Source organism: Ceratotherium simum, chromosome 29 (assembly GCF_057802395.1).
Source record: "Ceratotherium simum simum isolate JZ-2026a chromosome 29, ASM5780239v1, whole genome shotgun sequence".
Lineage (NCBI taxonomy): Eukaryota > Metazoa > Chordata > Mammalia > Perissodactyla > Rhinocerotidae > Ceratotherium > Ceratotherium simum.
This window is the reverse complement of record NC_141928.1, coordinates 30,553,834-30,625,922: the sequence shown is the minus strand read 5'-3', so window position 1 is coordinate 30,625,922 and position 72,089 is coordinate 30,553,834. Positions and strand designations below refer to the sequence as shown.

Here is a 72,089-nt window from a genome sequence, read left to right as displayed (position 1 = left end):
TGCACGTGGGCACGTTCACCTGGATTTGTTGTCTGCCGGGTCCCACCAGAAGGATCCTACTCATTCTTCAGCACCATGATCAGGGGAATCTCTTCTTTACAACCTTCCCTGGCTACACAATTACCCTCTCTTTTGCACTTCCGCTGTGCCTTTTCCATGCTTTTATTACTGTTTTTACATTATAGAGTGATCATTTTTTCCTAGTTACCTGGTGATTATACTGATTATATAATTGTTATATATATTGTATATGTATTTACACATATGTTACATATCATTGCAATAATATAATTGTTATATATTAACAATAATATTATGTTGTTTTTACCTGTGTTCCCTACTAGACCATTAACTCCATGAGGGCAGGGCTTTATCTCCAGCATTTAGTACAGGGTCTGGAATAGATGTCTCTCTTCATATTTTTGAATGAAGGGATAATTGGTTAAAACAAAAGAAGGCACAGCTGCCTATTTTGGTGGATCCTGTGACACAATAAAATTGATTTCTGTGCCTTTTTGTGCTGTGGGAGCCTTATCTGAGATTTTTATCCTCTTACTACAGTCGAAAAGATCTTCTGAAAGTTTGCATTTGGCCTTAGATTCTAGGTCTTTCCCAGATAAGTCTCCAGGTCACAGTTTCTTTATTTGTAAGGTGAGGGGGATAGACTAGGAATTCTCTAAATTCCTTCCTCTCTTTTAGTGTTCAGGATATTTTCACTATATGTTATTATCAAATTTGCTACTAATTTTGTTAATAGTTTCCTACATTTCCATCCAGTTCCATTTAGATTCCTATGATGTGCTGGCACTTTACTGAGCTACATAGCATCTGACGTGTGATTTGAAAACACAGTTTAATATACATGTAAGATAGTTCATATTCTATGGTGAGCTTATAAGATGTGATTTTTGATATCACATCTTTATTCTTGATTTTAACCTAGAAAAGTTAGACAAGAGTAATCATTCCTTTATGCTGCCATCTCCCTATCCAGCTGTAAGCTCCTTGTACACTGGAAAATACATTTCCTGTTTTCTGGTCTTAGGGACCAGCACAGGGACTGCCACATAACGATAATCAGTACACATTCATTTAACTGAGCTGAAATCCCTGAGTACCACTTCTGGCTCCCAGTCTTCCAGGCCTGCAGCTACTGCTGATTTAACAAGCTGTTGTATTGAACAAATAGATTTTAAATCCTCTAAATCTGGCTCTGGACTCTTCACTTTTAACCTGTAGGCTAGCCCTCCTCAAAATTCCCCCTTTTTAGGAAAAAAGAGTAGAAGACTGTAAAACATAATCTTTTTAAATTACACACCCAAGATTCTTTAGAACATGTTTTCTCATTTGAGATGTCTTTATATTTTGAGGGAAATATTCATTTCATGCTGATATTGATATCATTGAATCACTGTTACTGACGTCTACATCCCCAAACTTAACTATTATCTCACCGTCCTATGGACCCTCCATAAGTCTCAGTCCATGAGGCCCCTGACTTGTCATCTTACCACATCAATTTTTAGCATACCACATATAAGAAAACCATAATAGTCCAGTCACTATACTCTTCATACGGAAGGGCTCTCAGATCATAGCAGTAAAGGGCTGATTCTCTAATATTTTCCTCACTGTGATGGCCCACTCAAGACTGTCCCATACAATCTGCTCTGCCTTGTGCTCCAGCCACATCAACCCATAAGAATTCTGACTTCAAGTTCAAGATAGCACATGGATTTAGTTTCCTTCCAAAATCCTATTAAATGTTAGTAAGTAGAGAATAATCTATATATAGTCTCAATCTGAGAATGGAGATCTCAACAATCAGAGATACTGAGGAATTTTTATAATACAGAAAGCATTATGGATTGTTTTGTTTGATAGATCAGAACAGAGAAAGCAAATAGTCCAGAACACAAATAAAGAAAACCTGTAGTTGAAGAGGAAGTTGTGGACACAGAACTCAACTGGGTCAGGATGCAGAAGTTCAAGTAATTAGGGAGCTGTTGTCAGAACAGCCAGGTGTGTTGTCTTACCCCTCCACCTCTTACACACACACACACACACACACACACACACACACACTGTGAAACAGGCTGCAGTTATGATCTTCCTTCTCAAACAAAGGCATTCAGCCAAGGCAAAACTAGAATCTCTAATAAAGATGTTCCTGCCTGAGTTAAAACCTTCTTTAGGGTGCCCTGCCTGTGTTCTTCCATTCACACAAATTAGGACAGGTTGACAAACCCTGTCATCACCCCAAGCAGTTTCACCAGGGAACATCTGCGTTTGCTGTTCCCTCTGCTTGGTACGTGCTTCACCTAATATTCACACGGATTTCTTCTTTCTTCTTTTAGGCCACTTTGCTAACTGCCACTTTATTGTAAAGGTTTCCATGACCAACCTATGCAAAATAGTCACGTATATTTGTCCATTCACAGCACTCTCTATCCCTCTTACTCTGCTTTTTCACTGCCTGACATACTTTTATTTATTTGTTTACCCGGTGTCACCCAGTACTGAAATGTAAACTTCATGAGTTCAGGGACTTGTTTTGTTCACCACTGATTTCCCAGTATTTATGACAGTATCTCGCATTTAGTAGGCATTCCACAAACACTTATTGAATGTATGAATGAATTAACTCAGGAATATGACAAGAAAACTCAGGATACCAGCTGTCTAGCAGATAGAGAAAGCAAGGAGCCTAAATTAGTATAGGAATTCAGAGTCCTCAGAATAGTGTCTTCATGAAAAGTGGATCCCATTAAACATATAGCATTCAAAAAGCAACTGGAAGCTCTTAATATTTTGAAAGCATATAGTTCTTCTGCCCATCGGGTAAAGCAAAAGCATTTAGAATCTCCAGAAATAACAGAGACATATGCAAGAACATCATATAGCCCAAATATGAGCCAAAATAAAATGTACCTTGATTTTGAGCAATAAAGAGAATGAAACGAAAGAGACTGTATTTGATTTTCCTGCTTAGAATATTCAGCATCAATAGCACAGTTTAATGTCATCAAATTGTTGACTCTCTTATTTCTTCCTGACTGTGTGACCCAGACCTCCAGGGCAAGGAGGACTTGCTAAGCAGTAGCTGACCAGATTGTGTCATTCCCAGTCCAAACTATAGAACCCCCAGTGGAGGCAGCTTTGTCTTTCCTTAGTCCACAGCTTCTTTGAGAACTATGCTGCCAGTACCTAGTTACTAGCCACATATGACTTTTAAATTTAAATGGAATTAACTAATTACATAAAGTTAAATATTTTTTTTCTAGTTGTATTAGCCACATTTCAAGTGTTCAATAGCGTATGTGGCTAGTGACTACTGTTGAATGAATGATGAATGAATGAATAAACTTGAACAGTGAAGAAATAAAACATTTTAATCATCACAGAAACTCCTACTGTTCTAAGAAATGGTGGAGACCAATAGAAAAAAAGAGTCAAATGAGACAGGCAATTTTGCGTCTTAATATTTACATGTACTTGGAGAAGCTACAGGTCTGCAGTTGGAACCACAGGACCAGTTTAAACTGATCCCATCTTACCAATGACAAAATCTTAAAGTTATCTTGTAGGGGCATGGAGCCAAACCTGCAAGTCATGTAACTGGAACACATGCAGAGGAGAAATTTTTGACCTGAAATAACACTGGAACCAAAGATTTTCCCTGCCTAGAACCAAAGGTCCAGGACACGACCACAACTCGAAAGCTAGACTCTCCAGAAGCGAGGGGTCTATTGTCCAGGAAGATCCGGTGTTAAAGCCACTTTCTACTCCTTACCATAAATGTTCAAAATCCTTCCAACCAAAACTTGTCCTGTGAGCGCTTCTGCACACCAGCCTGCCCTCCCTAATCCCTTAAATTTTATCCTAAACCCTGGACTGGGAAGACAGATTTGAGAGCTTTGCCTCCTGTCTCCTTGCCAGTTGACCTTGCAAAAAATCCTTTTCTTTCCTGCAAAGCTGGTGCCATAGTATTGGCTTCTGTGCATGTCAGCTAGTGGGCCCCTGCCTGGTGACACAGTTGCCAATAATTTCTCAGGCAGGAAGGTATGATTTTACATGTTTGTACAAAACCACACATCTGTCTCTCCTTTGTTTCACACCACTCAAATTCCTGCTAGGAATCTAGGCCCATTTTCCTGGTTGCTTCCTTTGTGGAGTCATTTTAATATGGCTAGGAAATAACTTTCTGTCTCTGTTCTCTTTTTGGTGGTAACCTGTAACAATGCAAAGACTGCTGGATGTCCTTCCAAGCATTTTGCACTACAGCATGCTTCTGTGATCAAAACTATGTAAAAGCACTCATTTTGTTATCTGTTGTTTCTGCTACCTTGTATTTTCTTTTTTGAATTTTGGAAGAGCCATGTTCTCCTTCAGATTGATAGATTTAATAATTTCTAAAATACAATTGGAAATTGAAAATTCTAGCTTATTTGATTATCTACTTTATTTCCCATCAACATTACATTTCTTTCTCTGTGGGAAATCACAATATTTGGTTCTATATTGAATAACATTTGCATAATCATAATTTTATAAAGGCAGCTTATTGATTTTTTAAAAATTTAAACCATAAAAAAGCATTGAATATGAGCATAATTATAAAAAGGACTTCAAAGTCAGGTTGGTTGCTTGAAATCAGCCACAGAAATAGGCAAATGTTACCATCAGCCTCCCCTTCCCCACCAATGAGTCAGTTTACCAGCAAACCACTGGGTATGAAGTTCTACAAATTTATAATTTCATTATTTAAATGGTAGGAATCAGGGAATAACCTACATGATGACAAAAACAGAAATAGAGATCTATATATATTACTTACAGCTATAAATGAAACCAATAGAAGATCTAGTAACATAAATAACAAAATTAGTAGAGAAGTAGTATAAATAAATTAAATTCCTAATCTTTCATAGGCAAAGTTTATAGTTACTATTTAAAATTGATATATTGGGAAAAAACAGATATCAGCATATTGCTTAGAATAATTGTGCTAACGGAAGGTTTGGGGAGAGGAGAAGCGAAAAATAGATATTTTTCATTTAATATTGCTTCATACTCTGAACTTTTACTATGTACCTATATTACTTTAATAAATGTAAAATTTCCAAAATAAAATACATATTAACTGCCACATTGGCCTTGTTCTTCCAAATCTTCCATATGAATAAATGACTTGCTATTGAAATTAAATCGCACAGGAAAATAAAGGAAACAAAAACATTTATTAGGCTCCTACCATGTGTACTATCTAGGAGTTTCTACGTTCATTAATCTTTATCTCTTAAATCCTCTTACATCCCTGTGAAATAGGTATTACTCTTAGAATTTAGTAAGCTGAAGCAAAAAGTGGTATATCTGGGGCAGAAATTTTGATACAGTTCCTACAATGTTGAGGATAACCAATGTCATCTGTGTATAAAACCAACTTGGTTAGTGATGTCAGGATTGGAACTACAATTCCCACTGAAGATCCCTTCATTTTTGTTAAAAAATAAAGACTGTGAAATGGGAATAGTAGGGGAAAATATATTATTCTTTGATCATGCTTGCTTGGCCACAGGTGGGCAAGCAGATTGACCCATCCATCCAAACTGAGTAATTCCTCACTCCTTCACTTTTTGTTTATGACTTTTTTTCTTCACGCTTGGCAAGAACAGAAAGTAAATCATGGCATTTCTTGGCTGAAAGGCAGAGTAAAACAGCTGTGACCCTTGAGATATTGTTTACTTTACTGCCTCCCAATACACATTCAGTCACTTTTGCTGGACATGCTTGATGGCTTTTGTTCATACAGTTGGCTGTTCCGTCTGCTCCACCAATTGATGAAGAGGCAGAACGTGGCTGCTTTAAGCTACATTTATTAGTTCATTCATTAAACATTTATGAGCACCCACTGTCTGCCAGATACTAGACAGTTACAAATAGGAACAAATCAGGTACCCTATCCTTAAGGTGCTAACAGTCTAGTAAGGGAAGACAGACATGTGAATATTAATCACTACACAATGAAGGTATGTACTAGAAAAGGTATAAATGAAATAACATGGGAACACAGAAAAGAGAAAGACTAATTCTGCATAGGAGGAAGATGGAGGAAGGCAAGATACAGGAAAGTTTACAGACAATGTGATATTAAAATTATACCCTTGTGGTAGGCAATGGCCAGGCTAGTAGGTTTCATGACACGCCAAGAAATGAAACCCAGAAATCAGCAACTGGGGCACAGTTATAGGCCATAAAGAGTAGTAGGTTGAGAGGATGTAGTGATGCCCACCCAGATCACCTGTTTAGGACCAACACGCTCAACCCCAGCTGCCAGCACGTTGCCTACTGAAGGCTCAAAGCTGAATCTTTTCCCTGGAAATTGCCTTCCTACAAAGGAGCCTCTTTGCCCAAGGGTATGCCTCCACTGGCAAGGGCAGCCTGATTTATCTGATTTATCAATTTAGGAGTGCCAAAGCCTATTTGCCTTTTGTCTGGTAGGTCGTCTGAGTTTCAGAGCACTCCATATGTGGTAGGCTGAAAAGTGGCCCCCTATAGATATCAAGTCCTAATCCCTGGAATCTTAAATGTTGTTTTTATGGAAACCAGGTCTTCACAAATGTGATTAAGGTAAGAGTTTAGTGGTTGAGAGATTATGCTGGATTATCAGGGTGGGCTCTAAATGCAATCACATGAGGAGAGGTGATGTGAAGACAGAGGCAGAAATTGGAGCATTGCAGCCCCAAACCACAGAATGCCTGCAGCCCTAGAAAAAGGCAAGGAATAGATTTTCTGCTAGAGCCTCCAGAAAGAGTGTGTCCTTGCAGACACCTTGATTTGGGCTCAGTGATACTGATTTAAGGCTTCTGGCCTCCAGAACTGTGAGGGAACATATGTTGTTTTAAGCCACCCCGTTTACGGCAATTTGTTACAGCAGCCTCAGGAAATTAATACAGCATGGGATCAGCTGATGCCTTAGCTGTGCCTGCATCTCAGGTCAACTTCTCCCTTGGCCCAATCTTGAGAAATAAATTAAGCCAAGTCTAAGTGGTCATTCTCTTAGGTCCTCCAACCTAGACCAGCCTTTTGTGGTCTGGCCTAGCTCAACACTTGGGGATGAATAAGAATTTGTCAGGAAGAGGAACAAAGGTCAGGCAGGGAACAACATGTGGAAATGCGTGAGAGAATGTACTCAGAGAATTTTTGGGCGTTTAGGGCATATATGTTATGGTGAGCCTCACATCTTGAAGTTGCACTCAGGGTCTCCTTATGGCCTAGTTGCCTACTTTGCTTCTGGCTTCTCCCACGCCCAGATCTGACACGAGAACAGTGGGCCCACCTCATATGAGGCTTTTCATTTTACGCTCAGGCATTTGGACATTATCCCCAAAGCAGTGGGGTGATAATGAAGGACTGTTTTGCTGGGGAGTAACATCATCAGATTTGTGTATTTTAAGATCAGTTGGCTGCAGTGTGTAAAGAGGATTGAAGGAAAGAAGAGCCGAGTAACAGGGTAGCCAGAGTATCAAGAGTGATAGGAGCAAAGGGCAACAAGGTCACATGAACTTGGTATATTGTTTCCTGGACTTAGAAAGGGAACAAGTTCAGAAAACAGCTACTTTCAGTTAGTGCTGCAATTGAGCCCCATAACTAAGTGTTGTGAGGTTAACAGTTTGAGAAGGCGGCCATAGTTCTGAGGACAATGTACCCTTGACCATGGTTGGCAGAAAGCTGTAGGGACCTGGATCATATTGCCTGGGTTTAAATCCCAGCTCTGCCACTTACTCACAATATATATTTAAGCAAGTTTTATGAACTATGTCTGCATTTTTCTCATCTACACTAATGATACCTATCTCATGGAGTTATGAGGATTAAGTGCATTAATATACAGAAGGCACTTAGAAGAATGCCTGGCACATAGCAAATGCTTAATAACATTAGTTAGTATCAGCCCAGCAGTTTCCTCAAATGTTTTATAGTGAGGAGAGCTTCTTTTCATTTATCAGAGCTCTGGGATCTCAAGAAACAGTGAGGAGAAAGGAATGTATTTATTAAAGTTGCTGATTAAAATTGGAAAAGATACACTGCTACCAGGGACTTCACCCTCTGTCCAGCCCCCAGACCCAACTTTCTCCTGCCCCTTCCCAAGTGAGAATGGCAAGCTGGGTAAGGGACTCCCATACACCTAGAATTAAAAGGGGCATCCACAGTCATCTTTGTAAACCACTCATCCAAGACTGGGTTCCTACTACAGCCTGCCTCGTCCTTTGATTCCAGCATCAGACTAGAACACCTCCAGCAATGGAAAACTCACACCATCCCCATCCTCACATCCCACAGTTTAGTGGAGGGCACAGCCATAAATTAATAATTAGATATGTATATAACAGCATAATAAATGATATAATGGAATCCACCTTGAGGATGCTATGGGAGTGTGGGTGTTAAGAGGAAGGAAGGTCTAATTTACCTTCAGGCAAGTGGGCAAGATTTCACCAAAACAATTATATCTGTGATGAATCTTACAGGATGGAGCTTTTCTTGCTAGGCAGAGAAGCTGGGGAAACGCATTTGATACAGTCTGGAAAGAGCCCAGCTTGTTTGCAAAATCTTGATAGCTGGAACATAGCTTGAGGAGTGGTAGGGGTGGAGTGGTGAGAAGAAAGGACAGAAGTTTGGGCAGGGGAAGTAGGTTGTAAATCCTTCAAAGCAGTGTTAAGATCTTTACAACTATCCTGAAGGCAAGGGGAGACTTTGAAGATTCCTACGAAGAAGAGAAACATAATCAGATTGGTGGTTTAGAAAATCTTTGTGGTGCTACTATGGTTGAAGGAGGGCAGGACTATTGCAAAGCCTCTTGGACATAATGAGGAGGTGAAGCCTCTTCAAGACACAAAATTTAAAACCACAATGACAATGTAAAATTTTTAAAATGCAAAATCCAAGGTATATGTAATTAAATGCTTTCCTCAGGACTGTGCATGTAATCAAGGAAATTTTTATTCAAGGATTTTCTGTTTATTTATATTTTATTTATGTTTGCTTTGTCCAGAGCACTACTTTATAGATATGCAAGTTCAGAAGACATACTTGACTTTTAGCCCAAAACAAATAGAGAAGGGAAAAGATCAAACTAAGAAAACTGTTTGTCCTTTTTTTTGGTGTGAACGTCTAGAAAAACAAAGTGTATATTGTCTGAAAAGAATTGCTCTATCAATCTCTACAAATGTTTCCATTCCTTGAAAAATCAGTGTGCATTACTCAACATATATGCCCATCAATCTCTACTAGTTTGAGCTGAGGGTTAGTCTGGTAAAATTTCCCAATAGAATAACAAGTGCTAAAATGTCGCTTCCTAAAACTGAGAATTTTATTTCACAAACGGAAATTTAAAGTACAAGTTTGGATTAAAAAAAAACCAAAGCTTTATTAAAATGCAATATATTTTCAAAGTGAAATGCATTAATAGCATTTCACAGATTTTTTTCCCTGAAGTTATAAGGTATTAAAATAAAATTTAGTGCTTTTATGTTAAAATTGGATCACATGTTTATAGTAAAACACTGATGATTAAAGAAAAGTATAAAGGAGAAAATTAAAATAATTCAGAAAGGCAAGACGTAGAAATAACTATCATAAATATCTCACACACTCCTTTCCAGGCACACACATGTATAATATTATATATTTATCACTTATTTCTATTCATTTAAATTATGCCATGAGCATTTTCTAAAATATTCAACGTTCTCTGAAAAGAATATTTTAATAGCTGTATAATATTGCACCATAAGGCTATTCCATAAATTATGCAAATATTAACTTACAATTGCCCATTTAGGTTGCTTCTAATTTTCTATATTTTAAGAACTCTGCAATGTTCATTTTTGTACACGAATCATTCTTCACATCTCCACATCTCTCGTGACTTCCTAAGGGTAGAATTCTAGAATTGGAATTGTTGAGTCAAAGTATAAGTTATATTTTTAAAGCTTTTGCCACTAATTGCAAGTTTTACTAATTTGTGGTTGCTCTAGGAGTGCATAGCTTGATAGGCAAAACATGGTATATAATTAATAATCCCTTTTCCTTATTGAATGTGAAGTGGGATGTTTTCATAATACTTCTTGGACAACTATATTCTGTGAATTTTTTTCTATGTCTTATTACTGGTTTTCTACTGGGGTATTGGTTGTCTTTATCTTCTTCCTCTTTTGAATTAGGGAGGAAGGGAGTTTTCTCTGTATTATAGATACTTTGGGATGCTCAAGAATGCCCCTAATGGGGCAATTTGGCTCTTTTCTCTTTGCAAGCTAATTAAGCTACTGAGTCTGAACTCTTGATCACGCTGCCAGTGGGAGCCCATTACGGACACCTCGGTTAAGATCAAGACCACGAAGTGCAGAATTATCATATTATGCTCATGCTTTAGTCTCTTTAGTATCTTTGTCATATTTGTTGCAAAACTAAGAATTTGCTGCAATGCTGATTTTAAATGTTTGCAAACTGAAATCAAAAACACAAAATTAAATCTTTGTCAAGAATTTAAGAAAATTAAATATATACCTCAAATAGTCCTGAACAATATAGGGCCCATAAATTATTGTAGTTACCCAATGTTAAAAAAAGAAAAAAGTAATGTGACTTTCATTCCCAAAATCTTAGTGTTTAGCTCTTCTTATAAATGTTGGGGAGAGAAAAAGGTGGTGAGAAAGGTAAGTAGAAATTACAGACTGACTAAGGCATTATGCTCAACATCAACAGAAATCACCAGAAGGTTCTCTCTCGGGTATCGCTTTATTGAAAGAGATGTTGAATATTTTCCTTCAAATACTCTAAATTAAATGACTAATGTTTAAAGTCTATGCATTACTTTGTTCCCTACACGTAACAGAGAAATTTAGTTTTAACCCTGAAGAAAGCTGACTCTCCTCATTTGGGAGACCCAGTCGCCCTCCCTGGGAAGACTGGCTTCTCCTGTCAGGGACACCACAAAGCGACCCCGCTCATTGGGTGGTCTGGTGTTTTGCATCTGTTCTAACTGCTCCAGCACAGAAGCAGGGGATGGCAGCAGGCAGCACGTGTGCACACATAGCCAAACAATGTTACAGGCACGGAAAAGATAACGACATTGAATTTATACAAGGGGAAATGTCCTCATTATGTTTTCTAGCATAGTTGTGTCTTTTTTCTTCATGTTCAGACTGGGGAAGGAATTTTTCTAAGGCAGTCTGCTGGTATTATTCTATTTAAATCTTGTTATACTGTAAGAACAAACATTTGCACATTTGTTCCCTTCTTCATTGTAGACTCAGTAAAAATGATGGGATCTCTTGCCAAAAATAAATTTCAACTTGTTCATCCTTTTCTCAATCTAGTTCCTAGGATTGTATGGAGTCCCTCCAAATTTTAGATGTAAAGGATGCAGTGGAACCTCTAAAGCTAAACTTCACAGTTGAACTAAAAGATAACAACCCAATAGTGAGGCACGGTTTGTTCAAAGCCACTGAAGTATCTACATAGGCCTTGGCAATTATTCTTTTCTTCTAATATCGGAAGAAGGAAGGCTTCCTTAGGAAAGCAAATGACCACATATGGCTTCAAGGCCAAGGGTCATCAGGGCAGTCCCTCCGACTCTGTTACCCACAAGGTCCTCAGCGTGCGAGCACCAGCCCCAGAGGAGTCTGAGGGGCCCACTCAGTGCTCAATGGGGCGGTCAGCATGGGTGTTGATGGCACACACTTGTGAAGAACCACAGCTTGTCACTGGTCATTTCTAGAAACTGCCCATAGACATCCTGGGTGCACTCCTTGAAGATGAATAGGAATGTGTATAGTAGCTGCCTTCTGTATAAATTGAAATGACAGCGTTTGACTCTGTACCAAGAGCACAAATGCATGAGAACCCAGGGGAACCTGAAATTTGGGAAAACTCCATCTGGAACTAAAGAATTTCATAAGAAAATTGGCTGAGGCCAAACTAGACTGTTTATTCCTATTTTGGATCTTTGGCAGCAAAAATGCACACTGTGCCATGGTCATTAGATACACAGAGGAGGGAAGCATCCTGACTGAAGTTAATGCAATAAATATTTGCTGCTTGAGATCCTCTTCGTAGTTCCTGGGAAGAAGTAGCAAATATTCTTATGAGTCCCTTTTTCAGATTGCAATTTTGCTCCTACATGTTGAAAGCAATGCACCTCAGGACACCCTATCACGACATAAGACACAAAGGCTTTTTGGGTTATAGCAGGTTTCAAAGACATGCAACTGAGGGGGATTGTGTGTGCATGTAAACACCTTAATCCTGGGGTCCAAAACAACCACAATTCTATCTCACTTCAATTTGACCTCCTTTACCTCTGTAGGAAATTCTATTCAATAACAGTCTTCTTTTTCAGATCATTCAAGATTATCATTTTATTGGGAGAGTATTTGGGCTTTTTTCCATTACCAACTAAAGCTAAACAGTTGTAGCAAAATGCTGCTCTGGGAGACCTGGAAGTAGGACCAGGGTGACTGGGCGTCCAAAGCGAGTGTACACACGGGAGCCCTCCAAGTGCCTAGTGCAGCCACCCAGCAACACGGGCAGGGCAGGGCTACATGTTTTTTATTACTATTGTCTTTACTTTATATGTTAGAAAATGTAATGTTATTGACATATAAATTCTTTTGAAATTAAGATGGTTTGGTTCAAGGGAATTCCAGTGGGATTTCTGAGACTGTGTCAGAATGATCATCAAGGTCACCTGAAAGATCAGTTGTTTGAGACCAATGAAGAGAATATTCAAAAGACACAACATAGGGGTATTTGCTGTACACAGTAAAAAAAAATGCTTCATATGAAGCAGCAATAGTTGGTACGATGTGATACCAGCTTAGGAAGAGACAGACAATGGAAACAATAGAAAGTCAAGAGACAGACCTATGTAAATATAAATAATTTAGAATACAATAAAGGTGTCACTTGAGATCTGTGGAGAAAGACTGAATAACTAATAAATGTCACTAATAGAACAAAATGCTAATTGTTGCACCAAAATAACTTCTAGATTGTGGAAAGATTTTAATATTTCTTTAAAAACCCACAAAAGTGTTTTCAGAAAGAACTTCCTAAGCAAATATGTCACTAAATTCAGAAACAATAGAGAGAGGTGACAGATTTGACTGGGAAAAGAATACTCAGAATCAAAATTTAATGAAAAAGAAAGGGAGAAAAATCTTTTTTTTGTAATAGTCATAATATACGTAAAAGTTTCCTGAAATCCAATAAGACAGAGATGAAAAAATAGAGAAATGAGACTATTACAAAGACGATATACAGGGCCGGCCCCGTGGCTTAGTGGTTAAGTGCGCGCGCTCCGCTACTGGCGGCCCGGGTTCAGATCCTGGGCGCACACCGATGCACTGCTTCTCCGGCCACGCTGAGGCCGCATTCCACATACAGCAGCTAGAAGGATGTGCAGCTATGACATACAACTATCTACTGGGGCTTTGGGGGAAAAATAAATAAATAAAAATTTTAAAAAAAAGATATATAAATGGTCATAAAGGAAGAAAATCTTTGCACATATATGACAAAGATTTAATAGTCATAATATATATAAAATTTTTCTACAATTTAGTAAGAAAAGGAAGAAGAATTAATATATCACAAAGAAAATATATAAACGGTCACATAAAAATTTCAACCTCAGTAGCAGAAAAACAATTGCAAATAAACAAGTTTTCACTTATCAAACTGAGCAAAGATTTTAAGGAATAGTAATAACTAGTGTTTTTGTGGGCGTTGTCTTAGTCTGTTCAGGCTGCTATAATAAAAATATCATTAAGTGGGTGGTTTCAACTACAAACATTTATTTCTCACAGTTCTAGAGGCTGGGAAGTCCAAGATCAAGTTGCTGGCAGACAGTGTCTGATGAGGACCTGCTAACTTGAGGACCTGAGTTATAGACGGCCATCTGCTTGCTGTGTCCTTACATGTCATAAGGGGCAAGGGAGCTATCTGGGGTCTCTTTTATAAGGGTACTCACTAATCTCATTTATGAGGGCTCCACCTACTTGACCTAATCACCTCCCAAAGACCCCACCTCCAATTACCACGTGGGTGATTAGGTTTCAACATATGAATTTGGGGGGGATATAAACATTCAGTCTTAGCACATCAGGTAAAGAACCACAACCAGCCAAGCTGAAGGCAAAGGGAATACAAAATGGATAGTGAAAGAAGGTGGTTATTTATATAAGTTACAGCCGTGTGACCAGTTACAGAACTGAAGACTGTAATTGTCTTAAATATTCTTCCTCATTTTGTTATGAATGCTTATGTGTGTGTATCAAATACCTTTTTTCCTATAATTCCCTTATCATGTAATATAAGATAAATGTATTGACTTTTTATCATAGTATTTAGGTATTGTTAATTTTTCATCATAGTATTTAAGTTAAACAGTATCAAGGAGAAGAGTGAACATTATCCAAGGTCTTTGTGTCCTCTTCTGGGGAAAAGGTTAGTGGGTTTTTGGTTGTATGCAGGATAGTTATCATGTTAGGTGAAATCATAACCTTGTTATTGGTTTTATTTGGAGATTAAGTATGGTTTAATGAAATGGATATAAGTGCCAAGTTGAGAAGGGGTGAAGTTGCGATGTTAAGTATTTTTTGTTTTGTTTTTTGTTTATATTGAGGTATCATTGACTTAAAACATTATATAGTTAACATCCATCTGTTGCCATATTTAGTCATAAATTTTTTTTCTTGTGGTAAGAATTTTTAAGATTACTGTCTTAGCAACTTTCAAATATGCGATACAATATTATTAACTATAGTTGTCATGCTATAGATTACATCCCTGTGACTTACTTATTTTATAACTGGAAGTTTGTACCTTTTGACTCCCTTCACCCATTTTGCCCACTCTCCACCTCTGGCAATCACCAATCTGTTCTCTTTATCTCTGAGCTTTGTTTTTTCTTTTTTTTTTGGATTCCACATATAAATGAGATCATATGGTATTTGTCTTTCTCTGTCTGGCTTATTTCACTCAGCATAATACTCTTTGGTCCATCCATGTTGTCACAAATGGCAAGATTTCATCTTTTTTTATGGCTGGGTAGCATCTTTATCCATTCATTTGTTGATGCACACTTAGGTTGTTTCTATATCTTGGCTATTGTAACTAGTGGTGCAATGAACATGGGGGTGCATATGTCTTTCTGAGTTTATGTTTTTGTTTTCTTTGGATAAATATTCAGAAATGAAATTGCTGGATCATATGGTGTTCTATTTTTAATTTTTTGAGGAACCTCCATCCTGTTTTCCATAATGGCTGTATCAATTTACTTTCCCACCTACAGTGTGCAAAGGTTCCCTTTTCTCCACATCCTTGCCACTTGTTATTTCTTGTCTTTTTGATAATTGGCATTCTAATAGGTGTGAGGTGCTATCTCATTGTGGTTTTGATTTGGATTTTCCTGATGATTAGGGATGTTGAGTATCTTTTCACGTACCTGTTGGCCTTCTGCATGTCTTCTTCGGAAAAATGTCTATTCAGATGCTCTGCCCATTTTTTTAATCAGATTATTTTTTTGCTATTGAGTTGTATGAATTCTTTATATATTTTAGGTATTAACCCCTTATCAGATATATGATTTGCAAATATTTTCTCATTCAGGTAGGTTGCCTTTTCATTTTGTTGATAATTTCCTTCGCTGTGCAGAAGCTTTTCAGTTTGATGTAGTCCCACTTGTTTATTTTTGCTTTTGTTGCCTTTGCTTTTGGCGTCAAATCCAAAAAATCATTGCCAAGACAGATTTCAAGGAGCTTACAGCCCATGTTTTCTTCTAATTTTTTGGTTTCGGGTCTTACATTGAAGTTTTTAATCCATTTTGAGTTAATTTTGATGTATGGTGTAAGATAGTGGTCCTGTTTCATTCTTTTGTGTGGGGCTGTCCAGTTTTCCCAACACCATTTATTGAAGAGACTGTCCTTTCTTCGTTGAATATTCTTGGTTCCTTTGTAGTAAATTAATGGACTATATACTTGTGGGTTTGTTTCTGGGGTCTCTATTCTACTCCATACTGTTTTGATTACTATAGCTTTGTAACATAGTTTGAACTCAGAGAGCTCAAATTTTGATTTCTTCAGCTTTGTTCTTCTTTCTCAAGATTGCTTTGGCTATTAGGGGTCTTTTGTGGCTCCATACCAATTTTAGGTTTGCTTGTTCTATTTCTGTGAAAAATGCCATTGGAATTTTGATAGAGATGGCATTGAATCTGTAGATTGCTTTGGGTAGTATAGACATTTTAACAATATTAATTCTTCCAATCCATGAGCACAGAAGATCTTTCCATTTATTTGTGTCTTCTTAAATTTCTTTCATCAATGTCTTATAGTTTTCAGTGTACAGGTCTTTCATCTCCTTAGTCAAAGTTATTCCTATGTATTTTATTCATTTTGATCCCATTGTAAATGGGATTGTTTTCTTAATCTCTCTTTTTGCTAGTTCATTATTAGTGTATAGAACTGCAACATATTTCTGTGCATTGATGTTGTATCCTGTAACTTTATTGAATTCATTTATTAGTTTTAACATTCTTTTGGTGGAGTCTTTAGGGTTTTCTATATATAATTTCATGTCATCTGTAAATAGAGACAGTTTTACTTCTTCCTTTCCAATTTGGATGCCTTTTCTTTCTTTCTTTTTTTTGCCTAATTTTTATGGCTAGGACTTCCAATACTATATTGAATAAAAGAGGTAAGAGTGGGTGTGATAGTTAAGTTTCATCTCAACTTGAGTGGATCAGGGGATGCCCAGATATCTGAGTAAACGTTATTTCTGGGTGTGTCTGTGAGGGTGTTTCTGGATTAGCATTTGAATTGTGGATTCCTTAAAGTAGATTGCGGTCCCCAATATGGGTGGGCATCATCTAATCCAGGGAAAGCCTGAATAGGACAAAAAGGCAGAAGAAGGAGGAATTGGGATATTTCATCCCTTCTCTTTCCCTGAGACTGGGATTTATATCAGGTCCCCAGGTTCTTAGGCTTTCCATTCAGACTGAATTATACCACCGGCTTTCCTGGGTCTCTAGCTTGTAGATGGCAGATTGTGGGACTTCTCAGTCTCCATAATTGTGTAAGCCAATTCCTCATAGTAAATCTCCTTTTATATCCTATTGGTTCTGTTTCTCTGGAGAACCCTAACTAATACAGACACCATAAATAGTCACTCTCTTGCACTGCTAGTAAATTGGTACAGCCTTTCTGGAAGGGAATTTGGGAGTGTGCTTCAAAAGCTGTAAAAATAGCCTTGCTTTTTGAGATCACAGTTCTACACCAAGGAAGTTATCCAATAGAAATATCTATGGGTGAATTTACAGATTTCTTCACACAAATGGACATTTCAATGTAATTTAGAAAACTAAAAAACTGAACACAGCGTAAATATCTAATCATTGGGGATTTGTCAAACCTACACTATTAAGGCTATTTTTTGACAGAGAAGAGTACTCTTGTATTAGTCTTATATAACACAAAGTTATAAAACAAAATGTACTTATGATCGCATTTTCATACATAATTTTCTGACACAAATCTGTATTCCTACAGAGAATGGAGTTCTGTTTAAAGTCAAAGGTGTGAAAGGGGAGAGAGTAATGGTGGGATTCATCTCAGAAATGAAAGCTGAGTCTATAAACACCACTGGTTCTAATAACGGTCTCCAAAGGAGTTAAGGAATAGTATATTTTAAATGCTACTTTAAAACCTCAGACCTTCTGTCATTTACCCTTTTCAAAAACTGCCTCGCTATTTCCCCGTGATAATCATTCCCTTACTTAACAAATATTTTCTGAGCACCTATTATGTCCCAGGCACTATTTTAGGTGTTAGGGCAAGAGCAGTAAAGAAAACAGAAAAAGTCATTGCTCTCATGTTAGCATATTCAGATTCATAGTAATAGACATAAAACAATTGATATATAATGTGTCAGTGGATGATAAATGCTATAAAAAATAATAAAGCAGAGTGCAGAAATAGAGAATACAGGCTCTTTGATTAGTTGACATTTGAATAAAAACCCAGAGGAAGTGAGGGAGTGGGCTATGCTGAGTTCCAAGGAAAAGAAGAAGCATTGCACGCAGAGATGACAGTAAGGCCAGTGGCTCTGGGTCAGGAGTGTGCTTGGTGGCTCAGGACCAGCAAGGAGTTCAAAGAAGCTGGAATCGAGTTAGGAAAAGAAGAATGTAAGAGGTAAAATAAAAGAGGTAATTTGAGGGCATATAACATAGTGAGATGCAGGTTAATAAGGAAATTCTTAAATTATGAAAACTTATGTCCAAGTTCTACAAGAAAGCAAGGAGCTGAACGGATTTTATACAACTGTCAGCTAGTCTAATGGGAAGGGAATCCTTGAGGGCAGTGACTAGCAACAGGTGAACAAAACAAGGTGAATATTTGAGGTATGAAAAGTATATGGAGGTAGCTTGGGGCTAAGAAGGTGAGGCTAGGGTTTCCTTGAAACCCAAAATGATTCAGAAATAATATGCATGATACGTGTATTTTTAAATGAAAGTTTAGTTTTGACAATATGTTAGAAAATGGATGTTTCTCACTGGGTAACCAAGCATGAAAAATGAATATCCTCCAGCTCACTTTTTCAGTTAGTTTCCTTGTTTTTCTTTCAAGGAATATGCATATAGAGGCTTGCAACGGCTTACTACAGAGAAAGTGAGTAATTTGAATTTCCTCCTGGACTCAGAGATGATCCAGATTATTTGGCAGCTTTACTTCTTCTAGTTTGCATTGCATTTGCATTTTAATACAATGTCAATAGAACAACTATCTTCTTTGAACATTTTATTCCTTTCCTTTACAGAGCAGTTATTCTGATCAGAGGATAAAATAACAAAATAAATTCTCCGATGGAAATCAGACCAACCGATTGAAATAAATTTAAAAAGAAATCCTACCTCAAGATGTATGTGTAATAGAATGAAATGATATACTCTTGCTGTTTCAGAAAAGATGAATGCTGCCTAAACAAGAGATGAAACTTCAAAATATTGGCATTTGAAAAAACACAGAGCTTAACCAAGGGAGGAAAAACTCATATTATATAGATGGACTATGTCCTTTTAACCACTGATGCCTTAAGAAGGTTGTACATTTATTCATTAATTCATAAAATATTATCGTATATATATTCTGTCCCAGGGACTGTGCTGGGCACACGTTAATTCGGTTTAGTAGAGAAGGATGTTGAGTGAACTATATAATAAACGTGATGAAAGAAGTAAGCACACTGGGGTGGGGCGAGTTACTATAGAAACACAGAAAGGACTAGAGAATTGGAAAAAGCTTCTTGAAAGAGATATTGCTTGGGAACTCTGAAAATCAGGATTTGAAGAGTGGTGCAGTAGGAAGATCCTTGGAAATGGGTCAAGGGACCTAGGTTCCGGTATGAACTTGTCCTTTAACTAAAACTTGTGCCTTGAAAGGTGATGGGAAGCACACACAAAGGGAAGAGACAGGAGAAGCAAGGATACTATGAAACCAAAGAATGTTTGACATAAGCTGGGTGGAAGAGACTGAGGGTCTTGAGGAGTATAGCTAGTGCCCTTGACTAGCTCTGTCTAGGGAGCTGATTATCCTGGGTTTCTTGAACTCAAGTGAGGCAGTGCTGGCAACTTTAGTATCTTTCCTTCACGTCCTCTATTGCCTATGGACTTTTTCAACTCCTCTCTAACAATTTCTGAAAACAAGTGTGATCTAATCCACGGAATTTCAATGGGTGTCCCAGAATCTCCTGCAACACAACCACTCAGGGTCCTTGTTAAAAATGCAGGCCCATGGGTCTTACCTCAAGGTTGCTGAATCAGAATATCTGGGGCTGATATTCTGCAGTCAGGACATCTGTACTTTAACACCTTTACTAGGTGATTTGTTTACACCAACTCATTCTGGTCCACCCGTTCCATCCTCCCTGCTATCCAAAGAAACTGGCGCCACATTTGCACCTCCAAACAGGGACATTGTGGGGACTGAAAAAGCATGGCTACAATTCCCAAATTAGTGGATTTTTCACTCCATTGTTTAATTTCCTATTTCTGATCCAACAATTTAAACTTATTTAGTGTTTCCAGAAAGAACACTAGTGGAAAAAGTCTTACGGTAAGTTGTTAAGAAGAAAAGAAGGAACTTAAGTTGTGCATACTTTAATACTTTGATTTTATTTGTGAGCAAAAATATTCAAGGAAAAATACTGAAAGGAAACACAACCAAACATTAGCCATTTTTGTTTTCATGGGGTAAGACTGTTGATTTTATTTATCTTTCTCTTTTCCTGTAGTTTGCACCCTCTAAAATAGGCACATATTTTATAATTAAAAATAATATAATAACTTCATGGGTAAATTGAGTTTCCATGAAGATTTAACAGTCTTTATTGGCTCTGGCCTTCCAGATGGCATGGATGTGCTCAGTGATCTCTGACTTCATTCGATTTCTGAAAATGCCCTTTGATCATCAACCTTTGCTCTACTTTTCCTGAAAAATTAAGTCATCAGAAACCCTGACTCAGGGACACAAAGGGTTTGGAAGGTTTCATTTTGGGGGATGAATAAAAATCACAGGGAGTACATCTGTTCACTTCTAAAACTCTGTAAATCTTTGTGAGAAGTTTTAAAAGCAGGCTTTCAATTCTTGATTCAGGATTTAAAAGTTGATGAGGATAAAAAGAAATTCAGATAGTCTTCTAATATAGAAATAAAGCCAAAATTTTAAAAGATTTTGATTTTCTTTTGGTAATTGTTCTAATTACGTACCAAGTGATTATCTTTTAATTTATTTTTTTTAAATGTTATGTAATATACTCCTATTATACACAATTTAGAAAATAAAAAATATTATACATATTCCCCTTATATAATAATATTATAGTGTATTTTCTACAATCTAAGCATATGACTGTGATCAATTACATATAATTTGGATGCTTGTAATATTTTATAATTTTTTAGCATACATATATTTTATGTTACTAAATAGATTTTAGAAATATCATTAAACCAAAAGATTCCTGATGTTAAAATCATCACCACACTAATTCGTTCAGACTACAAATCTGTTTCAAATCACCTACAATATGCTTTTGGTCTCATGACACTTTTAAATATTCAAGAGGATCTACATTCTAATTTCCATTGTCCTATTATAAAATTAGTCACATCTAGGGGAAGCAGTGATAAGGAGCAGCATAAATTTAAATGAAAAAAATTACTTTCAGTCCTCATGAAGATATCCATCTAATGGATGGAGATTCATGTAAGAGTTCATGACTAAACTATCAACAATCCCAACTTCCTTTTTTTTTTTTTTTTAATTTTTTGTTTATTGCAGTAACATTGGTTTATAACATTGTAAAAATTTCAGGTATACATCATTGTACTTCTATTTGTGCATAGATTACATCATGTTCACCACCAAAATACTAATTACAACCCATCACCACACACATGTACCCAATTATCCCTTTCACCCTCCTCCCTCCCCCCTTCCCCTCTGGTAACCACCAATCCAATCTCTGTCTCTATGTGTTTGTTTATTGTTGTTATTGTTTACTACTTAATGAAGGAAATCATACCATATTTGACCTTCTCCCTCTGACTTATTTCACTTTGCATTATACCCTCAATGTCCATCCATGTTGTCACAAATGGTTGGATTTCATTGTTTCTTATGGCTGATATTCCATTGTGTATATATACCACATCTTCTTTATCCATTCGTCCCTTGATGGGCATTTAGGTTGCTTCCAAGTCTTGGCTATTGTGAAAAACGCTGCAATGAACACAGGGTTGCATGTACCTTTACAAATTGGTGTTTTCAAGTTCTTTGGATAAATACCCAGCAGTGGAATAGCTGGATCATATGGTAGTTCTATCCTTGATTTTTCGAGGAATCTCCATACTGTTTTCCATAGTGGCTGCACCAGTTTGCACTCCCACCAGCAGTGTATGAGAGTTCCCTTCTCTCCACATCCTCTCCAACACATGTTGTTTCCTGTCTTGTTAATTATAGCCATTCTGACAGGCGTGAGGCGATATCTCATTGTAGTATTGATTTACATTTCCCTGATAGTTAGTGATTTTGAACATCGTTTCATGCGTCTGTTGGCCATCTGTATATCTTCTTTGGAGAAACGTCTGTTCAGGTCTTTTGCCCATTTTTTAATTGGGTTGGCAGTTTTTTTGTTGTTGAGATGCATGAGTTCTTTATATATTTTGGAGATTAAGCCCTTATCAGATGTATGGTTTGCAAATATCTTCTCCCAATTGTTAGGTTGTCTTTTCGTTTTGTTGATGGTTTCCTTTGCTGTGCAGAAGCTTTTTAGTTTGATGTAGTCCCATTTGTTTATTTTTTCTATTGTTTCTCTTGCCCAGTCAGACGTGGTGTTCGAAAAGACGTTGCTAAGACCGATGTCGAAGAGCGTACTGCCTATGTTTTCTACTAGAATTTTCACAGTTTCAGGTCTTACATTCAAGTCTTTAATCCATTTGGAGTTAATTTTTGTGTATGGTGTAAGGTAAGAGTCTACTTTCATTTTTTTGCATATGGCTATCCAGTTTTCCCAACACCATTTGTTGAAGAGACTTTCTTTTCCCCATTGTATGTTCTTGGCTCCTTTGTCAAAAATTAGCTGTCCATAGATGTGTGGGTTTATTTCTGGGCTTTCGATTCTATTCCATTGATCTGTGCATCTGTTTTTGTGCCAGTACCATGCTGTTTTGGTTACTATAGCTTTGTAGTATATTTTGAAATCAGGGAGTGTGATACCTCCAGCTTTGTTCTTTTTTCTCAGGATTCCTTTAGCTATTCGGGGTCTTTTGTTGTTCCATATGAATTTTAGGATTCTTTGTTCTATTTCTGTGAAAAATGTTGTTGGAACTTTGATAGGGACTGCATTGAATCTATAGATGGCTTTAGGAAGTATGGACATCTTAACTATATTAATTCTTCCAATCCAAGAGCACAGAATATCTTTCCATTTCTTTGTGTCTTCTTCAATTTCTTTCAGAAATGTTTTATAGTTTTCGGTGTACAGATCTTTCACCTCTTTGGTTAAGTTTATTCCTAGGTATTTTATTCTTTTTGTTGCAGTTGTAAATGGGACGGTATTGTTAATTTCTCTTTCTGCTACTTCGTTGTTTGTGTACAGAAATGCAACTGATTTTTGTATGTTCATTTTGTATCCTGCTACTTTACCATATTCGTTCATTACTTCTAAAAGTTTTCTGATGGATTCCTTAGGGTTTTCTATATATAAAAACCACTACTTCCAGTACTATGTTAAATAGGAGTGGTGACAGTGGGCATCCTTGTCTCGTTCCTGTTCTTAGGGGGATAGCTTTCAGTTTTTCAACATTGAGGATGATATTAGCTGTGGGTTTCTCATATATGGTCTTTATTATGTGGAGATACTTTCCTTCTATACCCATTTTATTCAGAGTTTTTATCATAAATGGATGCTGTATTTTGTCAAATGCTTTCTCTGCATCTGTTGAGATGATCATGTGATTTTTATTCTTCATTTTATTAATGTGGTGTATAATGTTGATTGATTTGCGAATGTTAAACCATCCCTGCATACCTGGAATAAATCCCACTTGATCATGGTGTATAATCTTTTTAATGTATTGTTGTATGCGATTTGCTCGTATTTTGTTGAGGATTTTTGCATCGATGTTCATCAGTGATATTGGCCTGTAATTTTCTTTTTTTGTGTTGTCCTTGTCTGGTTTTGGTATCAGGGTAATGTCAGCTTCATAGACTGAGTTAGGGAGCTTCCCCCCCTCCTCAGTTTTTTGGAAGAGTTTGAGAAGGATAGGTATTAAGTCTTCTTTGAATGTTTGGTAGAATTCACCAGGGAAGCCGTCTTTAATTTTTGGGGAGGTTTGTGATTACTGTTTCGATCTCCTTACTGGTGATTGGTCTATTCAAATTCTCTACTTCTTCTTGATCCAGTTTTGGAAGGCTGTATGATTCTAAGAATTTATCCATTTCTTCCAGATTGTTGAATTTGTTGGCATATAGCTTTTGATAGTATTCTCTTATAATCTTTTGTATTTCTGAGGTGTCTGTTGTAACCTCTCCTCTTTCATTTCTGACTTTACTTATTTGTGCCTTCTCTCTTTTTTTCTTGGTGGGACTAGCTAAAGATTTGTCAATTTTGTTGATCTTTTCAAAGAACCAGAAACCAGCTTGGTTTTATTAATTTTTTCTATTGTTTTTTTGGTCTCTATTTCATTTATTTGTGCTCTGATTTTTATTATTTCCCTTCTTCTACTGATTTTGGGCTTTGTTTGTTCTTCTTTTTCCAGTTCCTTTAGGTGCATTGTTAGATTGTTTATTTGAGATTTTTCTTGTTTGTTGAGATAGGCCTGTATCGCTATAAACTTCCCTCTTAGAACTGCTTTTGCTGTATCCCATAAATTCTGGCATGTCGTCTTTTCATTTTCATTTGTCTCCAGGTATTTTTTGATTTCTTCTTTGATTTCTTCATTAACCCAGTCGTTGTTCAGTAGCATTTTGTTTAATCTCCATGTATTTGTGGCTTTTCTGATTTTCTTCCTATAGTTGATTTCTGGGTTCATACCGTTGTGGTCAGAAAAGATGCTTGGTATTATTTCAATCATCTTAAATTTATGGAGACTTGTTTTGTGGCCTAATATGTGATCAATCCTGGAGATTGTTCCATGTGCATTTGAAAAGAACGTGTATTCTTCTGTTTTTGGATGTAATGCTCTGTATATATCTACTAGGTCCATCTGTTCTAGTGTGTCGTTTAAGGCCAATGTTTCCTTATTGATCTTCTGTTTGGATGATCTCTCCGTTGGTGTAAGTGGAGTGTTAAAGTCCCCTACTATTATTGTGTTACTGTCTATTTCTGTTTATGTCTGTTAATAATTGCTTTATATATTTAGGTGCACCTACATTGGGTGCGTAGATATTTACAAGTGTTATATCTTCTTGTTGGATTGTTCCCTTGATCATTATGTAATGCTCTTTTTGGCTCTTTTTACAGTTTTTGTTTTAAAGTCTATTTTGTCTGATATGAGTACTGCTACCCCAGCTTTCTTTCCATTGCCATTTGCGTGGAGTATCTTTTTCCATCCCTTCACTTTCAGTTTGTGAGTGTCTTTAGGTCTGAAGTGTGTCTCTTGTATGCAGTATATATATGGGTCTTGTTTTTTTATCCAGTCAGCCACCCTATGCCTTTTAATTGGAGCATTTAGTCCATTGACGTTTAAAGTAGCTATTGATAAGTATGTACTTACTGCCATTTTTTAACTTTTTTTTTTTCTCAGTGTTTTAGTAGTCCTTCTCTGTTCCTTCCTTCTTCTATACAGAATTGAAGGTCACTTTAGTTTGACCTCTGTCTGAAAGCTGTACTCTTTAACTCCCCTCTTTCCTCCTTTTACGTTTTTGATATCATATCTAACCTCTTTTTTGTGCATTTGTATCCATTACGTTCTAATCATGGAAATAGATAATTTTTCCCATTTGTGGTCTTCTCTTTTCCCCTTGAATCAGTGCCTTTAACATTTCTTGTAGCACTGGTTTCTTGGTGACAAACTCCTTTAATTTTTGCTTATCTGGGAAAATTTTGATCTCTCCTTCCATTTTGAATGATAACCTTGCTGGGTTGAGTACTCTTGGCTGTAAGTTTTTTCCTTTTAGCACTTTAAATATATCGTGCCATTCTCTTCTAGCCTGTAAGGTTTCTGCAGAGAAGTCAGCTGATAGCCTTATGGGGTTTCCTTTGTATGTAACTTGACCTTCTCTTGCGGCTTTTAGGATTCTCTCTTTATTTTTAATTCTGGACATTTTGATTATGATGTGTCTTGGTGTGGGCCTCTTTGGGTTTATCTTGTTTGGGTCTCTGTGCTTCCTGTACCTGGATGTCTGTTTCCTTCCTTAGGTTAGGGAAGTTTTCATCTATTATTTCTTGAAACAGATTCTCTGCCCCTTTGTCTCGCTCTTCTCCTTCCGGGACACCTATAACACGGATGTTAGTGCGCTTGATGTTGTCCCAGAGGTCCCTTAGACTGTCCTCACTCTTTTTAATTCTTTTCTCTTTTGCCTGTTCAGCTTGGGTAATTTCTTCTAGTCTTTCATCCAGCTCACAGATCCGTTCTTCTGTATCCTCTACTCTGCTTTTGAGTCCCTCTAATGAATTTTTCATTTCCAGTATTGTATTCTTCATTTCTGATTGGTTCTTTTTTATATCTTCCATTTCTTTGTTGACATTCTCACTGAGTTCATCTATTCTTCTCCCCAGATCAGTGAGCATCCTTAATACTCTTAGTTTGAACTCTCTGTCAGGTAGGTTGCTCATTTCTGTTTCACTTAGTTCCTTTTCTGGGGTTTGTCCTGGTCCCTTACTTGGAATGTATTCCTTTGCCTCCTCATTTTGCCTCTTTCCCTGTGCTTGTGTCTACGTATTAGGTAGGTCAGCTACGTCTCCTGCTCTTGGATAGGTGACCTTATGTAAGTGATGCCTTAGGAGGCTTCCCGTGTGCTTCCCTCAGTTCTCAATGTTCCAGGGGTGACCCCTATGTGGGCTACGTGTGTCCTTCTGTTGTGGCCTGTTTTCTCTCCCTGCAGGCGCCCAGGGAGGCTGAGTTATGCTCCTGGCCAGCTGTTGTAATGCTCAGCTGCTTGTAGTTGTTGTGGGTCCTTCAGTCTCTTTATCAGGTGTGGGGAGCCCCAGCACAGTTGGCCGCAAGTTCTAATACCACATTTTTGTTGCAGTATTTCTTTTAAGTGAGCAGGCCCCCAGCGTGGCAGGTTGTTAGGCTCAGGGGCTTACAATTGCTGTAAGCCTCTAGCCTATTAGGTCTCTTGTCAGCTCTCTGAGGATTGCAGCTGGGTGGGGCTGGCCTCAGGCACAGGAGCACCCAATTGTTTCAGGCTTTGGAAGGTGGGGCAAACCTCCTATGTGGGTCTTTGAGAAGCACAAGTCTTCTGCGGCTGAGAAGCCCTGCCGCCCACAGGTCCACACACACAGTCAACACAGTCCTGACCCGTCTGCGTGCCCGGACCTCCCCAAGCGGACCCAGTCTCTCCACGGCGGGAGCCCCACACACTCCGCCACCGCCCCACACTCTCCACCTGCTCCTTGTGCACACCCTGCCCAGCTCAAGTCGGCTCAGTTGCCAGGCTGCAGAGAATCCAGTCACCAATCTATGCAGGCCCACAAGTTGCCTGAGGGCTTGTTGTTGTGTGGGGCCAGTCTCTAGGGTGGGCTGCCTGCCCTGGCTGAGTTGGATTAAATAGGTGCTCTAACGGGTGGGGCAGACCCTGGGCTCACAGGCCTCAGGGAGAACTCAGTCCCTGGAGAGGTCTCACCCCTCACCGAGATGCACTCAGGGCCTATTAGCTGAGTCTCTTGTCACCACAGCACTGTGCACCTTTCTTTCTGGTGATTTTAGGATGCTTTCTGAAATGGGTGAGTTTGCGCGTGGGCCCTTTAGGAGCCAGTTTTAGTTTCTTTGTGAACCGTGTTTTCTGGGGGTCCTCCCCAATGTTTTAGTAGCAGGCACAGTCAGATATTATGCCGCTGGTGTCGATTGTGCTGGGTCCACAAAATGCCCACAGCAGGGGCGCTCCCCGGCTCAGGGCCCCGCGCCTCCAGGGAGGCTGCGTACCTGTGCGCTGCTTCCGGCGGCCGTGAAGCTGGCAGCTTGTGAAGGCGGTGTTTTTCCTCTCCAGAAGGGAGTCTCTGCCTCTTCCACCTCGGTTAAGATTGTCCGTTGTTGCAGGAGTTCCTCTTATCAAGTTTTCAGTTCTGTCTCGGGGCAATTTTTCCACAAGTGGTTGTAAATTGGCTGTGTCCGCGGGAGGAGGTGAGTTCTGAGTCTGCTTATGCCGCCATCTTGACTCCAGAAATCTCCCAACTTCTTAAATAGAAAATTTAACTTGTGATAACAGATAAGTTTGACCAAATTTTTGTGATGGTACTAATTTGAAGATTCTTCCTACTCCCCTTAAGAGCTATAGCCCCTTCAGGTCCTGTATAATGCAGAGAAAATAGCCATCGAGCTTGGAGACTCTTAGAAGACATTTATTGAGCCGAGCATTGAAATATTTCCAGATGGATCTGGACTCTCTGAACATCTGGGTACTGATATATCACCTGGAGACTTCCCTATTTATTCCTCAGTAAATCAGATGGCATGCAAAGCTAGATAAATCCTACACCTGGAGAAAGAGGAAGGCAAAATATTCTGAGATAACTGATACAGTAGGTAACTACTGTTAATACACAAGAAAACTCTGGATAGTGGAAGGCTTTAATAATGCCTGACCTTGGAGACCAGAAATAATAGTCCTAGGAAATTTGAGTCCACTTCTCCTGCTCTTTCAGTAGGGAGCTTATTATAGTTCCCCCAATTTCAGTTAAAACCTCTGTAAGACACTCCCCACATAGTTTTTATATTAGAATTTTTCTTTTCTTTCTTACAGCGACAAGTACTCTTCACATTCAAACTTAAATTTTCCCATATCAATCACTAAGTATTTCATTCTGGGCTTTAGAAAAAGTATAGCTGATTCACAAAACAAGAAGAGTGCAAAGTGGCTCTCTTCCTAACTCTAAATTCAGTTACATTGAGTTGATATCTTGAAATTAGCCGCAGTCAGAGTACCTTAAACCACAGAAAACAGCAAACCTTCTAAATCAGAACCCTCACCCCCAGCACCAGCTGGCTTGTTTGACCAGACCACCACTGTTTGCAGAGCTCTATGTATGGCTAAAGTGGGGCATAGTCTGATAATCATGCACTTGGTGGCCTTGATCTTAACATAGATGTCTTTAATTGGCTCTCACTGGCAGTATGATCTAGAGTCTAGACACAACAGCATAAGCAGCTTGCAAAGAAAAATGAAAGCCAAATTTCCCATGTAGGAGGATTCCAAAGTGACCCAAAGTATAAATCATAGAAAACTCTCCTCCTCCCTTAATTCAAAGGGGAAAGAAGAAGACAAAGATGAAGAATGAAGAGGAAGGAGGAGGGAGTGGAGGAGATGGTGGAAGAGAAAAGAAGGGAAAGAAAGAAAAAATAAGGAGGATGAAAAACGGCTTATCAAAAATCCTGCTTTTTCCACAGTGGCCAAAATGCATGGCCATTATTCATCCTTTGTTTCAGAGGTGCTTTTACTGTGGGTTTTATCTCCCTTTTCTTTTTTTTTTTTAATACCAATATTAGAGTACCCTACAACATGTCCTATTATTAGTACAGGTGTATTCTGGACCATGCTTTGCTTCTGCACCTCAAAATCCAAGACTGTCCACTCCTTCGAGGACCCTAAACTCCATTAATGAGTCATAATAAAATGCTCTATTTCCAAGACTCAGTGACACAAATAAGAGATTCTCAGATGTAAAAGAACCAGTCACAGGCAAAACAAGTTTAGACAGAAGAGTCTGAATTTGAATCACTGCTTTTGGAGAGATCCAAGGGTTTAGATCAAACTCATCAAGAAGATGGCTTTCAGAAAATTAAATTTCTTATTTAACTGCTAACTTGACTCTAATTTCTCAAAGACCCTTATTATAGTTTATCTCAGCTTAATACTAGTCAAATACGTCATTTGAAATATACTCTATTGAGACTTTCTGAATATCAGATACATAGCCAAATGAGAAATCAAAATTTCTCATTCAGGTGGTTCAGATAGATGGTTTTATAAATTATATCAATGGTGTAGCACATACTCTGCAGTCTCAAGGTATGGGACAATTTCTGTAAGTCCATGTATACTTTCAAGTATTCGGTGTCCCCATGAATCACAATAAAAAGAAGGTGAAGGTGAAACACAGGTACTCTAATTTGCAGTTTGCACCACATTTCAGGTGCATTTCGGTTTGACTTTATATTCAGACAAGCAACAATAATTCTTAATTACTCTTGGTAATATCACAGAAATTTTTCTAACAAAAAGCAGAAGCAGAAAACATAAAATGTAAGTCCTCGGTTGGGCAGGGATTTTGTTCCATTTTATTCACTAATATATCCTGACTGTTTAGGATAACACTTGGGAAAGTAGGGACTAAATAAATACTTGTTGACTGAATGATTAAATGAATGAATAGAAATTTCAGATTAGTAACTTTACTATTTTTCTGTAGGTTTCATTGCAGTTTGATTAAACTCATCATAGTTGTATTTTCCTTTTTATTTTCCATGGTAACTGTATGTTTCTGCCACAGAGAAGTAAAGGAACTCTATAGTCACAATATATGATTTACAATTCTACAAATTAACTGCATTTTCATAAAAACCTCTTGTCACCTAAATTTTAAGTTCATCATGTTGGAAAATCCTTTAGCTAAGGAGCAAATCCAACAAAAATTATATCAAGAGGCCAATTTGAATCACTGCTTGCTTATTAAAATTTTTATTTCTTATTTATTTCCATCACTTTTTTTCTGTTCACAAAAGCACAGCCAATTAAAACAAACACACACATGAACAACAATGAAAAACTGGTTTTCAGTTTCGAATGGCCCATACCCTTTCACTAACTAAGCACCTGAACTCACTCCTTCTGGTTTTTCAGCTATCTAGAGCAGCTGTGAATTCACTTGGACGCAAAGGAGCACTCACTTATTAAGGTAGTTCCTGAAAAGAGGAAGAAATACCATATCCATTTCTGGAAGTCTATTAGGAAATGTTCTATGGTTGAAACTAGTTAATGAATACTTTAGGAACATGCATAGTTGAGAAGGAGAATCAACTTAATTACCTCTGTCAATCAAAGTCTTAATTGTACAGTTAATTCATGCTAATTAGTTGATGAAGTATTTATAGTTAACTGTGTACACTTTCCACTATATGTTGCTACACCTAGAGATAATTTCTTTTAACATAATTCTGCCTATAGATGCCTATAAATGAAAATATATAAAAAATTATCTCTAGTATTAATTTTCAGAAAGACCAAAATAGATGAAATTAGACCTTTTATTTTGAAAATTAAATTCTAAATTTCCCTTTCCAAATCAAGAAGTTAAGACTTTTTCTCACTTGAAAATAAGGAAATGTGATTTAGAAAATGCCTGAGTTTCCAACCCTATGATATAAAAATTTATAGTTTTAGGTAACAAATCCCTTATATGAATTATTTAGATCATTGTTTCCCTAATTTGGCTGTTGGCTGTGGTGTATCAGAATCTTCTGGGAAGCTTCTAAGAATATAGATCTCAGGATCTCTGCCTGGATCTATGGAGTCAGAATCTTTGGGGGTGGAGCTCAAGAATCCATATTTTCAAAAAAATATTTTCTGCAGGTGATTCTGACGTGTAACCAAGTTTGGGAATAAAATATTTTAGTTAGTACTTCCTACTATCACTTGCTATCCCCACTCTCATTCTTCCACATATTCCAAGAAGCAAATGTACATAAAAATTAAACCTATCATTAAATTTAGAGAGTTTGAATTGGTCTGACAACATACAGTCCACAAAGGATATACACAATCCACTCTGTAGGGCCCACTCAGGATCTTTCACCATCCATAGCTATTGCAGCCATGGTACTAGTTCAAAACTGTGTGGCTTCTGATCAGGACATACCTCATGGAGAAAACAAACAGTAAAAATTTTAAATATGAGCCCAAATCACAAGTCTTGATACTCTCAATAGAGAGCTTTGATTTGTGATTTGTTGCTTCTCACACATCAGCAACTCTTTTTAGTGTCCTCCATTGTATAAAGATTCAGGGATTTACAAATGATAAGTCAGTCCCTTGAACCACAATGGGATTCCAGCTGGAAAATACAAAAAGAACCCAGAAGGTCATTTTGGCAGCCTGGGTTCCCTCCAGAAGTTAGAGTCTGAGATAAGGGCCTGAGTGCAGGTAATTTTGGAGGGAAGTAATCCCAGGGAACAGGAGTCAAGGATTGGGGAGTGAAATATGGAAGGAAGGAAAGCCAGTTCAAGGGGTGTTCTTAAGTTGGTCATTGCTGTGGGCTCTGGGGCTGGATTATGCTGGGATCTTCTGTAGCAATGTAAAATGTGCCTCAAGATCACTTACTGGAAGCAAAAAGAGGAGAGCATTCATGTACCAGCTCCCATCTTCCAGTAGTCAAGTATTTCCCCACCAGATTTTTATTCTTTGGCACTCCAGTTTGTGCATGTGACTGCCATCTGGTTCCTTCAAGCATCCCACACCACAATGTCAGAGAAGACCTGGAGCTCAAAACAGAAGGTATGCAGACAGGCAAAGGTGCAGTGCTCTCAGATTACGTATTTGTATGAAGCTGTTACAGCAATGGCTGGCTGAAAACGTGGGCCAAGAAGCCCAGAGATAAGGCAGAAACATTGTCCAACACAGTCACTTGTGTATCAGGAGGCTGCTGTTCTGCAGTGAGTCTGCAATTTAGAGCTGTGAGGTCCCAAGGCTGAGTACTCTTATTTATGTATTGAAATATTTCCAGAGTTCTCTGAATTATCAAAAATAACACGAAGTTATGTTCATTACATACTGTTACTTTGGAAGTTTCTGTACAATGTTAGTTCCCTTCCTCCACATACTGTCGATTTCTTATCCCCATCAAAGTTTTCTCCTTTCTGTTCCCATTGAGCATTGCTTTGTATTTCACCTGTGACCAATGAGAAGCTAATTAATCTCCATCTCCTTTACATTTAGCAAATGAACAAGATATGGAAATTATAGTGGGTACCATCACCTCCTTGATGATTTTGGGTAGAATTCTCCTCTATGACTAGTATCACCTCACTATCAAATGCCATTAGAGACAATTAAGACTGCCTGGTGCTCTTATACCAGGTTCCTTGGGATCTTAGAGCGTACGAGTAAAGTGGTGGGTGCTTACAGTATTCTCAAGATTCATGATCAATGACCCTTATGGAAGAACCTGCCACAACACATTTGCCTGGCTCGTTATGATCTGAAATGTTTCTGGAAGATAAGCCTTGTTCCTCTTCATCCCTGCTCCCAAACGTTTCTCAGAGATGATCCTACTTTGCCTGACATACAATCATCACCACTGTGCACTTTGAAAGTCAAGCTCCCATTTCCAATAACAGCTTTCCCTTTGAATTAACCTTCATTTCTAATTCCACTCTTTGGACATTGTCGCTGACTGAAGACCACTTTTCTATGATCGCTGACTCTGTCTGCATTTGACCTGTGATCTTGTTAGCTCTGTGCTAATCCTTTCACCCTTAGCTTGGTTGTCTCTTTATTCCCAACAAGGCATGGGCCAGCATCTGGAAACACATAGCTTGATCCTTTGCTGGGAGATTTGTTATTTCAGGAAATTCTGCCTTTGTGTATTCCTGTTGTGCAAAGGGATTCAATATTTCCTAGAAACAGAATGATTAGATTCACTTGTGCTTTTGAAGTATTTCATATTGCCGTGCAGGAACTCATCAAATTGAGTCTGATCTAAAATAATACAAAGCATGAAGGAATTATTCATTCTATCACCCTTCTTTTTGCAGTTCACGTGGATACCCCATCGTTAATACCACTCTTTAATCATTAATTATGACTGTATTTCTGTGGCAATGAGCTGAAAGTGATACTAAGACAGGCTTCAAAAAATGGAGGAAAATTTTAGCTCATATAACTGAACACTTAAGGGACTATTTGACTTCAGTTATGGTTTTACACAATGTTCAAGAAGAAGCAAATAGACTTTTCTATCTCCATTTCTTGGCTTTGCTTCCACAATGTTAGATTCATTTTCTGCAGATCCCCACTCCCACCTGGCAGTTGTAAGATGACTGCAGCAGCTCCCATCCCTGCATGTTCTTGTGCAGTGGAGGAAAAAGATTGAGAGTATTTCTGAGGATTGACAGTGAAATTTTTATTGAGCTTCATTGAGTCATATTCACTTATGCATTTACATTGGACTCTTACTTATTGAACTGTGTCCCTTCCAAATTCGTACGTTGAAGTCCTAACCCCTCCCTCCCCCCAGTACCTGTGAATGGGACCTTGTTTGGCAATAGGGTCATTGCAGATGTAATTAGTTAAGATCAGGTCATATGGGAGTAGGGTGGGTCCCTTATCCAATATGACTGGTGTCCTTATATAAAGGGAGAATTTGGGGACAGATATGCACACGGGGAGAACACCATGTGAAATGAAGGCAGAGATTGGGGTGATGCAGCAGAATCCAAAAAATGCCAACGATTGCCAGCAAACCACCAGAAGTTAGAAGCATGGAACAGATTCTCCTTCCACAGCTTCCAAAAAGAACTAACCCTGCTGATACCTTGATCTTGGATTTGTAAGACTGTAAGACAATAACTTTCTGTTGTTTAAGCCACTCAGTTTGCTATGGCAGTACCAGGAAACTAATACATGGAGCAATCACCACCGTTAGGTGAAACAATGCTCTGGCCAGGCTTGAGTCATGTGTAGACCCACAATACCGGGAAGGGAATGACAGCACTGAAACACTAAGGCAAGGGGTGATTCTCAGGGCAAGTTAGAGTTGGGGAATGAATGGAAGATGTGTAGAATAAACTTCAGCTGTAAACTATATAGTTCCCTATCTTCTCTCAATTTTAGGAACATCAAAGTTCACCTCTCCATTTATCAATTAGATAAATATTTGTCTTATTTCAGTCCTTCAATTACACCTGATATTTTTCTCTTCTGCACAAGGCCAAGTGTTTCTCAGGCTCCTAGAAACATTGGAAATGTCCATGATTTCCTTCCCAAGTTGAAGGTGTTAATGAAAGCAATGATAATATAATCCCTGATAAATAATTACAATGACATCTCAGTAATCAGAGTGTTTGATCAAAATGTTCTATATTTTGCCCATAGTGTATGAGAGAGATTTTGCTATACTAATATACCAAAGTAGTAGGATGAACACATGTAGAAATTCTGTAAAAACCTAAACTTGGAATGGTGTGTAGAAAAAAAAAGGAAAGTAGTTTTCAGGTTGAGACAAATTCTGTGCAGTAGTAATATGTGAGCAGTATGGAATTGTGCTCTAGAAGAGAGTTGAAGTCATTGCTGGTAATAGTAATGTATACGTTGAGATAATAAAGGTTGAGCCATTGGTATATATATTCATGAAATGGGCTACTAACATTCTGTTTGTTTTATATTTAACTCTGTAGGGTCTACTAATTTACAATTAAACTAAAAGAGCCACTAGGACTAATGAGCTAATAATTGCAAAGAACCCTGAGCATGAATAAAAGGCACCAAGGGAGGACAAACTTCTATTCGTGAAAATCGAAACATCTGAGACTTTAATTACACTCCTTGCTAGAACTGACTTGTAATCAGTTATGGGGACTAGCTCATTAATGCTCTACTATGGGATTCCTAAACAACACATTGAAAGCCATTTCACTTATCAAATTTGAATATACTTAAGAGCAGGCATTTTCTGGTAATTCTGCCACAATACAGCAGGTTCCCTTTTTTCATTGAAATTCAAAGGATTCTAATTACTCCTATAGTATAAAACACCTCTGCACTAGCATAATTTTCATTTCAGTTTTTTAAATTGAGCAGTGGGTGTATGTTTGAGGGATGTTATTTCTAGGACAGGGGGAAAAGGAATAAATAAAAGAATTTCTTCAAGTCTCTGTGTAGAGATAGTTATAGGACTAGGGTCAGTGAAATGGAGACTCAGATATTTGGTTTTCAGTACTGGAACCCTGAGCTTGCCCAGAGAAGCACTGAAGGAAGTGCCAAAGTTTCTCCAAGTATGGTATTTGTCAGTCAAGGGTTCTGGAAAATGTATGAAGTTGTATATACATATGTGTGTGTGTACACATAATCTCTAATTTGAAAATTTTTTAACCTACTGAAAAATGGAAAGAATAGCACGATGAACAACACCCTTACATCCTGTGCTTTGATTCTAGCATGTATATTTTGATCCATTTTTGTAAAAATTTGAATCTAATATTTATTTATTTTTTAATATTTATTTTGGAAAATGTTAATTAATAATCTTTACGTGGTGGGAATTTAGATGAAGCTACATTATTTTCAATTTACTCATCTATAGATTCTAATACAATGATCATGTATTACTTTTATAAATAAAAAAAGGCAGAGTAAAACATCCTGGAAAACCATACTTATTAGGACATTTGGCAATAATTTCATTAGGGAGCTATCAAATGTTTCATAAATTTCACGTTATGGATTTGAATCTATGTGTAGCGTCAAGATTTGTGATCAGCTGTGGGTTATAGATACCTGAAAAATAGTAAAAATTAAGAGTGTTATTTTTCTCATGCACCAAGGAGTTTGCAGGTAGGAAGTCCAGGCCTGGTATCTTGGAACCAGAAAGTTCTAAAATACTCAGGCTGCTCTCATCTTTCTCTCTGTCATCCTTATCATGTATTCCAGGTCACACGGTCTTAAGAAGGGTACTCAAGTTCCAGTATCAAGTCCTCATTCCAATGAGGAGGAAGGAAGACAGCAAGAACTCAACCACTCATTTGCTCATTTAAAGTTTTTGTTTTTTTAAATCCCAACCCACTGACTTCTGGTTATATTTCAATATGCGGAATTAAGTGGCCGTGTCAATCAGTAAACACAGCTGGGGATGCAGTCTTTTGCTGGGCACAATGCCTTCTCCAACAAAACTGAATATGAAACATCATTTTATGTACCACTAAAAATAACCTCCTTCTGATGAACTATGTCATAATTTTCTTTCTACTTAGAATATTTATTTGATAATCATTGATAGAATACTTTTAGATTTTTCTTTTTACACTTAGAATATTACTGTATATCATGCTGTTCTATGTCCAGGACTTTGTGCGTACATACACACAAACTGTTTTTTTCAATGGTAAATTGTAACAGTTTTTTCTAAGACATTGTAGAAAGCAACTAAATTCAACATGAATGATACCAAGTACACATATAATTCAGCTGATGTGACAACAATGTGAACAGCACCGATCAAACTCACATAAGATCAGGTGATGACAGTTATGTCAAGATGCGTCTTGACCAACAGTGAGGCAAGACACCAACAATGGCAAGAGTATGGAACAAAAACAAGTTTGTCTTGGAAGCAGTCAGTATAGCGCCTAAGAATTAACTAGTTCAAAACTATGCTTTAGTATATTCAGTGGTGTCTGCAACAAGACTACTTGAATCTGTATGGCAAAAACTCTAAATTTAATTCAGATTCTTTTAAAAAAGGAGGTGGTGGTATTCTAAGTAACTACTTAAGAATTAAATGTAACTACTTTCGAAAAGCAAAAAATCCAGAAATGAGATAAAGCGGTTTCTATTTCAAAAGCAAAATTGAGGGAGAAAAAGTACACTGGGTCCTGGAGAAGAAAAGAAGGATAAACCAGAGGGCAGAGTAGAAAGAGATATTTGTTCAATGCAATCTTGAAAGAGATAAAGGCACTGGAAGTACAGTGCATCCGGGCATTGAAATTGCATCCCTGTACTTGCTAGGGGCACATAACTAAGTTGAATGAGAGGGGCAAGGAGGCTGAAAGGACGATAACTAGCTCAGTCTTCTGCTAGGATCTTGCATGCTCTTCGTCAGTGTAATAAGGTTAGTTAATCCATCACCTAGCAGAGTATCTGGCATATAGTAGTGCTCAAAATTATTTATTACATTGAATTAGAAAATTGAAACTTTTTATTGGGATGAGGAGTTAAGAAATGCCCCCAAGATATTCATGAGCATTCTTTTTCAGCTGAGTAGGCTAAATGGAAGTTCTTCTCAGAGATTTGTACTTTTTACTGGTGGTGGTGGGTAGTATTCAGGTTAGTCTCTGACTCTGGGACCTAGGTGGAAACCACTAGGTAGGAATCAGACATGTCCATCAAAACTAAAGAAGCTGACTTAAATGTTACATGCTGAAAGAATATCCTAGTCGTCTATTTTCTTACAAGACAAGCATGGGATATTTTATCAGTAAAAAAAGGATTTTGAATTTATACTAGATTTCATTCAGTCGCATTTATTATGCACCTGCTCTCTATAGCTTCCTGAATTGGATACTGTGGGAAGATAACAGAAGAGATTGGTAGAGCGTAAAGAGAGGCTTAGATTCAACGACTAAGTCTTCTGAACCCCACTTCAGATCCACAAAGAAGAATCTCTGCAGTTTTGACTCCAGCATCTGTAATTTAAAAATCTGCCAGTGTGATTCTGATGTGCAGCTATGTTTAGGATTCTCTAGATTGGATCATTTCTTGAGTTCTTTTCAGCTCTCAAATTTCACACTTTAATACATTCATCATGTATTCAACAAACCTACTGGTTTTTACTTGCAGCTGGCTGTTTTTCTAGTTCTCATCTCTCCTTAAAATACAGAAGACCATGGGAGCCTCATAAACCTCAGATAGGCTCTGGGATAAGTTTATAAAATTCTAGAGCCAACTAAAGCCCCCAGAGATGCAGAGCCTGAGAAATTCCCAGAAATATGGGATAAGAGCAAGAATGAGCTAGTCTATTACTGTTAACATTTCCATCTAATATCTCCAAATCTTTGCCCGTACAGTCTTCCGTAACAGCAGAACTTTAACTATTGCAATCACAATGGTCTCTCCGCCATGGGATGAATGATGGTCTGGAGACCACCAAACTACTCCCACAGAGGAACAGGACTGCTGAACCAAAGACTGAACATGGGGGCAACTATTACATTAAGGAAGACAGAATAAACATTTGGGGTTTACTACCTGTAAGAAAAAGAGTAATATACCAAATAATATGTTGTATTAATACACCAAATAATATACTAATTATATAGTGATATTTTGATTCTCAATCCACATGGCCTGTGAGAAAATCTTCTGCTTGAAGATTTATAGTGGTGGGTTTGTTTTCCACATGAAGAACTCAAGAAATAAATATATCTGCCCTCTCTTTGTCAGTCTTTGTTTAATTGGCCTGAACCACTTTATAAAAAACAAACAAGGTGTTGTTTCCAAATTAGCCTTCAGCTTTGGAGGCTATGAGACAGATTGCACAAGCATTAGATATTTGACATATACAGCTGTGGTATAGTGATATAGTGAAAGTAATGGAAGAGGGTTATGCACTTATCAGAAATTCTCCAATAAAATAAATATGCCTCATAGATTCTTGAAGCTAAAAGGGCCTTAAGAGATCTTATAGTTCCTAAAGAATGAGTAGGAAATTGCCAGGAGGAAAATCAAAACAAGGGATTCTGGCAGATTTAAATTTTCAGATCCATGTGCAAACATGACACATTATGAAACAGCAAGTCGTGAAAGATAATAAGGAGTACTTTTAGCTGAGAGATTGATAAAAATAAGCTTGTAACGGATGTGATGAGTTGGATTTTTCCTTCTCCCATCAGCATCCCTCCCTGCAGGAAGATTACATTTCATGCTCCCTTGATATTTTCCTTATCTATGTCACTTCCTTTAACCAATGAAAGGAGAGCAAAAGTTATGATTGTCACTTCCACTAAAGTTTAAAAATCAGTGTACAGTCCACTATATATATTTTCTCTTTGTTGCATGCCCAGATTGAGTTTGCTCCTTCAGTCTGGTTCCCAGAGGAAAGATGATTTGGAGCAGAGCTATAGTTAACCTGCTAAAGACATGTATCATGAGCAAGAAATAAATCTTTGTTACTGTAAGTCATTGAAATTCAGGGGCCATTTGTTTCTATTGCGTAACACCACTTAAGCTGACTGATACAAAGTACCTTGTATGTCAGTCTAGGAGATGGATGGAGATTTTTAAACTAAGGAGCAAAATGGATAGATGACTCTGTTGACTATGAGGGGTGAAATGAAAGATAATGAAGCTATAGGTTGGGAGAGGGCATTTCTACTGCTAGCAAGTCCTAAATGAGTGTGATTGCTCAATATACAGTATCATTCCTCATACTGGCATGTTTCTAAACATGCTCATCTAAAAACACAATAAATTACTTAGAGAACAAATCAGAATGTATGTAAGTAAATAACATATTCTCATGCTTTACCATGCTCCAATTGCTCCATTGCAATTACTAGTAAAGGACAATTTATTCTTTGTTAATTAGTGTATTTGCTAATATTAAATAACCAAGATAGATTCAAAATAATTGTTATCTTTCCTCAAAGCTTTGTTTAAATTTTAATGTCACTGGAAGCTCTGTGTTCTTAAAGATTCAGGTTAGAATGTTTACTCTTATGATTAACATTATAGCACCTATGGTTGTGAATGGCTAAGAAAGACGGTGATTGGGGCTGGCCTGGTGGCATAGCGGTTAAGTTCTCGTGCTCTGCTTCAGTGGTCCAGGCTTTGCAGACCTGGGAGAAGACCTACACATTGCTTATCAAGCCATGCTGTGGCAGGCATCCCACATATAAAGTAGAGGAAGATGGGCAGGGAGGTTAGCCCAGGGCTAATTTTCCTCAGCAAAAAGAGGAGGATTGGCAACAGATGTTAGCTCACGGCTAATCTTCCTCACACACACACACACACACACACACACACACAAAGACAGTAATTGTCTTATGCACCACGCACCTCTGTTCATTTGTCCAGGTTCCTGATGGAAAACCAGCACAATCATGGTATAATATTTTCTCACAAAGAATATATGAATATTGAAACTGTCAATCATATGTCAAAGGAATTCACCAAAAAAATAAACAATAGGGAAACAGAAAAAAAATTCATAAAAATATATATGCATGGGTAGATGTTGATTTGGGAGTAATAGCAGATACCTAGGAACAGTTGTCTAGATCTTCCCCAAATTCCAGATGTTTAGCAGTTATGCAGAGCAAATATTTGGATATCTAGTGGAAGTTTTCAGTTTTTCTGAACACAGAGACATTTTATTTGGAAAAAGACATTATTCAAAAATCAAGACGAAAGCATTTTTTAACTAAAAAGAAGAGTGGAAAGAAAAGTCTTTTACAGTCAAATTGATTGTCTGGTTTCATTAAGTTCCCTAGATGAGTTTGTGATGTCTCCTTTCACCTCGTTTAACTGCTCTTAAAGGCCTAAGGAGATTTTTAGCTCAAATCAGAGCAATCTAAAAGGAAATTTCTCAAACTGCAAAATAGGTTCTTAGAAATCAAGAAACTTCTACTCTTTGGTAAATACATTCAGAAATGTGCAAGTCTAAGCAAATTTTTTTCCCAGTGACTATAATGGCCTGTTTAAGATCTTCAGGAAATACCTTATTATGCATTTTTTCCAAGTATGTCTTCTGAATACTTGGAAGATATAAAATCCCATTTCTTCTCAGCAGAATGCAGAGTAGTTTAACAGCTGAGAGACAACATGTTGGACCTGTGTCTGAGTAAGATTGCTGAACTTTAGTTCTCTTGGAGATAAGGCTAATCTAATGTGGGAACTATTAGGAGCAGCTGAAATTATTCAGCCAACAGAACTGATGTTTCTTGTTTAGTCTGTTTTCAACCTTCAGGGCACAGGATTCAAAATAATTTCCAAAGAGGCTTAAGATAATTATAGGAAGAGTGCACGAGATAGCTACTGCTCACACTCATTAAGGAGCAAAAGAAATCACAAAAGTGTTGCTGATAGAAACAAATAGGTTCAGTAGGACAAAAAGTTGGAAAAGCAGAGGACATCTCTGAAATTCCGGCAGGAGAAATGATACCATTCCTAAAGAAAGGAGTGGAGAATTTAGCAAAGGTAAGTTAGTAAGACAAAAAGCTGTGATGGGCCTAGAAAGCTCACTGGACAGATACCTTCAGTGAGCAGATCAAAGTCATTATTTTAAAAGACAGAGACTCAGAGATTCCAGATCTCTGTACTCACGGGAACTGTTTATGCATGGCTGAATCCAGGAAATAGACTCTTTGAAACATTTCTCAATCCTGAAATAAAGGCTCTTCAAGAGACAGAGAGGAGATAGAACATAGATAGAGAACAAGACATGCTCCAGGATGAATGCCACGCATTGAAGAGAAGGAAACAACTTGCTTCTTTTTTCCTTCACCAAACATTTTTTAGTTTTTGGAAATTATCTTTGTTGGTTTATTTATATTCAGTTCATTCACTTTAATGTTTGTATAGGACTCCATTATGTGAGTTCAGAACAATTTATTAATGCCTTTCCATCAGTAAATAATCAAGATGAGGCCTTTTTTTAGCTGCAGTAAACAAGCCTACAAAAAGCCTAAACTAGCCAACTAAATGGGGAATTGATCAGTAACAGAATATGCACATCTTCAACTTTGTTTCCCAAAGAGACGATTTCAATGAATATTCTCAACAATAATGTATGAGAACTCCCTTTTCTCTACATTCTGCTTAAATTTGGTATTGCTTTCCTCTTTTCAAACAGTGTTTTATTCTATATTTTTTACAGATTTATAAGATATATATTTATGTGTGTTTGTCCATTTAATCCTTTACTGGTTATATGCATTGTAAATGCCGTCTCCCAGTGGTGTGGGTTGCTGTATATAGAAGTTTTTAATAATCACATGTTTAAATTCAATTATTTATGCTTGAACGTTTGCATACAGAGCGTGAGTTCTTTGCATAAATACCCAGAAGTGGAATAGCTGGATGATATGGTAGTTCTACTTGTAATTTTTTGATGAATCTCTATACTGTTTTCCATAGTGGCTGTACCAGTTTACATTCCCACCAGCAGTATATGAGGGTTCCCGTTTATCTACATACTCTGTAACACTTGTTATTTCTTGTCTTGTTAATAATACCATTCTGATGAGTGTGAGGTGATATCTCATTATGGTCTTGGTTTGCATTTCCCTAATAATTAGTGTTGTGGAACATCTTTTCATGTGCCTTTTGGCAATCTGTATATCTTCTTTGGAAAAATGTCTGTTCATATCCTCTGCCCATTTTTTAACTGGGTTTTTTGTTGTTGTTGAGTTGTATGAGCTCTTTATATATTTTGGATATTAACCCCTCATCAGATATATGATTTGCAAATATCTTATCCCAATTGGTAGGTTTTCGTTTTGTTGTTGGTTTTCTTTGCCATGCAGAAGCTTTTTAGTTTGATGTCCTCCCATTCATTTGTTTTTCCTTTGTTTCCCTTGCCTGAGGAGACATATTCCAAAACATACTGCCAAGACCGATGTCGAAGAGCGTACTGCCTATGATTTCTTCTGGGAAGTTTTATTGTTTTAGGTCTTACATTCAAGTCTTTAGTCTATTTTGAGTAAATTTTTGTGTATGGTGTAAGATAGTGGTCTACTTTCATTCTTTTGCATGTAGCTGTCCAGTTTTCTCAACACCATTTATTGAAGAGACTTTTCTTTCTCCATTGTATGTTCTTGGCTCTCTTGTCAAAAATTAGCTGTCCAAAAACCCAAAAATGTTTGAGTTTATTTCTGGGCTCTCTATTCTGTTCCATTGATCTGTGTGTCTGTTTTTCTGTTGGTATCATGCTGTTTTGATTACTACAGCTTTGTAGTAATCTTTGAAATCTGGTAATGTGATACCTCCAGCTTTGTTCTTTTTTCTCAGGATTGCTGTGGCTATTTGGGGTCCTTCATTTTTCCACATAAATTTCGAGATTCTTTGTTCTATTTCTGTGAAAAATGTCATCGGGACTTTGACAGGGATTGCATTGAATTTGTAGATTGCTTTATGTAGTATAGACATTTAAACTATGTTAATCCTTCCAATCCACAAGCATGGAATATTTTTCCATTTCTTTGTGTCATCTTTGATTTCTTTCAACAATGTCTTATAGTTTTCAGTGTACAGGTCTTTCATCTCCTTGGTTAAATTTATTCTTATGTATTTTATTCTTTTTGTTTGTGATTGTAAATGGGATTGCATTCTAGATTTCTCTTTGTGATATTTCATTATTATTGTATAGAAATGCAACTCATTTTTGTATATTAATTTTATACCCTGCAATTTTACTATATTCATTTATTATTTCTAATAGATGTTTAGTGGATTCTTTAGGGTTTTCTACATATGAAATCATGTTATCTGCAAGTAGTGTTAAATTTGCAGTTAACTGCAAATTTTACTTCTTTCTTTTCAATTTGGATCCTTTTAATTTCTTTTTCTTGCCTATTTGCTCTGGCTAGGATTTTCAATACTACGTCAAATAAGAGTGGTGAAAGTGAGCATCCTTTTCTTGTTCCTGTTCTTAAAGGGATAGTTTTCAGTTTTCACCATTGGGTATGGTAGCTGTGTCATATATCGCCTTTATTATGTGGAGGTACTTTCCTTCTATACCCATTTTATTGAGAATTTTTATCTTAAATGGATGCTGAATCTTGTCAGATGCCTTCTCTGCATCTGCTGAGATGATCATGTGATTTTTATTCTTCATTTTGTTAATGTGATGTATCATGTTGATCGATTTGCACATGTTGATCCATCTTTGCATCCCTGTAATAAATCCCACTTGATTGTGGCATACGATCATTTTAATGTATTGTTATATTCAATTTACTAATATTTTTTGAGGATTTTTGCATCTATGTTCATCATTGATATTGGCCTATAATTTTCTTTTTTTGTCTTGGTCTGGTTTTGGTATCAGGGTAATATTGGCCTCATAACATGAGTTGGGAAGCAACCACGCCTCCTCAATTTTTTGGAAGAGTTTGAGAAGGATATATATTAAATCTTCTTTGAATGTTTGGTAGAATTCACCAGAGAAGCCACCTGGTCCTGGACTTTTGTCTTTTGGGAGGTTTTTTATTACTGTTTCAGTCTCCTTGCTAGTGATTGAATAGAATCTATTCAGATTCTCTATTTCTTCTTGATTCAGTTTTAGAAGGTTGTATGATTCTAAGAACTTTTCCGTTTCTTCTAGATTATCCAATTTCTTAGCATATAGCTTTTCATAGTATTCTTTTACAATGCTTTGTATTTCTGTGGTATCTGTTGTAATTTCTCTTGTTTCTGATTTTATTTATTTGAGCCTTCTGTCTTTTTTTCCTTAGTGAGCCTAACTAAAGGTTTGTCAATTTTGTTTATCTTTTCAAAGAACCAGCTCTTAGTTTTATTGATTTTTTCTATTGTCTTTTTAGTCTCTATTTCATTTATTTCCATTCTGATTTTCATTATTTCCTTCCATCTACTGATTTTAGCTCATTTTTTCTTCTTTTGCTAGTTCCTTTGGGTGTAATGTTACATTGTTTATTTGCTATTTTTCTTATTTTTTTCAGGTAAGCCTGTATTGCTATAAACTTCCCTCTTAGTACTGCTTTTGCAGTATCCCATAGATTTTGGTAGGTCATATTTTCATTTTCTTTTGTCTCCAGGTATTTTTTTATTTCTCCTTTAATTTCTTTGTTGACTCAATAGTTGTTCAGTAACATTTTGTTTAATCTCCATGCATTTGTGACTTTTCCAGTTTTTTCCTTACAGTTGATTTCAAGTTTCATTCCACTGTGGTTGGAAAAGATGACTGATTTTATTTCAGTCTTCTTAAGTTTATTGAGACTTGTTTTGTGGCCTAATATGTGATCTATCCTGGAGAATGTTCCATGTGCATTCAAAAAGAATGTGTATTCTGTGGTTTTTGGATGGAATGTTCTGTATATATCTACTAAGACCATCTGGTCTAATGTGTCATTTAAGGCCAATTTTTCCTTATTGATCTTCTGTATGGATGATCTATCCATTGATGTAAATGGGTGTTCAATTCTCCTACTATTATTATTTTACCGTCGATTTCTCCTTTTATGTCTGTTAATATTTGCTTTGTGTATTTAGGTGCTCCTATGTTGAAATCATAGGTATTTACAAGTGTTATATCCTCTTATTAGATTTTTCCCTTTATCATTATGCAATGCCCTTCCTTGTCTCTTGTTACAGTTTTTGTTTTAAAGTCTATTTTATCTGCTGTAAGTATTGCTATCCCAGCTCTCTATTCACGTCCATTGGCATGAAATATCTTTTTCCATCCCTTCACTTTCAGTCTGTGAGTGTCTTTACGTCTGAAGTGTGTCTCTTATATGTAGCATATATATATGGTTTTGGGGTTTTTATCCATTCAATCACACTATGTCTTTTGATTGAAACATTTAATCCATTTATAATTAAGGTAATTATTGATACATATGTACTTATTGCTATTTGTTACTTTTTTTCTGGATGTTTGTGTTGTTCTTCTCTGTTCCTTTCTTCTTCTCTTGCAATTTGATGACTTACTTTAGTATTATGTTTGGGTTCCTTTCTCTTTATTTTTTGTGTATTTATTATAGGTTTTTGGTCTGTGGTTAACATGAGGTTAATATACAATAACCTATTACATAGCAATCTATATTAAGTTGATGGTCTCTTAAGTTCAACATCATAATAAAAACCCTATAATTGTACTCCCCCTGCCACATTTGTTTTTGACACCATATTTTACCTCTTTTAATTTTGTGTATCCCTTAACCTCTTATTGTAGTTATAGATATTTTTAGTACTTTTATCTTTCGACCTTCATACTAACTTTATAGGTGGATGATCCACTACCTTTACTACATATTTGCCTTTACTAGTGATATTTTTTCTTTGATAATTTTCTTATTTCTATCTGTAACCTTTTCTTTTCCACTTAAAAAAGTCCCTTTAACATCTCTTATAAGGCCAGCTTAGTGGTGATAAACTTCTTTAGTTTTTGTTTGTCCTGAAATTTCTTTATCTGTCCTTCCATTCTGAATGATAACCTTGCTGGGTAGCTTATTCTTGGTTGTAGGTTTTTTCTTTCAGCACTTTGAATATATTGTACCACTCTTTTTTAGCCTGTAAGGTTTCAGCTGAAAAGTAAGCTGATAGCCTTATGGGGTTTTCCTTGTCAGTAACTTGTTGCTTTTCTCTTGCAGCTTTTAAGATTCTCTCTTTATCTTTAGTTCTTGACATTTTAATTATAATGTGTCTTGGTGTAGGCCTCTTTGGGTTCATCTTGTTTGGTGCTTTCTGTGCTTCCTGTACCTGGGTGTCTGTTTCCTTCCTTAGGTCAGGAAAGTTTTCAGCTATTATTTCTTCAAATAAGTTCTCTGCCCCTTTGTCTCTTCTCCTTCTGGGACACCTATGATGCAAATGTTAGTATGCTTGATGTGGTTCTAGGGTCGCTTAAGCTGTCCTCATTCTTTTTAATTCTTTTTTCTTTTTTCTCTTCACCTTGGGTGATTTTCTTTACTCTGTTGTCCAGATTGCTGATCTGTTCTTCTGTGTTATCTACTTTGCAGTGATTCTCTCTGGTGAATTTTTCATTTCCATTATTATATTTTTCAGCTCTGATTGGTTGTTTGTTATATTTTCTAATTCTTTGTTAAAGTTCTTACTGTGTTCATCTATTCTTCTCTCGAGTTCAGTGAGCATCCTTATGACCATTACTTTGTACTCTTTATAAGCTAGATTGTTTACCTGTTTCATTGGGTTCTTTTTCTGAGGATTTGTCCTGTTCTTTTATTTGGAACATATTCCTTTATCTCCTTAATTTGCCTACTCGTCTGTGCTTATTTCTATGTATTAGGTAGATCAGCTAAATCTCCTGATCTTGGAAATGTGGCCTGATGTAGGAGGTAGCTTAAGGGGCCCAGCAGCCTGCTCCCCTCTTGTCACCCAGGCCAAATGTTACAGGGGTGTCCCCTGTGTGAGCAGTGTGGGCCCTTCTGTTGTGGCAGGGCTGCTATTGCTGCTGATGCATGGGTAGGCTAGGCTGGCCCCTGGGCCACCTAGTTGTCTGGCCTGGCCACATGCAGCTGCTACAGGCATGTTATTGGGTGGTGCAAGCCCCCAACATGGCTGGCTGTGAGGCCTGCTAGCGCACAACTACTGCGGGTTCACTGGTGAGTGGGCCAGGTGTCCAGAGTAGCTGGTTGCAGGGTCCAGCAGCACACAACTGCTACGAGCTCACTGGTGGGGGGACCAGGTCCCCTGGTATGGTTGGTTGCTAGGCCTGGGGGCATGCAACTGTTGCAGGCCCCCAGTGTGACTGGCTGCACAGCTTAACAGTGCACAACTGCCTTTGGGCATGCTGGTGTACAGGGAAGGCCCCCAGTGAGGCTAGCTGCACAGCGTGTGGCTGTTGCTAGCTCACTGGTAGGTGGAGCAGGCCTCCAGTGTGGGCTGGCTGTGTTTCCTGGTGGCAGTGCATTTGCCTCAGGTGCACTGGTGTGCAGGACAGATCCCTGGGGTGGGCTGCCTGTGCTGCCTGGCTGAACTCAATTGCCTCAGGTGCTCTAGTGGTTGGGGGCAGGCCCCTGCACTAACAGGCTAGAGGGAGGATTCCAATGGTGCCTGCCAGCATCTGTGTCATACAAATAGCTACTGCCAATGTCTCAGTCCCTGGGGGAGAGGAGACCAATTGTTTCCTGCCTCTCCAAGATGCACTCTGAGCTTAGTAAGTGAGTCTCTTTTACCAATGGACTATGTTCTTTTCTGTCTGGTGTTTTGTGCTGGTTTCCAAGTCAAATGAGTCTGTGTGTGGGCCCTTTAAGAACAGATTTTCCTTTCCCTGAAGTTGTACAGTTTTCCTGGGAATATTACCCATTGTTTTTCAAACCCAAGTTTTTTGGGGTCTCATCTCTCTTGTCCTGGATCTAAGGGCTGGGGTGCCTAATATGGAGCTCAAAACTCCCACTCCTCCAAAAGAATGGAGAAGCTCCATTCTTTTGAGATCACTCCCCACAGTGAAGCACTGTGGCTAGGGTGTGGTTTTTTCCTCATTAGGACTCTACCTCTGCCTCTTCCATCCCTCTCTGTGATGTCCCTTGTTGTGGAGGTTCTTTCTATCCAGTTTCCAGATCTATCTCAGAGGAAATTTTTCTATAGGTAGTTGTAGGTTTGTTGTGTCTGTAGGAGGAGAGCTCAGGATCCTCCTATACCACCATCTTTTTAAAACTCGCACAGCCTTTTTAGTTTAATTTGAAACAAAATATAGCTAAGGTCAATGTTGTTTAATCTAGTCTAAGATTCACTACCTTTTAAAATAATGAGTTTAATATGTTCATATTTATTGTAATTATTAATGTATTTGCATTTTATCTCATTTGGAGTTATCTAATTACCATGACCTTTGTTTTGTTAATGCCCTTCAGACAAAGGGCAGGCACATCTGTCGTTAAACAAGTTGGGTTTACTACTTGTTACTGCTAGAGAAAACACACACCATATTGGAAAGAACACATTACAGGTTTCAATGGACCAGACATGGATTATTAGAGAGAACACTGCCACAAATTTGTCTAAGAAACAGACCCAAACAACCAGTTGGAGGGCAGATGAGACTTCATCTGAAATTAAACTACACACAAGAAGTCCCTAGATATTGAGGTGCTCACCAAATACCACATGTAACACTTCAAAAAAGAAAAAGTAGTCCTTATTCTTCCATATAGAAAATTTGATAACAGTTTAGAATAACACCAGTCAAGAAAGAAATATTCTGTGCTCTTATATCTCCTTCATTTATCCTCATCCTCTCCACATGAACCTTGGACATGTCAGAAACCATGGTTAGCAGTATGTGAGAGAAGGGATAAAAGTTTTAAATTGGGAAAATAGAGAACAAATTGGGCACGGCTGCTTTCACACTGAAGATAGCCATCCCAAACTAGGCCTGTCTGGGGGAGATGAGAACAAATAAAATAAATAACAAAGTTTTAAAATGTTACAATGAACATCCAAATACCCATCTCTTAGTTTCATCATGTGGCTGCCAAGGTTGCCTTGAGGGTTGACATTCAGCCAGCCGGTAGGGAAAGAGAGAGAGGGGAGAATAGTGTGGTAGGTTTTTATGGACAAGTATCAGAAGTAGAGACATAAATTTTGCAACATTTCATGGGTCAGGACTCATTCACGTGGCACTACCTAGAGGCAAGGAAGGCTGGGAAATATAATCCCTGGCTGGCTGCCTCAATTTAGCAACAATTCTAGACCATGAAATAGGAGCACCAATGTGTGGTGTTCAGCTGGCTGTCTCACCACATTCATTTTGCTTTGTTTTCTTAACAGTTAGATCTCATGCATCTAAAATTTATTTATGTGTTTGTGTATGATGTGAGTTAATAATGTAGAAATTCAAAGTCTTGATTATTTCTCTGGATTGGATGTGTCATTATTGAACTGAGACTATTGGGAGGACTAAGTGACTGAAGTTCTTTTTCTAAATGAGAGATAAGAAAAACTACGGAGGCAACCTGGGATTTAATCGAGGGGCAAAGGCAGAATTAACCTCACAAAGAGAGTTTGAATAGGAAATAGGGAAAAGAGGAAAATTGTTTTCCTATATCTCTGATAAGTCCCGCTTGTCTGTGCCTTAACATTTTTAAAACATATGTAATCCTTGATTTTAAATTTAGTATGGGCCTGATTTACCCTCTAGTGATTCTACATTCAGAATAATTAAAAGGAACAAATCAACACACACCGTGTCCACTAACTGAAAGACTTTTTAATGTATAGTAATAAAATGCAAAGATAAAAGGCAAGATCTAATCAGGTAAAAGTCACAGGTGTAGGATGAAGTGGCTTATATTTAGTTTTAGTGTCTGGTAGTTAGATATTCAACTCTTTGTTTCTGTGTTGCTTGAGCTAAGTGATACTGGGATATAGCATCACCAATTATAGTTGATTATTCACTCTACTATAGTGTCTCTTTTATATTTAAGACATATCAATGCTCAAAAGAGTCTGTGCCTTGAAATCAATTTGTGTTATAAAACTAGCCAAAAAGTCTGATAACATTCTATGGTAAGAAAATATTCAGTGCTGGTATCAATTTCAAAATATTTGTTGGGTTTTAAGATCTGGCTAACATGATACGAAGAGTGTTTTCTATGCCATATTTAAAACCTATGTTCATATTTTCTTGTAACATTTGTAAAATGCTGACTCTGCTGAAGACAGAGGCAAACATATACCTAAACTACTCAGGAAAGAATTAAAGTAGGTGCATGGCTATGAAGGTTAATTTTATGGGTCAACTTGACTGGGCCAAGGAGTATCCACATATTCAGTCAAACATTATTCTGGCTATTTCAGTGAGAGTATTTTTGGATAAGGTTAACATTTAAATTGGAAGACGGAATAAAGCAGATGGCTCTTTTAAATGTGGATAGGCTTCATCCAAGCAGTAGAAGGCCCGAATAGAACAAAAAGTCTGGCCCTCCTCAGAGTAAGAGAGAATTCTTCTTGCCGGTCTACCTTTAAGCTGGGACATCAGCTTTTTTCCTACCTTCAAAGTCAAATTGAAAAATTGGCTTATCTTGACTCTTGAGCCTGTTAGCCTTTGTACAGAAACTACACCATCGGCTCTCCTGGTTCTCATGCCTCAGACTTACCTGGAACCAAACCGTTGGCTCTATGGGGTCTTGAGCTTGCCAACTCACCCTGCAGATCTTGGGACTTTCCCGCTTTCATAATTGCATGAGCCAAAGCCTTGTAATAAATCTCTTTATATATATCATAAAGAGTTTTACCAAAGAAATTTTACTAAATTTACTGAAGAAAATTGTGATGCCTCATATAACAATAGGATGGACTCTCCCATGACACATTCTCTATTTTGAACTCAGTGAAATAAGAGTTGTAACTTGTGCTACTACTTTCCTTTCTATCAGGAATAACTAGTATGAAGGTTTCGATCCTCAAAGAATAATGTGGGGGAAATATTAAGAATGACCACTCTAGTAAACATACAAAGGCCCAAGCATCAGGTTTGTGTTTAAAGGAAGAAATTAAATTGTATGACAATATTTGGATGTATCACCTTTAACAATAGACTCTAAAGTTATTTTAACCATTGTATATCATTTTAGACACATGTAGTGAGTTCATCTTCTGCCTACCTTGTGGTAATCTTTTCTAGAAATGGTCCCTAACATACAAGTTTTAGCTCTGACTGTCAGTGTTTTTTCTCTGTTATTCTCTCCCTTGCTACCCCCCATTGATCATGGATAAATAACTGACCTGAGTTTCCTTAATTTTTTTTTCCACTCAAGAGTCTGAAACTTGGAATGAATTAAAACAGAGAGGTGTGTCGCTTACAATCTGACATGGCTCCCAATGATCCCCCTCCTTGTATTCATGTTATTGTGTTATCCCCTTCCCTTAAGTGTGGGCTGGACCTAGTGACTTGCCTCTAATGAATAGAAGGTGGCAAAAGTGATGGAGTGTTGAGATACCACTTCTGTGATTAGGTTACAAGAAACTATGACTTCCATCTTGCCAGTACTCTCTATTGCCTTCTTAGCTTGCATGCTTTGATGAAGCAAACGATCACATTAGAGAGTTCCAGGTTGCAAAGAACTTACGGTGGGTGGCCTCTGGCTATAGCCAGTAAGAACAGAAGCCTTCAGTCCAACAACTCGCAAGGCACTGAATGCTGCCAACAATCACGTAAGTGAGCTTGGAAGCAGATTTTTCCCTAGTTGAGCCTAAGATGACAACAGATGCCTGAAGAAGAGGACCTAGCTAAGACATGCCTGGATTTCTGACTCACAGAAATTGTGAGAAATAAATGTTCCTGTCTTAAGCCTCTAAGTTTTGGGATATTTGTTATGCAGCAACAGACAACTGCTACATTGCGTTCCTTCAGAGATTAGCCACAGAGCTAGCAGCATTCTAGAGTAGTTCTTGATCTGATGCTATGAGGGTCTTCAAAGAGTCTCTGGTTCTCTTCCTGCCAGGGTCTTAATTTTTCAACTTTCTCTTCATTCTTTAAGATATCCCACCATCTTTCCAATATATTCACTAAACCAGACATTTAATTTCTGTTGATTACAATTTAAGCAGCCTTTAACTGTCATTGTTTATTTCGATTTCATGATATACTTTTATTTTTATCATTATTTCTATTCCTGTAATTTTAAAAATTATTCAATAGAATTCTTTTTTTCCATCTTATTACTCCATGAGCACCTAATTCAGTATTAGCAAGGAACTAAATAAACTTGTGTCAACATAGCTATAATTTTAAAAATAAATCTATAGATGTAATTTGTGGATTCCTGTGACATGTAGGCCTTTATCTTATATTTTGCTAATATTGTATTTTCAAAAAAATTGGAATCCTTCCCTATCTGTGATTGTTGGTAAAATGCTATGTGGTATAGCCAGAAGTCACCACTAGAGCAATGCAGTTATTCAGAATGTGGAAGATAATGCCCAGTGTATCTATCAATTGGAAAGAGGATCTTCAATTATTTTGATATCAAATCCATAAAAGCACGGCTTTAGACTTATGTGAGATCACTTAGGAAACCAAAGACTATGAATTAGTAGTTCAAAAATGTTCAAAAATAAAAGTCAAGTCAACAACCTAGATCTTATGGCTTCTAATGTTGTATTTTATCCATGTTCCTCTTCAAATTTCTATCCTGATTTTGTTAAATGGCATTAAAATATTTAAAGTGCTTTTTCTTTGGAGAAATTAAATCAAAATATTTACCTGCCAACATTCAAGTCATTTTTGTCTCTCTTAACAACTGCCTGTCTTCTCAAAGCTTGGCTATTCCACTTGATAAAAGGTTCATACCACTATGCACTATGTCTATTGATTCAAAAAATAGATTAACTTGGAAACTATTGCTTTCTCGTTCATTCCACTCCCAGGAAGATGTAATTCTGTTGAGGAGGGATTAAGTTCTCTTTAACTAGATTACGGTGTCACAAGGTGGAGCTTTGGGATTGAGGAGGGAAAGTATTTAGCTTCTGAGTGGAGTCATAGTAGGTTCTGTTTCAGTTCTTTATGCATGTGGAGGTTGTGTTAAGTCACGGCCCACAAGAGAATAGGTTCCTCCTGTATCCACTCCTCCAGCCCCATTGAGATACATGTTGGAAAGTGAGTAAAGCCTATTGAAAAGGAGAAAACTTAAGCCTACCTAGTCTCAGCCCAAGGGGTCCTCAGAATTCTGCACTCTCTAGTCCACCTCATGACAAGTCAGCCTTCATATTCGAGCTTGAGAACACATCCCCAGGAAATAACAAAGTATTCCTTCACATAGTCTTGTTATATATTTATGTATTGCTCTCTTCAAACTTTTAGTAACAGGTAGCCAGTAAAAATGTGGATGTCGACTATTTCTCTGTGGCATCCTAAAAGACACATAATTTACATTTGATGCATTCTTGATGGAACAGGTGAGAATACCCATTGAACAAAGGGCAAAATGTTGAAATGCAAAGTACCAGAATAAAAACAAAGATTTATTGTGATTTATTTGACATTAGACCTTGGGAGCTAGGTCATCTTTGATGTGGATCTTCCCAACAAGATCTGCATAGGGAAAACTTCTTTTCCTATTACAATATTTGAGAATCCAATTCCAATTATGGAATCATCACACACCATCCCCGACCCCCCTCCTCACCACCACCACCAATTTGACAGTGCCTGCTTTGAATATTTTCAGGAGAAAAGAGAAAAGTAAACTTGAACTTCAAGTTTAACCATCAGCTTATTAGAGATGTTTACTGGGAGAGTTTTCTTTGTGTTTTAGCTTGTGAGCTCTCAATATTTTATGATATTCAATCCTATATCTTTAGTTTTGCTTGGTTTAGCTTTAGTTTAACTTGACATGTGTAGCATTAATATAGGAAAAAACAGGTAAAAAGAGAGAAATCATATGCAGTAAACTAGGAAAGAGGTAAAGGCAAATCTTCCAAAAAAAAAAAAGAAAAGAATTGTGAGCTATCACTAGGTAGCTATTTTAATAGTGAAGGAAATAAAAGACGATAAAAAGAGGTCTAGAACTTTGCTTTATCTTGGAGTGGCTTTGATTTCGGGGCCGTGCCACTTGAGTTCTGAGTCAGAAAATCTCCTCCAGTGCTGAATAAATCCATCCTTGACACACAGAAAAAAGTTCTTATATCAATCTTTTTTTTTTATTGTACTATTTAGGGTAGGCTATCTGCTGAAACAAATAATTTCAAAATCTCAGTGGTAATAAAATAGAATTTTATTTTTCATTCATGCAAAGTCCAATAGGGTAGAGGGAAGGGTGGGTGTTCTGCTCCTCAGAGTCTCTCAGGAACCCGGACTCCTCCTGTTGTATAGTCAGTCCCACTGTTCACTAGGGCCTTGGAGTCCTCTGCTGAGTCCTCTGTCTTTGAATGGCAGATAAGTGAAGAGAGACAAGCACACTGGAAGATCACATGAAGGCTTTTACAAGCCAGGCCTGTATTTTCCATCCTATCCCAAGGATTTGACTTCAGGAGCGGAAAAGGAGGCTGGAAAATGTAGTCTAATCATGATCCCAGGAGGGGAAAAAAATGGGTTTTCATGAACACATACTTTCTGCCACTCTTCTGTTTCTTGTGGCTCGGGTGTGAATATTCATTCCCCAGATCACGGAAAATTCACTTCAAAATTGCCGGGACCCCTGTATAGAAGTTTTTGACTTACAGATCGATGTGTTTGTGCCAGGATCTTTTTGTCTTTTTTTTTTTCTCTATCTCCAGCCAAGTTCTGAGGGACCCATATATTACTAAATCTTGATAATAGCATGGATTTGGGGGGACCCAGATCTCAGAGTATGAGTTCCAACACAGTTCTTTTGTGGAGTTCATTACTAAAGATAAAGAGAAATGGAAATCACAGGTATATAAAAGTGGTACCATCTCCTTGCACTGAGGTAAAGAAAAATTAAATGCATTTATCAGAAATTCAATTGCTAAGATGGAAATAACACTGTGACTCCACTATCAGAATTGCTAATAGGCAAAGGGCCAGCTACAATCAGCAGGTAAGAAGGCTGGCAACAGAAAACTGTTGTTTGCATTTTACAAGAGAACTGTCAGAAACTTTGGCATAAGGAAATCCACTTACAAAAGGTTTTGATCTAGCAGTTAAAACATGAGCTGTGGGAAATAGTACAAGAAAGGAAACAAGACATTCAAACTCGGCATACATTAGTTTTGTACACTGTCAAGGAGAAATGGATCAAATTAAGAAGCTCATTGGAGTGTTAAAATCTCGACTGGCCTTTTCAAAAGGGTATTGTGAGACACCAAAGTGAAAAAGAAACGGATTCCCAGAGTCAGAATAGTCAGATTTCATTCTATAGATAGTAAATTAAAGACACAAGGAGTATTTCTGCTGCAATTCGAGTAGAGGTTTCTGAAGATAAGGGAATTCAAGGAAAAACAATGTTTGGTAGAGGAGTAGATGCAAATGCTTGCACTGAGCCCAAAGGTACAGGTCTGAAAAGCAAAAGGAATTCCATTTCCAGTTCATTGGTCTCCAGTTCATAAGTCTACCCTCCAGCAGGGACAAATGTGAACTCAGGAAGAAATCTTCCCTGGGAGGGAGAATGCGAGGTCAAGGATTTTAGGAGTTAGGGGCTGATGTTGTAGCTATTGCTACATAGTAACATAAATGTCAGCTAATGGCAAAGGAATATGGTGGTTCCTCTAGGGATGGAAAACTTTAGAAAGAGGCAAGAATTTGGGAGAGTAGAAAATGCAAGGCCTTCAACTATGCGAGTCCTTGTTGTAAGTCGGAAATTCTCAGCTCAGGAGAGAGTGGAAGTCCTAGTCAGAGACCATGCTCAATTAAAAATTGAGATTCCAAGAACTCTGGTCTAAAGGGGAAATATGAGTTAAGATAATGGACTTTATAAGACATAAAGGAGAAAAGGTGGCATTAATAAAGAGAAATCTTCAAATATTTCCTTACATCCTTATCTTCTCAAAATATATATTTTAACAAAATTCTCCTAATTTATGCATGCAGGGCAATGTTTTTTGTTATTATTTTCTTTTGTTTTGTTGTTACCCTCAGAATATGAGAGGTAGAGTGTCACAAGTATCTCTGAGTGAGAGATTTCTCACATATGAGGGTTAAATTCACTGGCACTGGACTCAAGAAATTGACAGATATTCTGAAAAAGCTAAATAAACCAAGAAGGTTTTCTCTATTAAACTCTTATTTTTCCTTCTTGGTCATTCTACGAGTTATTACAAGGTCTTTGAAGTTATCTATTATTTGTAATAGAATATGAGTCTGTCTTATAACATCTTGTGTTTTAGGGACATCATTTTTACTTGGAAAATGCTTTTGTTTATGGGAATATGCTTAGGTTTTAGAGGCTGCTAATGTCATGTGGGTCCTGAGTATTTGTGGATGAAATGTGGAGTCGGCACTGTTATGTTCGTATATATCTTATGGTCCCTCTGGAACTTTACAAGAACGTGCAGGAGTTTCCTGCTTGGAAGAAGCCCATGTGGAGGGGTTAAAAAGCTCTTCTACGTTCAATGGAAAGATGTTTGCCTTCATCAGGGCACTAATGATGAAGAAGAAACTCCCGTTTCTCTACCAATGCACCTGAGTGAGTTCTCCTTTGACTGAGACTCAGTGAAATAAGAAGAAAATGCAGGAGAGAAAGTGCTTTTAGACACAATCTAGGACTTTAACTTATCTGTAAAAAGGGAAACAAAGTTTTCGCTATTAAATTTCCTTGTGGTAAAAAGAGGTTTATATAATAACGAAAGGGCTAATATTGTTAAAATGAACAGGTTTCGTTGCAAATTTGGGGCATTTTAAATTGGCGACCTTGTGTTATCTGGGCTCTGCTATTAGCTGACACATCTTGTATAAGCTTGTCTGGTGAAAAGGTATGGGAAGGGGAAATAGAAACTCGGATAATTTATCCTAATGTATAGTATGCCCTTGGGGGTCACTCTATTAATTCCTGTATTGACCCATTTTAGAAGCTTTTGGGGGCCATATCAAAAGGGATTTTTGTGATGGCCTAAGGGGATGATCTGCCAGTCTAATTGGACCCTGTTAGACCAAAAGCTCAGCGGAAATGAAAATTAGGAAATTTTAATTGCATTGACATACTTATAAAAATGTGGGGTAAAATTGTATTTATGGATATATATACTTGAAGAAAGCAAATGCTCTGTTGAAAACTTCCTTCTCAGCAAGACAAGAAATTGAAGGAACGAGAATATATACATCTTGTAACTGCAGGAATATAAATGAAGATGTTAGCCAGATGGAAAATGGCTTTTTGAAAGATGAAGTGTACATGCTCCGTTTCTTGTCAACGTTGATTGAGAGCTTTTCTATATTTATCAATAATTTACAACAAAATAAGACATAAATAAGACTTTCTGAGAAGGATGCTGACGACACGTCTTCTAAATGTAAGAGTTTATAAACACTTAATTTTGTCAAGCATGTCTGTGATAGGAAGTTATGTTTGTTTGCTTAAATTATATATTTGTATTAAAACTTGAATTTCCTCTCTCACTTTGTAAATGATCTTTCTCATCTTGTTTTCAGTAATTATTATTTATTCTGTGGTGAAATTCTTTTTAGACTGAGACAATTTTGGTCTTCTACAGCATTCTTGTTTGTTTTTTTAAGTGCCCTCTGACTGATTTGACCACAGCACAATATGAAGTCAAATTTATTCAATTGCTTCCCGAAAGCTGAGCCCATGTGCGTTTTTCCCTCATCACTGCATTCCCGTTGGCTAGCATAAATTAGATGCCCAGACTTTCAAATCATGTGACTACATATGACTTGTTAAAAATTAGTCATGGAGGTGTTTTTTGATAATCCACTGATCTGCTTCCTCACCTAAGTGGTTCAGCATTGTCTCCAGCTGACCACTGGAGTTAAGCTCATAAGATTAACAAAAGAATCAAAAGTAGGGGAAAGTTGACCTCTGAAGGCTGCTTAGACTCCCCTCTGTATCCCATTGTCACCGGTTCCCCAAGAATGAGTTAGAATCCAGGATACACATTGGTAGGGCCATGAGATTCTGTAATTTTTGTAGTATCTCCTTTCTTTTTACAAAGCTGAAGGAGTAAAAATGCCAAGTTTCCCTTTCCTGAGAGGGTCTGGGTTGGTGACATGGGCCTTGGTTGACAGAGGAAGGTAGATACTCTCCTCTACAGCCATTATGGCAAATAATTTCTAGTTGGCTTGTGTTTATCTCTATCATGTATTTAAGCCTGGACTTGTCTGTCTTTATCATGGAGACAAGTTCCCTTGCCTTACCATTTAAGAAGGAGGTCACTTAGGCTTACATCCAGTATAGGCAATAGAATTATCCAAAAAGACCCATCCCAACTCACCAAATACTGGAGTATGAGGCAAAAACCTTATAGTAATAGTGTGCAAGGCCACCTAAAATACCACTTCTATCAAGAAAAGTGTCCTGAATCACTCATTCAGAATTAACCAGGTCTTCCCTTGAAGCATACTGCCAAGCTTGTATCTCTATATCATATTTATTTTATTCAATACACTCTTATATCCTACTTACTATACAGAAGACACTGTTCTAAGAGCTTTACAAATATTAACACATTTAATCTTAATTTATTTAATGCTTTTATTACTCCCAATTTGAAGATGACAGAATTGAAGTTCAGAGACATCAAGTGATTTATTCAAGGTCATGAAGTTAATAATTGGCAGGACATGTGACTCCAGCACCTGTGCTCCAAACCACTAAGCTCTGCTCCTTCACACTTGATATGTCTAGTTGTAATATCTACACTCATGCAATTTTCCCTGAATTTCCTGATTTTTTTCAAAAAAAAATTGTCAAGTGATACATCTTATCACCTTTCTCAGAAATTCTGGGTTTAACTAAAATACAGGAAATTATTCTGTTATTATTAGTTATGTTGGTTTTTCATTTAATGGAACAATAATAGAAGCAATAACAATCAAAGTACATTGAGACTTATGATATCCTAGGCCTAATATTCTAATATCTAAGAACATATTACTATACCCTTATACATTACAAGATATACAGTATAAAAGGGTTTCTGGACCCAATTCCACTGTGTTGGGAGGAGGGGGGGACTCCCCCACACCAACAAGCAATTCTCACACACCAGTTGTTTGTCCTACAATTCAGTTAAATTCTGACACTATCTACCTGGAGATAGCATCAATCCCACATGTTAAGGGTTCAGTCCTTCAAGACTATCCTACCCCTCCACTTCAGATACTAGTCACAAGTCCAGGTTGTTATCTGTACTTTTGATGGACTGGCTATAAATCAGAGTTTCCTATGACCCCTCCTTGAGTTTGATTAATTTGTTAGAGTGGCTCTGTTAAAAAAAAACATTTTACTTATTAGATTACCAGTTTATTATAAAAGCATATAACTCAGGAACAGCCAGATGGAACAGACATATAGGACAGGGTATGGGGAAAGAGTGTAGAGCTTCCATGACCCCTCAGAGCATGCCACTCTCCCCACATCTTCCTGTGTTCACCAACCTGGAAGCTCTCCAAATCCTGTCCTTTTGGATTTTTATGGAGGCTTCAATGCATAGGTATGATTGATTAAATCATCGTTAATTGGTGGTTCAACTCAATCTCCAGCCCCTCTCCCCTCCAGAGTTTGGGGGATGGGACTGAAAGTTCCAACTCTCTAATCACATTGTCGGTTCTCCTGGCAACCAGCCCCCATCCATAGGTGAGTTCCAAAAGTCACCTCATTAACATAACAAAAGACACCTTTATGGCTCTCATCACTTAGGAAATCCCAAGAGTTTTAGGAGCTCTATACCCGAAACAAGGATGAAGACCAAATATATATTCCTTTATTATAAGTCACAATATGGCAGAGTATATCTTGTAATTCTCACAATAACCATATAGGATTAGTATTATTACTCTATTTTAGAGCCAAGATTTGAACCTAGCTCAGGCTCTATGCTATGTGTATATGGTAACCAATATGCTATAGTGCCTCAAACCAGACAAACATGAAGCAGCCGGACTATGTTTCTGCATTGATAATTCCTTGGCACGAAACTTGGAGATGTGCATGGCTCTGCAACTCAGGTCTCATACTTTTCTGATGTTCCAGAACCCCACTGAATACTCCATCCTCCCACTCCGTTCTGTATAGGATGCTCCCATATGTATTTGCCTCGGGATCTGCTACAGGGACCTCTTTCCAGATAGCTATGGGCTGTGCTGTCCTCAGGGCTGCTTCAGTATATTTTTTAATCCATAGGTCTGCATCAAAACACTTTTCTCAATTTCAAAGGAGATAATTGAAAGGACCTTAATTCATTAGGAGCTAACTTTTTATCTTTGTCTATTCACTCTATCTTTTTTCTTCACTGGACAAAGAATCATTTACTCAAGTATTGAACTAGATTTACCCCAACTGTCTTCCATATCTAACTTTTAGAAAATAGTCCTCAAAAGAATCTCCCTTCTATTTAGCTTTATTGTAGGAGACAGTGTAATCTAGTGGCTAGGACCAGGAATCTGGAGTCAGAAATTTGGGGTTCACCACTGACCTTGGACACATGAATGAGCCTCTGAGAAAGCCTCATTTCTCTCCTGTGAAAAATGGAGATAATGGGTGACAATAACACTCTCTTTGGTGGGTTGTTGTGAAGATGAAAGGAGATTATCCAAAGAGCTTAGCATATTGCCGGGCCTATGATAAGTTATCTCCAACAATTGGCTGTTGTCATTGCTGTAGCCATTTCACACTACACTGGACTTGGTCATCCCTTCTAGGCGCACATGGAGATCACCTGGGGAGGTTTCACAACAACTGATATCTGGGTGCAACTCCCAGGGATTCTGATCTAGTTGATTTGGGGTAGTCCTGGGTAAACGGTTATCAAAAATTTTGTTCTTCCATACAGCCCCAGTATAATACTTTGCAAGGAATAGATGTATGCCCTATAAATAGTCATTAAATAAAATAAGCACATTAAAAATTCTAGCAGTGGAACTCAAACACTCAGCTATCTTTAACTGAAGATTAGAAGGTTATCTTTTAACAAAGGGCCAGCTTTCAGAGGGGTAGACAAAGAGCAGCAAGAGGATGAGACCTGTCTAAACGATCACACCAGCCAAAAGCAATCAATCAGTCAATCAATCAATTCATCAGGTGGTATATCCCCCAGCAAGACTATATTCATAGCTCTCTAGATGAAGATCCTAAACTGTTCTAGAATATTAGTCCTAGATATGTTATTACTTAGAATAGTCATGGGTAGTGGGCTAGCTAGGCATAAGACTTGGAATTCTAGTGTTAGAGAACTTGGTTTCTCATCAGGGTCCCACCACTTGCCTGTAAAATCTTGAATAAGTCTCTAACCTTCCTTCAGGGTCAGATTCTTCATTTGCAAAAGTGGATTAACATCACTTCACATGGTTGCTGAAATGATCAGATGACACATTCAGTATTAATCATTTTTTTATTGATAAAGGTTACACACATTAAACATTTCTTCAGTATATTTTATTTTCTCTGGCCTTCTAGCCTTCCACTAGTCCCTCCTCTTCATAACTTCTCATGTTAAGGATTTTTTACCTATGGTGTGGATGCTTCCCCACCTCCTCACTCCCCAAAGGTCAGGTACTGGCCTTATTCAGTTTAGTATGCCCAGGACCTAGTTCATTATCTGGCACATAAAAGGAGTTTTTTAAATGCTTGATGAAAGAACAAATGGAAACCAAGAAACCATAATTATGAGCAAATAAATTTTACCAAGGCCAATACAGTCAAAGAAAATCATCAGACTATGCAAAGTTATGTGAGGAATAGCAAATCCAAGCTTTGATTTAACTTCCCTGATGTTTAACATTGCCTATTGTTTTGAAGGTAAGAGTTTATGAGCTGTAATGTCAGACTTTCAATTCATTCAAGTCTCATTTATTAGGTGTGATAAAACTCAGGATTTAAGACTCTGGCTAATTAACCAAATGTGATTTCAGTTTCAATCCCTGTTACGTACAAATATTTGAATTAGCATTTAATGTTTATTTTGAGCTATCACTGCTATTCCTGGGCCTTTGTAACTCAATTAGAAATGTGTTTTCCCCTCCGCCCAGGTTAAACAAAGGAGAAGCATTGACACTCTTCAGAGGAGAGGTATTTCAGATCAAACATTCCTAACTGGAATTAGCATTAACGTAAATTCATTCCTCTGTGACTTGCAACCCCCAATAACCATTTACCACTTACTGTCTCTGACCTATCACTACATGCCACACTGAGGTCAAATTATTGCATTTGTCTTTTGATATTCAAACTAAATGGAATTTCTCTCTCCTGCTTTTTTCCCCACTCCTTGATATCATATACTATGCAAGTGAGCACTGTAATAATGAAGAATTGAATGATAACCCTAGACTTTACATACATTAGAGAGCTTTGCTTTGTTTTCAGCTATATCCTAGTCAGCTGTTGAACTTTAATGTGCCTTCAAATCATCTGGAATTCTTATTAAAATGCAGATTCTGATTGGGCAGGTCTGTAATGGAGTCTGAGATTCTGCATTTCTAACATGCTCCTAGATAAAATTGATCATGCTGGTCTGGGGACCACATTTTTAGCAGTAAGTTTCCAGATAATTTCAATTCATTGTAATTGTTTGAACTTGCTCCTCTGCATTCCTTGATTCTTTTTTCTCTTAGTACAGCCATTCACTTACCCCCTAGACTAAGACTTAAGAATGTTTTTCAGGTATAGACCTCGGGCCATCTAGTCAACTACAGTATTCTGTTTGTCTCAGCTCCATAGTTAGCACCTGGAGCTCCCACATCTATCAGTCTTATAAAGACTCACTTGCAAGTAGAGTCCCCACAAACGGGAAGTAGATATTCAGTAAGTGAATGCTGACACAAACCAATTAGTTTGAGTCTCAGATTCTTTATGTGTTTCCTTTGAAGCAAAACATGTAATTTTCATAATCTCTGAATCCTTGAAAAAATGTGCATTGTGTTTTCATACTTACTAATTATTCAAATTATTTGTGTCTCTCACTTCAATTGTATTTCCAATAAAAATGTATGTTTTGCTTTCAAAATTTATATATTCAATTTTATCACTTTAACTGTTTTCAGTCATTTTTGTATTTTCTAACACTATTTTGTGTATTTTTATATTTTCCTTTTTGAAACTGAAGAAAATGAGCCACTTGATACTGTGTGTTCATCTTTTTTATGTGTATTGGAATTATTATATTCTGATAGATTGTATGAAGGGGTGATCTCCCTAAAAGGCTAATCAGAGTCAGTTATCTTTGTAATAGGCAGTTCCTAAGATAAGGGACCAGGAAGATAACAGAAAATGATTTATTAAGGCGAAACTTAGGTAAGAGGCATAACTCCTATTGGATATCTAAGTCTTGATCTCTTGAATCTAGATTTCTCATATAAATGCTTTAATATTTTTTTCTACAATCTAACAACGTACATGTTACTTGCTATATTCTCTTTTATCATTACTAAAGTTTCACCTTTAACAAGTCCTTATTTAAAAACTTCAGCTTGGTTTCAGATATACATGGGGAATTAATAATGAAGAAATAGTAAGGCAATAGTGGCTTGGAGCTTGGTTGAGAGGAATACAGATTTGGTGGGCCTCAAAGCCAGAGACTCTATCTATAACCTCAGATTTCAACAGCAGGTGCAAGTACAAGCAACCCAACAAACAGTATCTTCCCCAGTGATTTGGTGGGTGATGGACATGTAAGGAAGTTAGTGACGACTCATAGGACATCCACCATTCTTTAACCCTAACACCCCAGATATATGCATGTTACCCAGGAACTTATGTCTCCCCAACCTCTATCACATACACACAGAAAAAGGGAAAAAGGCAGAAGTGATTCAACTTATGGCCATTACTAACTATCTCAAAGAGGCTGACAACTTGAAAGATCCTGTTTGAAACTGGAAGAGAGAGAGCTACAGTAGGCAGCTTAATTTTTTCTTTCATGACGATGCAAGAATTGATGACAAGAGCTGGATGAGAGCAGTTACAGAAATAAAATTTTCTTTGTTTTCACAGCTGAGACATGGTATATATATACCAACCCTGTGCATTTACTTTGATCACAATTAATATTGAAAACTTTTGCCTTCTTTTTTGGAGTGTGAATCACCAAAAAAATCCCACATTGCAAAATACTATTGCCTTTCAGTCCTCAACTTACCTGAGCATTTAACACATTTGATGACTTCTTCCTGCTTAGAGAAACACTCTCCTCTCTGGCTTTCATGACACTATCTTGCTCTGGTTGTTCCTTCTCATACTTCGTCCTCTTTTGAGATCAGTGGCTCTCAATTCTAGGTGCAAATTTAAATCACCTGGGCAGCTTTAACAACTACTGATACCTGGATCCAACCCCCAGAGATTCTAATTTAGTTGATTTGGGGTAGTCAGGCCAAATAGATGATTAAATTTTGTCATGTGATTCTAATGTGAAACCAATAATGAGAAGCACTTTCCTAGACTGTTTCTCCTATTGATAAATATTAATTTTTATATTTCTGCTCAGAATTCTTTCCTGAAATCAAGATTCATCCATTCAACTGCCAGAATTCTGATGGTTGTGTGGCAGAATAGTGTATATTGGACTAAGTCTCCTGCCAATAACAATTGTAAACTCTGGAAAAACAAATATATCTATATATCTGTGTCTATTTCCATGTCTCTCTATATCAATGAAAAGCAAGAAGAGACAAGGGGTGATATTATATTTTCAAGAATAGAAGCACACTGGATGAGATCCACATTGAACTGGATTTTCCCACTTCCCAGTTTGCTCAAATAGAAGTCTGAGGTCAAAGTTCAGGGCTGCTAGAAATTGGTGAGAATAGGTAAGTGCATGAAAGGATGAAACCACAGAATGGGTCACCTCCTAATCTGCATGTGAACTCTCCCCAAATTTGGCTGCATACATATAGAGTGAGACTCTAATTAACTCGGCAGAAAACAAGAGTTGGAAGGCTAAAATACCGAACAGGAATTTCAGTAGCTGCCTAGTGTTGGGGAGACGTAGTTTGGAATTCAAGTCCTGCCTAATTAGGGGACTTTAGAAATCTAGCGTTTGTCACTGATATTCCAGAAGGGTCACATTGTTGGTAATAAGAACCATTCCCAAGACAAAAGTCTATGTCTTGGAACTGAGAGAAAAATTGAATTATAGCCACTCTAACAAAACTGAAAACAAAGCCTCTGTAGGGTCACATGGGTCCACCAGCAATTTAATTGCTTGCTAGAACAAAATTAACATTTTTCAGAAGAAGGCTACAGATCCAAAGTCTCTACAAGATATCATTCAATGTACCATCAAAATTACTGGACATATGAAGAGGCAGGAAATTGTGACCTATATTCAAAAGCAAAATCAGTCAATAAAAGCAGACACAGAGGGGTACCAGCCTGGTGGTGTGGTGGTTAAGTTTGCGCACTGCACTTTGGTGGCCTGGGGTTTGCAGGTTCAGATCCCAGGCACGGACCTACACCACTCATCAAGCCATGCTGTGGAGGCAACCCACATGCAAAATAGAAGAAGATTGCCACAGATGTCACTTCAAGGCCAGTCTTCCTCAAGCAAAAAGAGGAGGATTGGCAACAGATGTTAGCTCAGGGTCAATCTTCTTCACCAAACAAACAAAAAAGTGGACACACAGACACACCAGATACTAAAATTAGCAAACAAGAAGTTTAAAATGACTATATAAATATATTAAAGAATTAATAGGAAAAAAATGGATATGATGAGTAAAGATATAGGAAATTTCAGAAAATATATGGACATTAAAAGTGAACCTAATGGATATCCTAGAACTGAAAAATACAATATCTGAAATTAAATTAGTAAGGGATTTCAGGAGAAAACTATCAGTGAAATTGAAGACAGATAAATAGAAATTTCCAAACTTACACACAGATTAAAAAAATGAAAGAAAAATGAACAGAGCCTCAATGGCTTGTGGAATAATATCAAAAATTCTAACATAGTGGTAATGGGAGTCCTAGAAAAAGAGAAGAGAGACAATGGAGCAGAATAAATATTACAAGAGATAATGGTTGAATATTTCCCCAGTGTGATGAAAAACAATAATCAATAGATCCAAAAAATTCATCAAACTCCAAGTAGGATATATTCAACAGCCAACTAATCATTTCAATTTGGGTTATTCACAGGTCTTAAGACGTACAAGTTCAAAAACGATCTCTTGATATTTCTTTGATACTTCACACCCTTCAAACCTGCCTGCTCATTTCCCAATATTTCTCATTTTAGTAAATGGTGCCACACTTACCCTCTTGCTCAGAATGAAGTTCTGGAAGTCATCTGTATTGGTTTCCTATGGCTGCTATAACATATTACCACAAACTTTGTGGCTTAAAACAACACAGATTAATTTTCTTATAGTTCTAGAAGCCAGAAGTCCAAAATGGATTCCACGGGGCCACAATCAAGGTGTCAGCAGGGCTGCAGTTCCTCCAGAGGATCTAAGGGAGAATCTGTTTTCTTGCCATTTCCAGCTTCTAGTAGCTTCCTTCATTCTTTGGCTTGTCACCCCATCTTCCATCTTCAAAGCCAGTGTATAGCATCTTCTCCCTCTGACTCTGCTTCCCCCTGCTTCAGGTCACATGGTTTTCTTTTCTGTGTCAAATTTCCCTCTGATAAAGACACATGAGATTTCATTTGGGGTCCACCCCCATAATCCAAGATAATCCTCCCCATATCAGGATCCTTAACTTAATCACATCTGCAAAGTCTCTTTTTTCCGACTAAGGTAACATTCACAGGGTCCAAGGATTAGAACCTGGATATGTTTGGGAGCCATTATTCAGCCTACCACATGAGCTATTATTGCTCCTCTCTTACCCCAACTTCTATTTTTCATAAATAATTCTTTTTGATTCTATTTGAAAAATACATCTTGGACCCATCTACTTCATCTCCACTGCCATCCCTTTAATCCAAACTACTGCTAATTATCATCCAGAGAAGATTTCCTCTGGCTGACACACACTTCCTTCAGATCTCCTTACGATGATCTGCTTCTCATACTTTAAACTGTGGCTCAAATAACTTCACTTTTAAGAAGGCTTTGATAACAACCTCTAAAGAACCCCATTTTACACTTTTATTTCCTTCAAAGCACTTGACACATTTTTAAATCATCACAGTGATTTGTTTCCTTTATCAATTAGGTTCAATCAGGAAAATAGAAATCCTTTTCGGACTTTTAATGGAAGGAATTGGTTACACTAGAATTGGAAAGCTGGAAGAGCGAAAATGAGGAGGGATCCTGGAGAAACATCAGAGAGAAGGGAATGTTGCCCAGAGATGAATACCTGCAGAAAGCAGATACTTCCCCTAGGGCTGGAGAACAAAAGGGAAGAAGTGTCGTTACCAGAATCCAAGAGCACATTCACTTCTGGGGATGCTGTACAGCAAGTGCTGGAACTACTCCTAGAGATAACCCAGAAACAGAGAGAGAGGAAGAAAAAGAGCATCCTGCTTCCTCATGTCCTATTCTCTACTGAACACTAATGCAAGTTTCCCACATCGCCATTGAAGTACATTTGTGTGGGCCATACCTCGTGAATGAAGAGGGGACTGTTTAAATGTGGTCTGGCAACAGTAATGGGTGAACATTGATTGTTCAAAAGCTCTTAATCCCCAACGGGAAGTATATTTGGAAAATCTCCCTTTAAAAGCATCAGATGTTCTCTGTTTTTCACTATCTGAATCTATCTATAACAATTGACCCTGCTGTTCTACACGCTGTTTTTAGAGTTACATTTCCTGAGAACTTTAAAAATAAATGTGGAAGTTCAAGCAGCATGAGTACACTGGGGTGAATTTATCTTGTTTCCCAATTAAAAAAACTTGCAAATGGCAAAACAACTTTGTATACTATAGGAAGGGATCAAAACGTATTCCTTCCCACCACGAGAAGCATGCTCATTATAGCAGGAGCCCTATGTATGATCTCCATTGAGATCTTGGCCTTTAGAACACGATGCAAAATAATTAGCATTACCATAGCAATGGGAGCTGAAAATTACACTACCTTAAAAAATGTGCCTTCTGCACAAAGAAAGCAGCTAGCACAAGAAGACAGCAGGGACTTGTAAAATCAATATTCATGGAATACTTGCTATGTGCTAGGAATTTTTAGAATATATTTATTTAATTGAAAGAACATAGGATTAAGAATCAGAACACCTGTACCTAGATCCCAACTCTACGTTTTAAAATTATGTGATTCTGGTAAAGGTATTTAACCTCTCAACTTCAGCTTTCTTGAGTATAAAACAGGAGTAAGAATAATAACCTCATATAGCAATTGTAAAGATGACTTAAATAAATGGAAAAATTTGTTTGTAAGGTTGCTACATGAATATTTCTGTTGAAAAGTATAAATTGCTACTTAAATATTTCTGTTTTTGTGATTATTAGTATAAGAAGTATTAAAATAATGCCAACCAGTTTAGGCATTTGGCTGCAAAAACAAGATGGCAGTTTTAGAAATTAAGGTGGAATTTTGCGTAACCTAATTTCAAATCTTAGAATATTATCACCTACTGACCAAACACGCGGTACAAGGGATATAACACACTGCCCAGGATACTCAGGTGGTTTTGGGGAAAAACTAAGAAGTGACAGAGTTCCTCCCAAGGGCACCATAGAAGAGAAGAAGTGAAAGACAAAAAGTGTAGTGTTAATTCCTGATATATATGGCACAGTGTTTCTCCCTATTAGCAAACGTGGATGAATCTATGGCCCACAATTTGATGAAAGAGATTAGCAATTTCTTCTTCCTGGGAAGGTGAGGGAGCTAGTATACACATGGAGAGAGAGAAACTAAAATCTCCTCCCCTGCCTATGGCAGTCAGCATCCCCAAATGGCCCTCCCAGGGAATTAGCCAGCTTATCTCTGATTGGCCATTTACACCTACTGGGTCCTCTGATAAATTCGCAAGGAATGATTTCACACTGGTGCACCCCAAAGAGGAAACTAGGTTAGCCAGTGTGCCGCTTATCATTTTATTGCCTCTCAGTTACAAATTTACTCTTCATTGCATGATATGTGAAATGGAGCTGGGTTTTTTAATTATTTCTTCTTTGCCATATAGGGCAATGTTAAGCTTTGAGCTTCATCAATAGAGAGTTCTGGAGAGACAATCAATGTAGGAGGAAGGGAATCTTTTTCCTTGTTCCAGTGTGTTCCACTCTGCAGGCTCCTGCACTGTGTGTAGCTTCTTCAGTGCCTGGTTCCTGCCATGTACACAGCTTCTTCAATCCTGGCTCCTGCAGCACAGGAAGCTTCCTCAACACATGGCTCCTGCAGCATTCATGGCTTCTTCAGCATCCAGCTCCTGCAGCACTGTGGTTTCTCTAGCAATAGGATTCTGCTGCCCAGATATTTTCTGCAACACCTTGCTCCTACAGTGCACAGTTGCCAACAGCATCTGTGACAAACAGCTTTCTCCAACACCGTTTCTAGTGGTTTTACAGTGGAATGCCTCTGGCAAGATACTTCCCTGTGAATAGTTTTCCCAGCACTATAGAGGGTGGACTTCCAGCAATTTCTGCTGGTGCAGCAGCACAGTGACTTCTCTGTCATCCAGTGGGTCATGACCATGCCCTCTTCCACAAGATCTGGATCTCAGCGATGGGGGTGAGAGATGGGGAGGGCTTTTTCTTGGATGCTTTATCATACCCCTTGTCGTGGTCACTACTCCTTATACTTGACATTCCTGTATTCTTTAAAGTTCTCTTCACTTCCTACTAGCTACTCCCATGTTACTCTGATCCCCTATTATTGTTAATAACCTTTCTACTAAACTTACTAAAACCACTGTGTGGTTTCTATCTCATGATTGATATATCCAGGTTGGTGTAGGCCAGGCACGGCTCTAGAGAGAGGAGGGAACTAGTATTCACTGAGCATCTATTCTACACTAGGCCCTGTGCTGGGCGTTTCAGCCTCATTCTGTCATTTAAATCTTCACTGGAACTCTCTGTTGCAGGATACTATTATTGGCATCATTTTACAACTAAGGACACTGAGGCTCAGAAAAACAAGGGACTTTTCAAGGTCTCTCAGCTATTAAGTCAGAGTTTGGAATTCAACTCATATTTGTCTGGGTTAAAGCCCATACTAAATACAGCCAGGAATTTTTAGAGATTCACTTGAAATATTCTTTAGGCTTACTTCTCTAGTTAGCACGAGGTAATATCCTAGATACTTATTTATGGAGTAATGTCCTTTCTAGTTCTCATTGAAGTGGAAATTATATTCCTTAGTGACAAGATGAACCTGGTCTTTATTAGAGTTTAAGCATTCTTTACCAGCAATATTTACCACCCTCTCTTGGCGTGTCTGTAAGGACCCGTTAGGAACAGCATGGATTGAGCTATTGGTAGCTAAACTTCAGAGCTCCTGCTTCTATGTTTCCTTTTTTGACTGATCTTTCCACTCCAATTGATTTTTTTTTCAAAATTTTTGGTTTCTGCTTGATTCCCTGTTTTCTTGCACTCCTATCTTCCTTTATAACATCACAAACTTTATTTTATATGCTTTGGCCTAGTGGCGTGATTCCTTAGATGAAATAACGCATTTTCTTTCTCTAGTTCTAAAATCATCAAGGGAACCTAGTAGCATGAAAAGGAATTGTGCAATGTATTTTGAGGATCATAAATTACTCATTGGAAAGAAAATTATGGATATGGTTTTCTATTCTCTGCATATATTACATTTTTCTCAAGACCCAGCTCAAATGTTTTCTCCTATACAGTTTCTCCTAAACATTCCAAACATAGTTGGGTGGTCTCTAATTTATAACTTCACATATCCATTCTCACCAGCTAGTACAAGACCTTCATTGAACTCACCACCAATAAACACTTCCAAATGAATATTAAAATTTGGTCTCTTTTTATCTGAATGAAAATTATGTGCATAGTGTCACAGAATGTTGGACTTGAAGGAGACCTTAGATCTCATTCTTCCCATTTCATGGGTAAGCAAATGAAGCAAAGGAGGAAAGTGCCTTGCAGAAGTCCCTACGGCTGATCAGCAACAGGACTCATGACTTACACTTGTTTTCTTTCCATGGCTTTACCTGCCTCTTGATAACCTGAAGCTGGAAAGGGCTAATTGATCTTATCCTAAAGATCAATTAGTGGGAATCAAAAGTGGGAATCAAGTAATTTACTTTTCTTTTTTTTTACATATTACATTTTTCTTTGACTGCCAATGTTAATCAAGATAGTAAAAATAACCTAAAAGTCAATTAGTTATAGGTCTCACAATTGGAGATATACACACAAACATCATTTATAGTATTTAAATTATTTACAGCCTTATTTCAC

At 37.6% G+C, this 72,089-nt stretch overlaps 1 pseudogene; it reads right to left on the bottom strand.

The window, feature by feature from the left end:
• Positions 1 to 11,719: 11,719 nt before the first annotated feature.
• Positions 11,720 to 51,362, bottom strand: LOC147913246 (WD repeat domain phosphoinositide-interacting protein 3 pseudogene; annotated as a pseudogene).
• Positions 51,363 to 72,089: the final 20,727 nt, after the last annotated feature.